Genomic DNA, 63,082 nt, shown 5'->3' with positions numbered 1-63,082 from the left:
CAGACATGGTGTGTGTGTTGGGCAGACAGGGTGTGTGTGTGTTGGGCAGACAGGGTGTGTGTGTGTTGGGCAGACAGGGTGTGTGTGTGTTGGGCAGACAGGGTGTGTGTTGGGCAGACAGGGTGTGTGTGTGTTGGGCAGACAGGGTGTGTGTGTGTTGGGCAGACAGGGTGTGTGTGTGTTGGGCAGACAGGGTGTGTGTGTGTGTTGGGCAGACAGGGTGTGTGTGTGTTGGGCAGACAGGGTGTGTGTGTGTTGGGCAGACAGGGTGTGTGTGTGTGTTGGGCATACAGGGTGGGTGTGTGTTGGGCAGACAGGGTGTGTGTGTGTTGGGCAGACAGGGTGTGTGTGTGTTGGGCAGACAGGGTGTGTGTGTGTTGGGCAGACAGGGTGTGTGTGTGTTGGGCAGACAGGGTGTGTGTGTGTTGGGCAGACAGGGTGTGTGTGTGTTGGGCAGACAGGGTGTGTGTGTGTGTTGGGCAGACAGGGTGTGTGTGTGTTGGGCAGACAGGGTGTGTGTTGGGCAGACAGGGTGTGTGTGTGTTGGGCAGACAGGGTGTGTGTGTGTTGGGCAGACAGGGTGTGTGTGTGTTGGGCAGACAGGGTGTGTGTGTGTTGGGCAGACAGGGTGTGTGTGTGTTGGGCAGACAGGGTGTGTGTGTGTTGGGCAGACATGGTGTGTGTGTTGGGCAGACAGGGTGTGTGTGTGTTGGGCAGACAGGGTGTGTGTGTTGGGCAGACAGGGTGTGTGTGTGTTGGGCAGACAGGGTGTGTGTTGGGCAGACAGGGTGTGTGTGTGTTGGGCAGACAGGGTGTGTGTGTGTTGGGCAGACAGGGTGTGTGTGTGTTGGGCAGACAGGGTGTGTGTGTGTGTTGGGCAGACAGGGTGTGTGTGTGTTGGGCAGACAGGGTGTGTGTGTGTTGGGCAGACAGGGTGTGTGTGTGTGTTGGGCAGACAGGGGTGGGAAGCCCCCCCCCCCCCCCTAATGAACAACGACTCTATCAGTTAGAGGAGGAACGTACAAATCTCAAATGAAAGAAAGTTGGAGAAAAAGGGAAGTGGAACTGGAGGATAATTCTCTGTGACCCTACTGGGCCGTCTGGCTTATGATACAGCTTTGGACTAAATATTACACATGTCTGAACAGCTATAGACTTATACAATAACGCTGCCTCCCCATCTCTCCATTGTATCCAGATGCCAGTGAATTGAGTGGCAACTGGAAAGTCCTGAGGCTAGACGGGACAATGCATGTTTCAAACGGGCAATTAGGGTTTGGTGAAAAGGCAACTAATGGCAAGACAATGTGTAACCAATGGAGGGTCTGTGACGCCCTTCAGAGCTCTTTTCATAAAGCCAGCGGAAAGTAAATAGACTGTCTGGCCCTCAATACTAAACCACAATATCCCAGAGAATAAGACACTGACCTAAGGTCTGTCTTCATGACACCTCTAATAGTAAAGGTTAAGACTTTGTGAGAGTAAGCTGTTTCTAGACCAGTGCCTAGGGGCAACTTCTACCCAGAGCCATATTTACCAGCTGCAAAGAATCATTTGCCTAATTATGCCTGAGGATACAAAACATGTACGACTTGGTATGACAAAAATAATTAACAAAGATATTGCTGACATTGTTTTGAAAGGCTTTCTGAACACAAACAGACATGAATAATAGGTGATTTATCATGAACTGATTCCCTCCAATTTGCCTCTAAAAGGCAAGAACATCACAAAGAAGTAACAGCACTTTAACCTTGAAACAGTCAGCCCATTTTAACTTGTCCTTTAGTGTCAACCAATTGGATTAAACACTCCTTAAAGTGTCACGTCAAGAGCTAAATGGATAGGTTGTTGGTTTGATGGATGGGCATATCCGGCCAATCAGCTCTCAGTTTGACAGTAAGCCATACATCATGTATAATTATGTCCCGGTTAGACTGTGACCTGGAATAATGACAACGCATTATAAGACCTCAAACCAATTGCTACTAAGAAACAAGGCTCACAGGTCTGTAGCGTTTAAAGTCTCATTACTGAGTCACTCTGTAATCAAATTCCAAGGCTTCAATTGTATTACTTAGTCCACTAAAACCCTGTTGTCAAGACGACTACTTCCAATGTTAAAATCCACTTAAAAATATATAATTTCCTTAAAAAGTGTGTAATCTCATTTGGTAAAAGACCAGGTTTTATCAGGAACCTCGTTTCTTTAGTGGTCATGTATTTTTCACATGCGGTGCAGTTAGTCAAGGGTTGAGTAGGAGGTGTGATAGACATTACCACACACTGTACATTATTGCTGTAAGTAAAGCTGTGGATAAAGGTTCTATTCACACAGTCACACACACACACACTCCCTGAGCGCCGAGTTGGAAAAAAATCATGAAAACATGCAGATTTTCACAACCTCCTCACTGCCTTGGCTAAATCCTAATATGCACACTGAGTACATTTTGTGTGCTATTTAAATGCTTATTTAAAAAGAAATGGACATTCTGTTGAAAATGGAAAATAAATATCCAAACAATGAAGAAATGGATACAGTCAGATAGTAAAAATAGACACCATGAACATTCTGTAACAGCACCGTACACTTCATCTCTCTCCTGCTTCCACTGCTCTATTCTCTCTACTGTACGGTGCTCTTACCATGTTACTGTGTACTTCCCAGTAGCAACAGCACCGTACACTTCATCTCTCTCCTGCTTCCACTGCTCTATTCTCTCTACTGTACGGTGCTCTTACCATGTTACTGTGTACTTCCCAGTAGCAACAGCACCGTACACTTCATCTCTCTCCTGCTTCCACTGCTCTATTCTCTCTACTGTACGGTGCTCTTACCATGTTACTGTGTACTTCCCAGTAGCAACAGCACCGTACACTTCATCTCTCTCCTGCTTCCACTGCTCTATTCTCTCTACTGTACGGTGCTCTTACCATGTTACTGTGTACTTCCCAGTAGCAACAGCACCGTACACTTCATCTCTCTCCTGCTTCCACTGCTCTATTCTCTCTACTGTACGGTGCTCTTACCATGTTACTGTGTACTTCCCAGTAGCAACAGCACCGTACACTTCATCTCTCTCCTGCTTCCACTGCTCTATTCTCTCTACTGTACGGTGCTCTTACCATGTTACTGTGTACTTCCCAGTAGCAACAGCACCGTACACTTCATCTCTCTCCTGCTTCCACTGCTCTATTCTCTCTACTGTACGGTGCTCTTACCATGTTACTGTGTACTTCCCAGTAGCAACAGCACCGTACACTTCATCTCTCTCCTGCTTCCACTGCTCTATTCTCTCTACTGTACGGTGCTCTTACCATGTTACTGTGTACTTCCCAGTAGCAGCAGCACAGTTTGACCCCCACACCCTCTAGGCCTTTGTTTGTGTTAGATTATCTAAGCTCTGCCTCTGACCGCACAGAGCCCCAGCACCCCCCAGCACCCATCACTCACACCCTTTTGACTAAAAATGTAGTGTCCCGGTATGTCACAGCATACCCACCCTCTGCTCGTCCTGAGGGGTGACAGTTAGTGAACTGTATGTCACAGCATACCCACCCTCTGCTCGTCCTGAGGGGTGACAGTTAGTGAACTGTATGTCACAGCATACCCACCCTCTGCTCGTCCTGAGGGGTGACAGTTAGTGAACTGTATGTCACAGCATACCCACCCTCTGCTCGTCCTGAGGGGTGACAGTTAGTGAACTGTATGTCACAGCATACCCACCCTCTGCTCGTCCTGAGGGGTGACAGTTAGTGAACTGTTTGTCACAGCATACCCACCCTCTGCTCGTCCTGAGGGGTGACAGTTAGTGAACTGAATGTCACAGCATACCCACCCTCTGCTCGTCCTGAGGGGTGACAGTTAGTGAACTGTATGTCACAGCATACCCACCCTCTGCTCGTCCTGAGGGGTGACAGTTAGTGAACTGTATGTCACAGCATGATAATCCTCTCCTTGCCCTTTTTTGTGTGTGTGTGTGGGGGGGGGGGGGGGGGGGTGCAACACAACAGTAATTAGAGAGGACTACAGACTACACAAACAACACTGTGATTTGGGGCTGTGAGGCTCGATTAACCTCGTTTGCTTGATTGACCATGATGAGCATAGCTGCAGAGCTAATGGATTTACTGTTGTCCGCACCATAGAAATATAATGACTGGAATGGACATTCAAATCAGTGGGTAACTGTCTCAAAATTCCCTGTTTTTTTTTTCAGAAATCCCGTTTGGAGAATTCCCGAATGTATGGCTTTTCGCCTTCTGATTGCAGGAATGTTACAAATAGGATTGCTGAAAACTTGAGAATTTGGGGGAAAGTTGTAAATATTCTAGGGATTCTATTTCTATGCTGAGAACGCTGCTGGGGCTAGGTCATTAAAGATATATAGAGGCTAGCTTGGCCCCCGTAGAGAACCGACAGGGATGTAATGTAAACAGCAGACCATGCAGGGACTTAACATACAGTATGTCTTACTCTTTATTTACACTAAGACTGCATCTCAAATTGCACCCTATTCCATATGTAGTGCACTGCTTTTGACCAGGGCCCACAGTGAACTATATAGAGAATAGGGTGCCATTTGGGATGTAATTTATAGAACCTACATACTGTTTTCTATTCTATAGCGCACAGGGATTAAGCTAGCTGACATCATTATAAAGCTAGCTGACATCATTATTAAGCTAGCTGACATCATTATTAAGCTAGCTGACATCATTATTAAGCTAGCTGACATCATTATAAAGCTAGCTGACATAATTATTAAGCTAGCTGACATCATTATTAAGCTAGCTGACATCATTATTAAGCTAGCTGTCATCTCTGTTATTCTGCATACAGCGGTATCAAGTGGGATGCTGTTTAATTACAGTTTTATGGTCATAATATTATCCCAGTTCTTGTCATTCTTAGGCTCCAATAGATGTTCCATATTGAATTCCAGTGTTACTGTTTAAAACAATAGGCTTAAGCATCAATCATTGAAGAGTACTGTCACAAAGACGGCTCTGGGTTTTCCCATGTCAGATGAGTCCAATATGCTGTGTCCTCATATCCCACTGGGCACACACGGGTTGAATCAACGTTGTTTCCACGTCATTTCAATGTAATTACGTGAAACCGACGTGGAATAGATGTTGAATTGACGTCTGTGCCCAGGGGGAAAGCATCACTTTGTTTACAGACTAATAGACAATGGAACAATCAATCAACTCATTACTGGTAAGAAGAGAGTAACAACAACATGGTAATACTTACACAACCCCCCCACACACACACTCAGAAACACACACACACACACTCAGACACACACACACACACACACTCAGAAACACACACACACACACACACACAGAAACACACACACCAAACAAGCATACATTAAAAACAGACTCTCTGACATGAAGTTCAGTCCTCTTATGACATCTGTTTGACAGGTGTTGTTCCTTCTAGACAGGTGTAGTTCCTTCTAGACAGGTGTAGTTCCTTCTAGACAGGTGGTGTTCCTTCTAGACAGGTGTAGTTCCTTCTAGACAGGTGTAGTTCCTTCTAGACAGGTGGTGTTCCTTCTAGACAGGTGTAGTTCCTTCTAGACAGGTGGTGTTCCTTCTAGACAGGTGTTGTTCCTTCTAGACAGGTGTAGTTCCTTCTAGACAGGTGGTATTCCTTCTAGACAGGTGTAGTTCCTTCTAGACAGGTGTTGTTCCATCTAGACAGGTGTTGTTCCTTCTAGACAGGTGTTGTTCCTTCTAGACAGGTGTTGTTCCTTCTAGACAGGTGTTGTTCCATCTAGACAGGTGTTGGACCATCTAGACAGGTGTTGTTCCTTCTAGACAGGTGTAGTTCCTTCTAGACAGGTGTAGTTCATTCTAGACAGGTGTAGTTCCTTCTAGACAGGTGTTGTTCCTTCTAGACAGGTGTTGTTCCTTCTAGACAGGTGTAGTTCCTTCTAGACAGGTGTAGTTCCTTCTAGACAGGTGTTGTTCCTTCTAGACAGGTGTTGATCCTTCTAGACAGGTGTTGTTCCTTCTAGACAGGTGTTGTTCCATCTAGACAGGTGTTGTTCCTTCTAGACATGTGTTGTTCCTTCTAGACAGGTGTTGTTCCTTCTAGACAGGTGTTGTTCCTTCTAGACAGGTGTTGTTCCTTCTAGACAGGTGTTGTTCCTTCTAGACAGGTGTTGTTCCTTCTAGACAGGTGTAGTTCCTTCTAGACAGGTGTTGTTCCTTCTAGACAGGTGTAGTTCCTTCTAGACAGGTGGTGTTCCTTCTAGACAGGTGTAGTTCCTTCTAGACAGGTGTTGTTCCATCTAGACAGGTGTTGTTCCTTCTAGACAGGTGTTGTTCCTTCTAGACAGGTGTTGTTCCTTCTAGACAGGTGTTGTTCCATCTAGACAGGTGTTGGACCATCTAGACAGGTGTTGTTCCTTCTAGACAGGTTTAGTTCCTTCTAGACAGGTGTAGTTCATTCTAGACAGGTGTAGTTCCTTCTAGACAGGTGTTGTTCCTTCTAGACAGGTGTTGTTCCTTCTAGACAGGTGTAGTTCCTTCTAGACAGGTGTAGTTCCTTCTAGACAGGTGTAGTTCCTTCTAGACAGGTGTTGTTCCTTCTAGACAGGTGTTGTTCCTTCTAGACAGGTGTAGTTCCTTCTAGACAGGTGTAGTTCCTTCTAGACAGGTGTTGATCCTTCTAGACAGGTGTTGTTCCTTCTAGACAGGTGTTGTTCCATCTAGACAGGTGTTGTTCCTTCTAGACATGTGTTGTTCCTTCTAGACAGGTGTTGTTCCTTCTAGACAGGTGTTGTTCCTTCTAGACAGGTGTTGTTCCTTCTAGACAGGTGTTGTTCCTTCTAGACAGGTGTTGTTCCTTCTAGACAGGTGTAGTTCCTTCTAGACAGGTGTTGTTCCTTCTAGACAGGTGTTGTTCCTTCTAGACAGGTGTAGTTCCTTCTAGACAGGTGTAGTTCCTTCTAGACAGGTGTAGTTCCTTCTAGACAGGTGTTGTTCCTTCTAGACAGGTGTTGTTCCTTCTAGACAGGTGTAGTTCCTTCTAGACAGGTGTTGTTCCATCTAGACAGGTGTTCTTCCTTCTAGACAGGTGTTGTTCCTTCTAGACAGGTGTTGTTCCTTCTAGACAGGTGTTGGACCATCTAGACAGGTGTTGTTCCTTCTAGACAGGTGTTGGACCATCTAGACAGGTGTAGTTCCTTCTAGACAGATGTTGTTCCTTCTAGACAGGTGTTGGACCATCTAGACAGGTGCTGATGCACTTCACAAAATAGATGACATCATGAGGTAGGGAAATTATGTGGAGATATTGAAGCAACATCTCAAGACATCAGTCAGGAAGTTAAAGCTTGGTTGCAAATGGGTCTTCCAAATGGACAATGACCCCAAGCATACTTCCAAAGTTGTGGCAAAATGGCTTAAGAACAACAAAGTCAAGATATTGGAGTGGCCTTCACAAAGCCCTGACCTCAATCCTATAGAAAACGTGTGGGCAGAACTGAAAAAGCGTGTGTGAGCAAGGAGGCCTACAAACCTGACTCCGTTACACCAGCTCTGTCAGGAAGAATGGGCCAAAATTCACCCAACTTATTGTGGGAAGTTTGTGGAAGTCTACCAGAAAAGTTTGACCCAAGTTAAACAATTTAAAGGCAATGCTACCAAATACATTGAGTGTATGTAAACTTCTGACCCACTGGAAATGTGATGAAAGAAATACAATCTGAAATAAATCATTCTCTCTACTATTATTCTGACATTTAAAATAAAGTTGTGATCCTAACTGACCTAAGACAGGGAATTTTTACTAGGATTAAATGTCAGGAATTGTGAAAAACTGAGTTTAAATGTATGTGGCTAAGGTGTATGTAAACATCCGACTTCAAGTACAGTGCTTCAAATACAGTGCTGTAACGATGTGCAAATAGTGAAAGTACAAAAGGGAAAATAAATAAACATAAATATGGGTTGTATTTACAATGGTGTTTGTTCTTCACTGGTTGCCCTTTTCTTGTGGCAACAGGTCACATCTTGCTGCTGTGATGTCACACTGTGGTGCTCGGCGTTCGTCGTCACCGTCCTACTAGCCACTACCGATCCCTTTTCGTGTATCTGTTGGTTTTGTCTGATTGGTTTCACCTGTGTGTTGTTTAGTTAATTAGTGTCTGTATTTAATGTAGGTTGTCCCACCCTTGTTTTGTGTGGGATTGTTTATTTTGTCATTCATTTTTTTTCGTCTGTCGTGGTTTTCTTATTCTCCGGTTTGTTTGTATTCCTATGTTGGAATATTTCACCCTGTGTTTGTTTGGGTTGACCGTGTTTGTTTGTCTACCGGAGAATAAACTTCAAGATCGCATTCTGCTCTCTGCGCCTGATTCCACCCACCTTGATTAGACGTGACAAGTGCAGCTCAGTTTCCACCTCATTGTGTGGGCAGTGAGCACATAGTCTGTCTTCTCTTGAGAGCCAGGTCTGCCTACAGCAGCCTTTCTCAATAGCAAGGCTATGCTCACTGAGTCTGTACATAGTCAAAGCTTTCCTTAAGTTTGGGTCAGTCACAGTGGTCAGGTATTCTGCCACTGTGTACTCTCTGTTTAGGGACAGGTAGCATTCTAGTTTGCTGTTTTTTTGTAAATTCTTTCCAATGTGTCAAGTCATTATCTTTTTGTTTTCTCATGATTTGGTTGGGTCTAATTGTGTTGCTGTCCTGGGGCTCTTAGGGGACTCTTCTCCAGGTTCATCTCTCTGTAGGTGATGGCTTTGTTATGCAAGGTTTGGGAATCGCTTCCTTTTGGGTGGTTGTAGAATTTAACAGCTCTTTTCTGGATTTGGATAATTAGTGGGTATCGGCCTAATTCTGTTCTGCAAGCATTATTTGGTGTTTTACGTTGTACACGGAGGATATTTTTTGCAGAAGTCTGCGTACAGTCTCAATTTGGTGTTTGTCCCATTTTTGAATTCTTGGTTGATGAGCGGACCCCAGACCTCACAAACATGTGGGCAATGGGTTCTATAACTGATTCTAGTATTTTTAGCCAGATCCTAGTTGGTATGTCAAATTTGATGTTCCTTTTGTTGGCTATCTACACTTGTCCTTCACCTTTGGAGCGGTGCAGGTGAAGGCCCCATAACAAACAGACAGACATGCAGGGAGACATATCGCTGTCTGACAGAGACATGGACAGAGATACAGGGAAGCAGGGAGACATATCGCTGTCTGACAGAGACATGGACAGAGATACAGGGAAGCAGGGAGACATATCGCTGTCTGACAGAGACATGGACAGAGATACAGGGAAGCAGGGAGACATATCGCTGTCTGACAGAGACATGGACAGAGATACAGGGAAGCAGGGAGACAGCATCTCACTGTTTGACAGAGACATGGACAGAGATACAGGGAAGCAGGGAGACATATCGCTGTCTGACAGAGACATGGACAGAGATACAGGGAAGCAGGGAGACATATCGCTGTCTGACAGAGACATGGACAGAGATACAGGGAAGCAGGGAGACATATCGCTGTCTGACAGAGACATGGACAGAGATACAGGGAAGCAGGGAGACATATCGCTGTCTGACAGAGACATGGACAGAGATACAGGGAAGCAGGGAGACATATCGCTGTCTGACAGAGACATGGACAGAGATGCAGGGAGACATATCGCTGTCTGACAGAGACATGGACAGAGATACAGGGAAGCAGGGAGACATATCGCTGTCTGACAGAGACATGGACAGAGATACAGGGAAGCAGGGAGACATATCGCTGTCTGACAGAGACATGGACAGAGATACAGGGAAGCAGGGAGACAGCCTCTCACTGTCTGACAGAGACATGGACAGAGATACAGGGAAGCAGGGAGACATATCGCTGTCTGACAGAGACATGGACAGACATACAGGGAAGCAGGGAGACAGCCTCTCACTGTTTGACAGAGACATGGACAGAGATACAGGGAAGCAGGGAGATAGCCTCTCACTGTCTGACAGAGACATGGACAGACATACAGGGAAGCAGGGAGACATATCGTTGTCTGACAGAGACATGGACAGAGATACAGGGAAGCAGGGAGATAGCCTCTCACTGTTTGACAGAGACATGGACAGAGATACAGGGAAGCAGGGAGATAGCCTCTCACTGTTTGACAGAGACATGGACAGAGATACAGGGAAGCAGGGAGATAGCCTCTCACTGTTTGACAGAGACATGGACAGAGATACAGGGAAGCAGGGAGATAGCCTCTCACTGTTTGACAGAGACATGGACAGAGATACAGGGAAGCAGGGAGATAGCCTCTCACTGTTTGACAGAGACATGGACAGAGATAGCCTCTCACTGTTTGACAGAGGCATGGACAGAGATACAGGGAAGCAGGGAGACAGCATCTCACTGTTTGACAGAGACATGGACAGGGCCCTGGGCAGCTGCCAAGCAGAATAACTAATTAGTGTGTATACATAGTCTGGATCTGCAGCTCCATCTCTTCTTGGGTAGATTACTGTCCACTGTAGTGAACAAACACAAGAGACCACCCCCATCCACCACGCCCAGTTATCATTGTCCTGCTGTGAGCAGTAGCTACCCACTCAGCTCATGCATTAGACCAGGGGTTCCCAAACGTTTTCACTCAGGCCCCTCTTCTAGCATTGGGGAACGTCCCGCTCACCCGCCACGTCTATTTCTATGGGAACAAGCACTGTTCATGACACAAACTGTTCACAGACAGAACAGTTTGTGGGTTTCTATACATTTTGCCACGGGGTGCAGAGAAAATGTTGCTGCTTTAAAGCAAATTTTCTTGCAATTCTATACATTTTGCCATGTCTAATGTATATTCGTGTCATATTTGAGTGACTCAACATAAAAACCTAGCTAAAAAACATTAGCTAACATGGGCTAGTTGATCTGGACGTTTCTGACAAGTTATTAATAGCTCTCTATGATATGTAATGACTAACATGACAAGAGGAACTGATGACGTACTACCCAACTTCTAAATGTCATCTTCTGCATCTTCTACTATTACAACTATCAAGAGGAAGTTGAAAGCCCGACTGAGTTCTTAATTTAAAAAAATATATTTTACATGACCAGTTTTCTCCACTGAAGCATAAAGGTGTTGTCTTTTCTAGCCGTGCATGAGTTGACTGACAGACAGATGGACAGGCAGGTAGCACTTGTCTATGAGTTGACTGACAGACAGACGGACAGGCAGGTAGCACTTGTCTATGAGTTGACTGACAGACAGACGGACAGGCAGGTAGCACTTGTCTATGAGTTGACTGACAGACAGACGGACAGGCAGGTAGCACTTGTCTATGAGTTGACTGACGGACAGACGGACAGACAGACAGGTAGCACTTGTCTATGAGTTGACTGACGGACAGACGGACAGGCAGACAGGTAGCACTTGTCTATGAGTTGACTGACGGACAGACGGACAGGCAGACAGGTAGCACTTGTTTATGAGTTGACTGACGGACAGACGGACAGGCAGACAGGTAGCACTTGTCTATGAGTTGACTGACGGACAGACGGACAGACAGACAGGTAGCACTTGTCTATGAGTTGACTGACGGACAGACGGACAGGCAGACAGGTAGCACTTGTCTATGAGTTGACTGATGGACAGACGGACAGGCAGACAGGTAGCACTCGTCTATGAACTCTCTGTGACTCCTCTCTACCTGTTTGCTGCAGGCAACAGTCACTCCTGTCTCCGACGACTGTCAAAGTAATCTACAACAGTCACTCTTACCCCAACAACTGTCAAACCAAACTTAATCAGTGTTCTATTTTATCACTTTACTTCACTTCAGCTCCCTCCAGCCGCCCCTCCGGCCGGCACTCCAGCCGTCTCTCCAGCTCTTACCAGTAAAATATTTACCGTTGGGAGGACTGGTGCAGTATATCTCCATCTCTATGTAAATGTTACATTCCTTTTTCACCATGTATTTCCACATGATGTATGATCCAGTCATGTCTGCTGAGTATGGTGAGTCTGTTCACATAGAGGACATACAGGAAGAGGGTAATGTTCACATAGAGGTCAGACAGGAAGAGGGTAATGTTCACATAGAGGTCAGACAGGAAGAGGGTAATGTTCACATAGAGGTCAGACAGGAAGAGGGTAATGTTCAGATAGAGGACAGACAGGAAGAGGGTAATGTTCACATTGAGGACAGGACAGACAGGAAGAGGGTAATGTTCACATAAAGGACAGGACAGACAGGAAGAGGGTAATGTTCTCATAGAGGACAGGACAGACATGAAGAGGGTAATGTTCACATTGAGGACAGGACAGACAGGAAGTGGGTAATGTTCACATAAAGGACAGACAGGAGGTGGGTAATGTTCACATAGAGGTCAGACAGGAAGAGGGTAATGTTCACATTGAGGACAGGACAGACAGGAAGAGGGTAATGTTCACATTGAGGACAGGACAGACAGGAAGTGGGTAATGTTCACATAAAGGACAGACAGGAGGTGGGTAATGTTCTCATGGAGGACAGGACAGACAGGAAGAGGGTAATGTTCACATAAAGGACAGGACAGACAGGAAGAGGGTAATGTTCACATAGAGGACAGGACAGGAGAGCGCAATGGTTTAACACACCATTAAGTCACCGTTCATTCAACTTCGCTCACACAAACAAATATTTTTTTCCAGCCTCGACTGACTTAAAACATTTTAAATGTTTGTAATCCTATTGTTAAAAAAGTTTATAGTCACAGACCCGTCTAAAGCATCTACCCAGATAACACATTTTCGTTCTGGGAACGTTCCCTGAAGGTTGTCGGATTGTTCCCTGAACGTTGCACCAATTCCCTGAATGTTCAAATGGATGGTTTTCTTTTAACGTTCTCAGAACGTCCTCTTTTTGTTGTATGAAGGTAGCAGGGAACGTTCTCAGAACAATGTGTTTCTACCATACCATAATAACAACATTCCCTAAAGGTTCTCCTTTGGTTCTTACAAAAATACCTTTCCCATAACGTTCCCAGAATGTTCAATGAAAGTAATTTTTCTAAGAACCAAAGGAGAACCTTTAGGGAACATTACAGGAACGATCTGTGCTAGCTGGGTAGAAACCCAGTAGGAATAGTCTTTGATTAGTACACCACTACAGTCTTCCAAGGATGAGACCTATTCCCTCCCTGATCATCTGATAGTAACAATGACATCATCCTCCTCATCACGTGTCTGGCGTAACTAGGTCCACTTGCCAGGCATTCAGTCTTAGGTCATCACTCTTAGGTCATGACCGATCCTTTCACATGTTCCATCTTAGGTCATCGTCACTGTGCCGTCAAGGGATCACGAACAGTCCTGCTATCGTCACTGTGCTGTCAGTGGATCACGAACAGTCCTGCTATCGTCACTGTGCCGTCAGGGTATCACGAACAGTCCTGCTATCGTCACTGTGCCGTCAGGGTATCACGAACAGCCCTGCTATTGTCACTGTGCCTTCAGGGGACCCCAAACAGTCCTGCTATTGTCACTGTACCGTCAGGGGATCACAAACAGTCCTGCTATCGTCACTGTGCCGTCAGTGGATCACGAACAGTCCTGCTATCGTCACTGTGCCGTCAGGGTATCACGAACAGCCCTGCTATTGTCACTGTGCCTTCAGGGGATCCCAAACAGTCCTGCTATTGTCACTGTACCGTCAGGGGATCACAAACAGTCCTGCTATCGTCACTGTCCCGTCAGTGGATCACGAACAGTCCTGCTATCGTCACTGTGCCGTCAGGGGATCACAAACAGCCCTGCTATCGTCACTGTGCCGTCAGTGGATCACGAACAGTCCTGGTATCGTCACTGTGTCGTCAGGGGATCATGAACAGCCCTGCTATCGTCACTGTGCCGTCAGGGATCGCGAACAGCCCTGCTATCGTCCCTGTGCCGTCACGGGATCACGAACAGCCCTGCTATCGTCACTGTGTCGTCAGGGGATCACGGGAAAGAGGACAGAGTGACAGAAATAGGACTAGATGACCGACCACACTGTGCATCCAGTCATGGCTTTAATGTAACCCCATAACCCCTCCCCTTTACAATGGTTAGGGCTGGGTACCTCTCATCTCCCTATCGCGTGAGGTTAAGGCTGGTCCATTTGGAAGCATCAAGTTATCTGATGGTATATCTGTGGTTAAGGAGGACTTAAGGTGACGATATGTGGTGTATATGTGGGGATGAGGGAGGGGGGGGGACATAACATTAGGTTAAAGAGCTGTGGTCATGATAGTGAACCAGACGCTCTGGGTCATTAGTCATCATGTCTGTCTGTCTGTCTGTCTTCATTAGGAGGATTACTAAGACTGACACTGAGTCTGGCTAGCTAACAGACAGGAGCTGGGCCTGAGGGTGAATGGATGGGGACAAGACATCAGCACCCCAGTTATTGTCATAACTGACAAGTCCCGTCATCAGATCAACATCAATGTCAACCTTCTTCCTCACTGTAGAACACAGGAGCTGGATATAGCTCACTGTAGAACACAGGAGCTGGATATAGCTCACTGTAGAACACAGGAGCTGGATATAGCTCACTGTAGAACACAGGAGCTGGATATAGCTCACTGTAGAACACAGGAGCTGGATATAGCTCACTGTAGAACCACAGGCGCTGGATATATCTCACTGTAGAACACAGGAGCTGGATATAGCTCACTGTAGAACACAGGAGCTGGATATAGCTCACTGTAGAACACAGGAGCTGGATATAGCTCACTGTAGAACACAGGAGCTGGATATAGCTCACTGTAGAACACAGGAGCTGGATATAGCTCACTGTAGAACACAGGAGCTGGATATAGCTCACTGTAGAACACAGGAGCTGGATATAGCTCACTGTAGAACACAGGAGCTGGATATAGCTCACTGTAGAACACAGGAGCTGGATATAGCTCACTGTAGAACACAGGAGCTGGATATAGCTCACTGTAGAACACAGGAGCTGGATATAGCTCACTGTAGAACACAGGAGCTGGATATAGCTCACTGTAGAACACAGGAGCTGGATATAGCTCACTGTAGAACACAGGAGCTGGATATAGCTCACTGTAGAACACAGGAGCTGGATATAGCTCACTGTAGAACACAGGAGCTGGATATAGCTCACTGAAGAACACAGGAGCTGGATATAGCTCACTGTAGAACACAGGAGCTGGATATAGCTCACTGAAGAACACAGGAGCTGGATATAGCTCACTGAAGAACACAGGAGCTGGATATAGCTCACTGTAGAACACAGGAGCTGGATATAGCTCACTGTAGAACACAGGAGCTGGATATAGCTCACTGTAGAACACAGGAGCTGGATATATCTCACTGTAGAACACAGGAGCTGGATATAGCTCACTGTAGAACACAGGAGCTGGATATAGCTCACTGTAGAACACAGGAGCTGGATATAGCTCACTGTAGAACACAGGAGCTGGATATAGCTCACTGAAGAACACAGGAGCTGGATATAGCTCACTGTAGAACACAGGAGCTGGATATAGCTCACTGTAGAACACAGGAGCTGGATATAGCTCACTGAAGAACACAGGAGCTGGATATAGCTCACTGTAGAACACAGGAGCTGGATATAGCTCACTGAAGACTGAATGCAAGTGAATCATTGTATGCATATGTAGACTTTTATTTGGCGACCAACTTTTTATTCAATTTCAGCATTTTTTTCAGAGGGGGGGGTTACAGGTACAGAAACAATCAAATAAATACATACCAAGATAACTCTCACCTCCAGAAGGAAGCCCCCCCCCCCCCCCTTTCCCATCCCACCAACTCTGTAGAATGTGAGGAATGTGACCTTGTGCTTTCTACTGGTGTATCTGTGCTTGGGTACAGTATATAGCTCACTAAGGCTCAGTGTTAGTAAGGGCTAATCTCCACAAAGAGATCTCACAGGTCTTATCCATCCATAGATTCCTTCATCCTCATTCTCTCTTCCTCTCATCCCTTCATCCTCTCATCCCTTCATCCCCTCATCCTCTCAACTCCTCAGCCTTTCATCCACTGCTGAGGTCCAATACCCCACCAAGACCAGGGCAGATGACCTTAGAAAAATGGGTTCAAAAGGGTTCTGCTGCTGTCCCCACAGGAGAACCATTTTTGGTTCCAAGTAGAACCTTTTTGGGTTCCATGTAAAAATATCTGTAGAAAGGGCTCTACATGGAATCTAAAAGGATTCTTTAATTGTTATCCTATGGTGACAGCCGAATATCCCTTTTAGGTTCGAGATAGCACCTTATTTTCTAAGAGTGTACTTGCCTTTGGGATGGACTCTCTTTAAAGGGACCAGGGGTTTGATACATGGTAATTCTCCCTGATTCTCCAAGGTATCAGTATTAGCCGTGGCAGCAGACTGTCCAAGGTATCAGGATTAAGTCGTGGCAACAGACTGATTCTCCAAGGTATCAGTATTAGCCGTGGCAGCAGACTGTCCAAGGTATCAGCATTAGCCATGGCAGCAGACTGTCCAAGGTATCAGCATTAGCCGTGGCAGCAGACTGTCCAAGGTATCAGCATTAGCCATGGCAGCAGACTGTCCAAGGTATCAGCATTAGCCGTGGCAGCGGACTGTCCAAGGTATCAGCATTAGCCGTGGCAGCAGACTGTCCAAGGTATCAGCTTTAGCCATGGCAGCAGACTGTCCAAGGTATCAGCATTAGCCATGGCAGCAGACTGTCCAAGGTATCAGCATTAGCCGTGGCAGCCGACTGTCCAAGGTATCAGCATTAGCCGTGGCAGCAGACTGTCCAAGGTATCAGCTTTAGCCATGGCAGCAGACTGTCACACACACACACACTCACATGCACTAACACACACACACACACACACACAAGAATGCACACGCACACTCTGCGCCTCCCGTGAGTAGTAAATATTTAATTGCAGGAGATAATCCCCCTCACAGTTCTGCCAGACCTGCAGACATATATAGCGACAGCTGGACAATGAATCACATCAAGTCAAACAGACAAAAGAAGAAAAGCAAAAAGACAGAAACTAAATAAAAGACCAGCTTGCTTTTCTCTTTGTGTTCTCTTCTGACCATGATAATGATGAGGAGCTTGCTTTTCTCTTTGTGTTCTCTTCTGACCATGATAATGATGAGGAGCTTGCTTTTCTCTTTGTGTTCTCTTCTGACCATGATAATGATGAGGAGCTTGCTTTTCTCTTTGTGTTCTCTTCTGACCATGATAATGATGAGGAGCTTGCTTTTCTCTTTGTGTTCTCTTCTGACCATGATAATGATGAGGAGCTTGCTTTTCTCTTTGTGTTCTCTTCTGACCATGATAATGATGAGGAGCTTGCTTTTCTCTTTGTGTTCTCTTCTGACCATGATAATGATGAGGAGCTTGCTTTTCTCTTTGTGTTCTCTTCTGACCATGATAATGATGAGGAGCTTGCTTTTCTCTTTGTGTTCTCTTCTGACCATGATAATGATGAGGAGCTTGCTTTTCTCTTTGTGTTCTCTTCTGACCATGATAATGATGAGGAGCTTGCTTTTCTCTTTGTGTTCTCTTCTGACCATGATAATGATGAGGAGCTTGCTTTTCTCTTTGTGTTCTCTTCTGACCATGATAATGATGAGGAGCTTGCTTTTCTCTTTGTGTTCTCTTCTGACCATGATAATGATGAGGAGCTTGCTTTTCTCTTTGTGTTCTCTTCTGACCATGATAATGATGAGGAGCTTGCTTTTCTCTTTGTGTTCTCTTCTGACCATGATAATGATGAGGAGCTTGCTTTTCTCTTTGTTTTCTCTTCTGACCATGATAATGATGAGGAGCTAGCTTTTCCCTTTGTTTTCTCTTCTGACCATGATAATGATGAGGAGTGGACTTGCTGCCAAAGCTGCACAACAACATGCATGTGTCCCTTTGGCCTGTTTGGCCTGCTGTTAGTTTGGTCTGCAACAGAGAACAGAAGAAGGAGATACTGTGTCTCAAAGAATAAGGAGAAGCTGGGTTGGACTTAAGGACATACCGTGTGTGTGTGTGTGTGTGTGTGTGTGTGTGTGTGTGTGTGTGTGTGTGTGTGTGTGTGTGTGCGTGCGTGCGTGGTGTGTGTGCTTGCATGCGTGGGAGCATGCTTCCCTGTGTGTGTTAGTGTTAGGGTTCATGCTCTCTAGATGGATATCAGGGACATGTGTCGGCCATTTGTAGTGTAATCCCTGAACGAGCCGCTCTGAAAATGTTGGATGATATAGAATGTCACTCCTCTGAACAAAGCCTTTTATTTCAACAACATCTGTTTTTGGGTGAGGCTATCTCTGTGTGTTAATACAATAGAGATATTAAAGATTGTTCCATGCTGAGTCAATGGACACATTAAAGACTGTTCCATGCTGAGTCAATAGACAGACTAAAGACTGTTCCATGCTGAGTCAATACACACATTAAAGACTGTTCCATGCTGAGTCAATGGACACATTAAAGACTGTTCCATGCTGAGTCAATAGACAGACTAAAGACTGTTCCATGCTGAGTCAATACACACATTAAAGACTGTTCCATGTTGAGTTAATGGACACATTAAAGACTGTTCCGTGCTGAGTCAATAGACAGACTAAAGACTGTTCCATGCTGAGTCAATGGACAGACTAAAGACTGCTCCATGCTGAGTCAATAGACACAATAAAGACTGCTCCATGCTGAGTCAATAGACCGACTAAAGACTGTTCCGTGTTGAGTCAATATACACATTAAAGACTGTTCCATGCTGAGTCAATTGACAGACTAAAGACTGCTCCATGCTGAGTCAATTGACAGACTAAAGACTGTTCCATGCTGAGTCAATTGACAGACTAAAGACTGTTCCATGCTGAGTCAATAGACAGACTAAAGACTGTTCCATGTTGAGTCAATTGTTTAGTGCTGATGATAAAGCTCATGAGATAAAATCATGAAATCTCTACTTTCTAAACCAGGCCCTAAAAACTGTTTCTTTAAACCTCTTCAACATTGAAGCCAGTCACGATTCACTATAAAGAAAAATATTATTGGACTCTGAGGTAGTTTTCAACTTGCTAGTACAGAATTACCAACACAGTCTTTTATAGCATGCCAAAGCTAAACGCGCACAAACCACACACTTGGTCCAAATCAACTTTGGCCTATATATGTTACATTACAGTCTAGACCATTTCTCTCCAACTCTGTTCCTGGAGAGCTTATCAACCAGCTAATTATTAGAATCAGGTGCGCTAGATTAGTGTTGGGGTGAAAACCTACAGGAGGGTAGCTCTCCAGAAACAGGGTTGGAGTGAAAACCTACAGGAGGGTAGCTATCCAGGTACAGGGTTGGTGTTAATAACCAACTCATCATCAATCTTTGATTATTTGAATCAGCAGTGTAGTGCTCGGACAAAAAACAAAACTTGCACCCGGGGGGGAACCCCCGGGACACAGTTTAGGAAAACCTTCCCAAGAGCATGCTCCTAGAGTATTCTAACAACAATATCAGCTTGCAAGATAACTTGTCTTTTTCTATGGTTTTAATGGAGAAGCAACGTTAGGGGTCTTTTGATGTATGTGCTGTTGGGGTAGAGACTAGAGAGACTAGAGAGAGAAGAGACTGTTTTCTCAGGGGCTGTCCCTCGCTCCCTGCCTCCCTCCATACTCCCCATTCATCTTCATGTCCACAGGTGTTTTATTATGAGTTCTGTTGGACTGTAAATTCCAAGGCTGGGCTATCCTAAAGGAAACGCTAGAATATACCATAGGGAACAGAGGGATGGGAGGGAGGAGAGGGATGGATGGAAGGAAGGAAGGAAGGAATGAGAGAGAGAGAGGCAGTGTAATCCCTTATTTTCCATACATCTCCCTCTCTGCCTCACTTCCTCTTGTGTCTGCAGTAATAGATTTAAGGGTAGGAGAAATTCCATTGGTGCTGCATAGAGTCTGTATTCATTGTTAATTCCATTGGTGCTGCATAGAGCCCGTATTCATTGTTAATTCCATTGGTGCTGCATAGAGTCTGTATTCATTGTTAATTCCATTGGTGCTGCATAGAGTCCGTATTCATTGTTAATTCCATTGGTGCTGCATAGAGTCTGTATTCATTGTTAATTCCATTGGTGCTGCATAGAGTCTGTATTCATTGTTAATTCCATTGGTGCTGCATAGAGTCTGTATTCATTGTTATTTCCATTGGTGCTGCATAGAGTCTGTATTCATTGTTAATTCCATTGGGGCTGCATAGAGTCTGTATTCATTGTTAATTCCATTGGTGCTGCATAGAGTCTGTATTCATTGTTAATTCCATTGGTGCTGCATAGAGTCTGTATTCATTGTTATTTCCATTGGTGCTGCATAGAGTCTGTATTCATTGTTAATTCCATTGGGGCTGCATAGAGTCTGTATTCATTGTTAATTCCATTGGTGCTGCATAGAGTCTGTATTCATTGTTAATTCCATTGGTGCTGCATAGAGTCCGTATTCATTGTTAATTCCATTGGTGCTGCATATAGTCTGTATTCATTGTTAATTCCATTGGTGCTGCATAGAGTCTGTATTCATTGTTATTTCCATTGGTGCTGCATAGAGTCTGTATTCATTGTTAATTCCATTGGTGCTGCCTAGAGTCTGTATTCATTGTTAATTTCATTGGTGCTGCATAGAGTCTATATTCATTGTTAATTCCATTGGTGCTGCATAGAGTCTGTATTCATTGTTAATTCCATTGGGGCTGCATAGAGCCTGTATTCATTGTTAATTCCATTGGTGCTGCATAGAGTCTGTATTCATTGTTAATTCCATTGGTACTGCATAGAGCCTGTATTCATTGTTAATTCCATTGGTGCTGCATAGAGTCTGTATTCATTGTTAATTCCATTGGTGCTGCATAGAGTCTGTATTCATTGTTAATTCCATTGGTGCTGCATATAGTCTGTATTCATTGTTAATTCCATTGGTGCTGCATAGAGCCTGTATTCATTGTTAATTCCATTGGTGCTGCATTGGTGCTGCATAGAGCCTGTATTCATTGTTAATTCCATTGGTGCTGCATAGAGTCTGTATTCATTGTTAATTCCATTGGTGCTGCATAGAGTCTGTATTCATTGTTAATTCCATTGGTGCTGCATAGAGCCTGTATTCATTGTTAATTCCATTGGTGCTGCATTGGTGCTGCATAGAGCCTGTATTCATTGTTAATTCCATTGGTGCTGCATAGAGTCTGTATTCATTGTTAATTCCATTGGTGCTGCATAGAGCCTGTATTCATTGTTAATTCCATTGGTGCTGCATTGGTGCTGCATAGAGCCTGTATTCATTGTTAATTCCATTGGTGCTGCATAGAGTCTGTATTCATTGTTAATTCCATTGGTGCTGCATAGAGTCTGTATTCATTGTTAATTCCATTGGTGCTGCATTGGTGCTGCATAGAGTCTGTATTCATTGTTAATTCCATTGGTGCTGCATAGAGTCTGTATTCATTGTTAATTCCATTGGTGCTGCATAGAGTCTGTATTCATTGTTTGTCGTACAATGTGACTTAGTTGGGAACATTTTCACTTGAATAAACAGACGGTTTGTTAACATCGATATTGTTGTTTCATTATTTCAGCTTGACTTGGCAGCTGGTCAAATTGACAGTTCACAATCTACAACATATTAAAACAGCAGCTTCAACCTTCATATAGCTTATTGCCTACTATACCATTGGACTAGCCAGAACTTTAAACAATAGTTCCCGTCTGCCTCACTACCAGACACATAACAACTCAGAGGTTATTCTCATTGACAAACTTATAAAGAGAGGTAGAACAATGAGATTTCAATTTACATCATTTGTACATAAACTTTTCAATTTTACATGACAGTCTTGCCTTACCTTTCATTGTGTCAGGCAACATGACAGTCTTGCCTTACCGTCTGTTGTGGCTGACAACATGACAGTCTTGCCTTACCTTTCATTGTGTCAGGCAACATGACAGTCTTGCCTTACCTTTTGTTGTGGCTGACAACATGACAGTCTGCCTTACCGTCTGTTGTGGCTGACAACATGACAGTCTTGCCTTACCTTCTGTTGTGGCTGACAACATGACAGTCTTGCCTTAGCGTCTGTTGTGGCTGACAACATGACAGTCTTGCCTTACCGTCTGTTGTGGCTGACAACATGACAGTCTTGCCTTACCGTCTGTTGTGGCTGACAACATGACAGTCCTTGCCTTACCGTCTGTTTGTGGCTGACAACATGACAGTCTTGCCTTACATGACAATCAGAATTAGAGCGTGACACAAGAGGTCATGACCCTGCAACTCCCCTGCTAAGATGCACCCTTAACCCTGGAGCCACACTGGGTTAGGGTTACTGTACTAGCCAGACCTGGGTTCAACTAGTGTTTATTTTCTTTCAAATATATAGCTTGTTTAGATGAGCCTTCTTTTCAGTGAGACGTGGCAGGACTTTTGGGACTATTCCATTGGTTCTATTACACCAGGCAAGCTCATCAAGCACAGCTAAAGTATTTAGAAAGAAAGCAATACTGTTTGAACCCAGATTTGCTACTAGCCCCACTTCAACGAAGTAGAATGAGGAGAAGGAGTGTAGGTACGTGTCTGAGGGTGTGTTTAGGGTTTACATTAGGGGAAAAGGTGTCTAGGTTGTGTTTTAGGGTTACGTTAGGGGAAAAGGTGTCTGAGGTTGTGTTTAGGGCTTAGGTCAATGAAAAACTCTCTGTATCAGTTCAGCAGTTTGTGCCTCAGCACAATTTCAACTAGTCCTACATTTCCCCTCCTAAACAGTGGACATGTGTTTCTACCATTTTCAGACACTGAAGAGTTAAACTAAACAATGAAACTATTACAAGATGTTCTGTGTTGGTGACTTCATCCATCTCATTCTTTTATAATGTTGAGCAGAGCTGTTTATCTGTCCTCTCTTACAGTCTGTTTTCCATTTGGTCTGCTAACACTAAGCGTTCCAATTGGCACCCTGTTCCCCATTTAGTGCACTATACTACTGACCAGAAGCCCCTCGGGTCTAAAGTAGTTCCATATTTGGAATAGGGTGCCATTTGGGATACAGACACTCTCTTCCCTCAGCAGGGCTGTGCCATCATGTCCTCATCTGGCATTTCTCTACCAGGGAAAAGCCTTTGTTTCTAGACAGAAATAGGTTCTTATAAAGGTATGTGTTTATTCCCAGTGTTAAAAGATAGAGGAGCCTGGACCATGTGATCTGACCTGGAAAAACTAAGGGCTCAAGTGACACATGTAAACCTATCCCGATCCCTAACCCTAGCCCAAACCTAACCCTATCCCTAACCCTATCCCGATCCCTAACCCTAACCCTAGCCCAAACCTAACCCTATCCCTAACCCTAACCCTAACCCTAACCCTAGTCCTAACCCTAGCCCTAGCCCTAGCCCTAACCCTAGCCCTAGTCTTAGCCCTAGCCCTAACCCTAGCCCTAACCCTATCCCTAGCCTTAGCCCTAGCCCTAACCCTAGCCCTAACCCTAGCCCTAACCCTATCCCTAACCCTAGCCCTAACCCTAGCCCTTACCCTAGCCCTAACCCTAGCCCTTACCCTAGCCCTAACCCTAGCCCTAACCCTAGCCCTAGCCTTAGCCCTAGCCCTAACCCTTGCCCTAACCCTAGCCCTAACCCTATCCCTATCCCTAGCCCCAACCCTATCCCTAACCCTAGCCCCAACCCTATCCCTAACTCTAGCCCCAACCCTATCCCTAACTCTAGCCCCAACCCTATCCCTAACCCTAGCCCCAACCCTATCCCTAACCCTAGCCCTAGCCCTAACCCTTGCCCTAACCCTAGCCCTAACCCTATCCCTATCCCTAACCCTAACCCTAACCCTAGCCCCAACCCTATCCCTAACTCTAGCCCCAACCCTAGCGACCGTGTCAACATGCATGCGCCCGGCCCGCCACAGGAGTCGCTAGAGCACGATTAGACAGGGACATCCTGGCCGGCCAAACCCTCCCCTAACCCCGATGACGCTGGGCCAATTGTGTGCCGCCTCATGGGTCTCCCGGTCACAGCGTATCCCCAACTTGTCTTTTGAGAGTATTCACTTGTTAAATTAGCTTTTTGCACAACTCCCACCTCCACAATTTTGACATTCTAAGAATGAAATAGATGTAAAAAGTCATCTGTTTTTGTTAACTGAAAACATGAGTTCAATCCCTGTTAGTACATTTATAGAACAGAAGTGGCATGGTGGCCAACTTTTATGGCATCATTTTCAAAAACTGAAGTTCATGTTTTCGATCCCTCTCCGTACCTGTTTTAAGAATTGCTGCTATCATCTCATTGTAGTTTCAATGGAGTGGTGTATATATAAAGTACATTGTATTGACATTGCGTTTTATCTGCAAATTAAATGGGATGGAAGCTCAGAGGGGGAGTGCATGCTATATATGTATGAGGTCCTTTCTCCACTGAGTTTGTGTCCAAATTCACATTTGCACAACTACTACTTTCCAGAATTTTGATTTTACAGTATAGAGTGGCATGGTGGCCAAGTGGTAAGGCGTCGGTCTCGTAAACCGAAGACCATGGGTTCAAATCCCATCCGTGCCTTTATAGAAAGACTTCCAATTCCATGGAATGTCCATTCATTGGAGGACTTTGTAGAAAAATCATGTTGTATCAATATTTGAACACAACTATTATATTAAGGGGAAGTATCTCTACGATAGAGCCACTTTACATGTTTGCTGTCCTACAGTATTCCCCAACTTGTCTTTTGAGAGTATTCACTTGTTAAATTAGCTTTTGCACAACTCCCACTTTCCACAATGTTGACATTCTAAGAATGAAATAGATGTAAAAAGTCATCTGTTTTTGTTAACTGAAAACATGAGTTCAATCCCTGTTAGTACATTTATAGAACAGAAGTGGCATGGTGGCCAACTTTATGGCATCATTTTCAAAACTGAAGTTCATGTTTTCGATCCCTCTCCGTACCTGTTTTAAGAATTGCTGCTATCATCTCATTGTAGTTTCAATGGAGTGGTGTATATATAAAGTACATTGTATTGACATTGCGTTTTATCTGCAAATTAAATGGGATGGAAGCTCAGAGGGGGAGTGCATGCTATATATGTATGAGGTCCTTTCTCCACTGAGTTTGTGTGCCAAATTCACATTTGCACAACTACTACTTTCCAGAATTTGATTTACAGTATAGAGTGGCATGGTGGCCAAGTGGTAAGGCGTCGGTCTCGTAAACCGAAGACCATGGGTTCAAATCCCATCCGTGCCTTTATAGAAAAGACTTCCAATTCCATGGAAATGTCCATTCATTGGAGGACTTTGTAGAAAAATCATGTTGTATCAATATTTGAACACAACTATTATATTAAGGGGAAGTATCTCTACGATAGAGCCACTTTACATGTTTGCTGTCCTACAGTATTCCCCAACTTGTCTTTTGAGAGTATTCACTTGTTAATTAGCTTTTGCACAACTCCCACTTTCCACAATGTTGACATTCTAAGAATGAAATGATGTAAAAAGTCATCTGTTTTGTTAACTGAAAACATGAGTTCAATCCCTGTTAGTACATTTATAGAACAGAAGTGGCATGGTGGCCAACTTTTATGGCATCATTTTCAAAAACTGAAGTTCATGTTTTCGATCCCTCTCCGTACCTGTTTTAAGAATTGCTGCTATCATCTCATTGTAGTTTCAATGGAGTGGTGTATATATAAAGTACATTGTATTGACATTGCGTTTTATCTGCAAATTAAATGGGATGGAAGCTCAGAGGGGGAGTGCATGCTATATATGTATGAGGTCCTTTCTCCACTGAGTTTGTGTGCCAAATTCACATTTGCACAACTACTACTTTCCAGAATTTGATTTACAGTATAGAGTGGCATGGTGGCCAAGTGGTAAGGCGTCGGTCTCGTAAACCGAAGACCATGGGTTCAAATCCCATCCGTGCCTTTATAGAAAAGACTTCCAATTCCATGGAAATGTCCATTCATTGGAGGACTTTGTAGAAAAATCATGTTGTATCAATATTTGAACACAACTATTATATTAAGGGGAAGTATCTCTACGATAGAGCCACTTTACATGTTTGCTGTCCTACAGTATTCCCCAACTTGTCTTTTGAGAGTATTCACTTGTTAAATTAGCTTTTGCACAACTCCCACTTTCCACAATGTTGACATTCTAAGAATGAAATAGATGTAAAAAGTCATCTGTTTTTGTTAACTGAAAACATGAGTTCAATCCCTGTTAGTACATTTATAGAACAGAAGTGGCATGGTGGCCAACTTTTATGGCATCATTTTCAAAAACTGAAGTTCATGTTTTCGATCCCTCTCCGTACCTGTTTTAAGAATTGCTGCTATCATCTCATTGTAGTTTCAATGGAGTGGTGTATATATAAAGTACATTGTATTGACATTGCGTTTTATCTGCAAATTAAATGGGATGGAAGCTCAGAGGGGGAGTGCATGCTATATATGTATGAGGTCCTTTCTCCACTGAGTTTGTGTGCCAAATTCACATTTGCACAACTACTACTTTCCAGAATTTTGATTTTACAGTATAGAGTGGCATGGTGGCCAGTGGTAAGGCGTCGGTCTCGTAAACCGAAGACCATGGGTTCAAATCCCATCCGTGCCTTTATAGAAAAGACTTCCAATTCCATGGAAATGTCCATTCATTGGAGGACTTTGTAGAAAAATCATGTTGTATCAATATTTGAACACAACTATTATTAAGGTGAAGTATCTCTACGATAGAGCCACTTTACATGTTTGCTGTCCTACAGTATTCCCCAACTTGTCTTTTGAGAGTATTCACTTGTTAAATTAGCTTTTGCACAACTCCCTTCCACAATGTTGACATTCTAAGAATGAAATAGATGTAAAAAGTCATCTGTTTTTGTTAACTGAAAACATGAGTTCAATCCCTGTTAGTACATTTATAGAACAGAAGTGGCATGGTGGCCAACTTTTATGGCATCATTTTCAAAAACTGAAGTTCATGTTTTCGATCCCTCTCCGTACCTGTTTTAAGAATTGCTGCTATCATCTCATTGTAGTTTCAATGGAGTGGTGTATATATAAAGTACATTGTATTGACATTGCGTTTTATCTGCAAATTAATGGGATGGAAGCTCAGAGGGGGAGTGCATGCTATATATGTATGAGGTCCTTTCTCCACTGAGTTTGTGTGCCAAATTCACATTTGCACAACTACTACTTTCCAGAATTTTGATTTTACAGTATAGAGTGGCATGGTGGCCAAGTGGTAAGGCGTCGGTCTCGTAAACCGAAGACCATGGGTTCAAATCCCATCCGTGCCTTTATAGAAAAGACTTCCAATTCCATGGAAATGTCCATTCATTGGAGGACTTTGTAGAAAATCATGTTGTATAATATTTGAACACAACTATTATATTAAGGGGAAGTATCTCTACGATAGAGCCACTTTACATGTTTGCTGTCCTACAGTATTCCCCAACTTGTCTTTTGAGAGTATTCACTTGTTAAATTAGCTTTTGCACAACTCCCACTTTCCACAATGTTGACATTCTAAGAATGAAATAGATGTAAAAAGTCATCTGTTTTTGTTAACTGAAAACATGAGTTCAATCCCTGTTAGTACATTTATAGACAAGAAGTGGCATGGTGGCCAACTTTTATGGCATCATTTTCAAAAACTGAAGTTCATGTTTTCGATCCCTCTCCGTACCTGTTTTAAGAATTGCTTGCTATCATCTCATTGTAGTTTCAATGGAGTGGTGTATAATAAAGTACATTGTATTGACATTGCGTTTTATCTGCAAATTAAATGGGATGGAAGCTCAGAGGGGGAGTGCATGCTATATATGTATGAGGTCCTTTCTCCACTGAGTTTGTGTGCCAAATTCACATTTGCACAACTACTACTTTCCAGAATTTTGATTTTACAGTATAGAGTGGCATGGTGGCCAAGTGGTAAGGCGTCGGTCTCGTAAACCGAAGACCATGGGTTCAATCCCATCCGTGCCTTTATAGAAAGACTTCCAATTCCATGGAAATGTCCATTCATTGGAGGACTTTGTAGAAAAATCATGTTGTATCAATATTTGAACACAACTATTATATTAAGGGGAAGTATCTCTACGATAGAGCCACTTTACATGTTTGCTGTCCTACAGTATTCCCCAACTTGTCTTTTGAGAGTATTCACTTGTTAAATTAGCTTTTGCACAACTCCCACTTTCCACAATGTTGACATTCTAAGAATGAAATAGATGTAAAAAGTCATCTGTTTTTGTTAACTGAAAACATGAGTTCAATCCCTGTTAGTACATTTATAGAACAGAAGTGGCATGGTGGCCAACTTTATGGCATCATTTTCAAAAACTGAAGTTCATGTTTTCGATCCCTCTCCGTACCTGTTTTAAGAATTGCTGCTATCATCTCATTGTAGTTTCAATGGAGTGGTGTATATATAAAGTACATTGTATTGACATTGCGTTTTATCTGCAAATTAAATGGGATGGAAGCTCAGAGGGGGAGTGCATGCTATATATGTATGAGGTCCTTTCTCCACTGAGTTTGTGTGCCAAATTCACATTTGCACAACTACTACTTTCCAGAATTTTGATTTTACAGTATAGAGTGGCATGGTGGCCAAGTGGTAAGGCGTCGGTCTCGTAAACCGAAGACCATGGGTTCAAATCCCATCGTGCCTTTATAGAAAAGACTTCCAATTCCATGGAAATGTCCATTCATTGGAGGACTTTGTAGAAAAATCATGTTGTATCAATATTTGAACACAACTATATATTAAGGGGAAGTATCTCTACGATAGAGCCACTTTACATGTTTGCTGTCCTACAGTATTCCCCAACTTGTCTTTTGAGAGTATTCACTTGTTAAATTAGCTTTGCACAACTCCCACTTCCACAATGTTGACATTCTAAGAATGAAATAGATGTAAAAAGTCATCTGTTTTTGTTAACTGAAAACATGAGTTCAATCCCTGTTAGTACATTTATAGAACAGAAGTGGCATGGTGGCCAACTTTTATGGCATCATTTTCAAAAACTGAAGTTCATGTTTTCGATCCTCTCCGTACCTGTTTTAAGAATTGCTGCTATCATCTCATTGTAGTTTCAATGGAGTGGTGTATATATAAAGTACATTGTATTGACATTTGCGTTTTATCTGCAAATTAAATGGGATGGAAGCTCAGAGGGGGAGTGCATGCTATATATGTATGAGGTCCTTTCTCCACTGAGTTTGTGTGCCAAATTCACATTTGCACAACTACTACTTTCCAGAATTTTGATTTTACAGTATAGAGTGGCATGGTGGCCAAGTGGTAAGGCGTCGTCTCGTAAACCGAAGACCCATGGGTTCAAATCCCATCCGTGCCTTTATAGAAAAGACTTCCAATTCCATGGAAATGTCCATTCATTGGAGGACTTTGTAGAAAATCATGTTGTATCAATATTGAACACAACTATTATATTAAGGGGAAGTATCTCTACGATAGAGCCACTTTACATGTTTGCTGTCCTACAGTATTCCCCAACTTGTCTTTTGAGAGTATTCACTTGTTAAATTAGCTTTTTGCACACCTCCCACTTTCCACAATGTTGACATTCTAAGAATGAAATAGATGTAAAAGTCATCTGTTTTTGTTAACTGAAAACATGAGTTCAAATCCCTGTTAGTACATTTATAGAACAGAAGTGGCATGGTGGCCAACTTTATGGCATCATTTTTCAAAAACTGAAGTTCATGTTTTCGATCCCTCTCCGTACATGTTTTTTAAGAATTGCTGCTATCATCTCATTGTAGTTTCAATGGAGTGGTGTATATATAAAGTACATTGTATTGACATTGCGTTTTATCTGCAAATTAAATGGGATGGAAGCTCAGAGGGGGAGTGCATGCTATATATGTATGAGGTCCTTTCTCCACTGAGTTTGTGTGCCAAATTCACATTTGCCACAACTACTACTTTCCAGAATTTGATTTTAAGTATAGAGTGGCATGGTGGCCAAAGTGGTAAGGCGTCGGTCTCGTAACCGAAGACCATGGGTTCAAATCCCATCCGTGCCTTTATAGAAAAGACTTCCAATTCCATGGAAATGTCCATTCATTGGAGGACTTTGTAGAAAAATCATGTTGTATCAATATTTGAACACAACTATTATATTAAGGGAAGTATCTCTACGATAGGAGCCACTTTACATGTTTGCTGTCCTACAGTATTCCCCAACTTGTCTTTTGAGAGTATTCACTTGTTAAATTAGCTTTTTGCACAACTCCCACTTTCCACAATGTTGACATTCTAAGAATGAAATAGATGTAAAAAGTCATCTGTTTTTTGTTAACTGAAAACATGAGTTCAATCCCTGTTAGTACATTTATAGAACAGAAGTGGCATGGTGGCCAACTTTTTATGGCATCATTTTCAAAAACTGAAGTTCATGTTTTCGATCCTCTCCGTACCTGTTTTAAGAATTGCTGCTATCATCTCATTGTAGTTTCAATGGAGTGGTGTATATATAAAGTACATTGTATTGACATTGCGTTTTATCTGCAAATTAAATGGGATGGAAGCTCAGAGGGGGAGTGCATGCTATATATGTATGAGGTCCTTTCTCCACTGAGTTTGTGTGCCAAATTCACATTTGCACAACTACTACTTTCCAGAATTTTGATTTACAGTATAGAGTGGCATGGTGGCCAAGTGGTAAGGCGTCGGTCTCGTAAACCGAAGACCATGGGTTCAAATCCCATCCGTGCCTTTATAGAAAAGACTTCCAATTCCATGGAAATGTCCATTCATTGGAGGACTTTGTAGAAAAATCATGTTGTATCAATATTTGAACACAACTATTATATTAAGGGGAAGTATCTCTACGATAGAGCCACTTTACATGTTTGCTGTCCTACAGTATTCCCCAACTTGTCTTTTGAGAGTATTCACTTGTTAAATTAGCTTTTTGCACAACTCCCAACCTTTCCACCAATGTTGACATTCTAAGGAATGAAATAGATGTAAAAAGTCATCTGTTTTGTTAACTGAAAACATGAGTTCAATCCCTGTTAGTACATTTATAGAACAGAAGTGGCATGGTGGCCACTTTTATGGCATCATTTTCAAAACTGAAGTTCATGTTTCGATCCCTCTCCGTACTGTTTTAGAATTGCTGCTATCATCTCATTGTAGTTTCAATGGAGTGGTGTATATATAAAGTACATTGTATTGACATTGCGTTTTATCTGCAAATTAAATGGGATGGAAGCTCAGAGGGGGAGTGCATGCTATATATGTATGAGGTCCTTTCTCCACTGAGTTTGTGTGCCAAATTCAACATTTGCACAACTACTACTTTCCAGAATTTTGATTTACAGTATAGAGTGGCATGGTGCCAAGTGGTAAGGCGTCGGTCTCGTAAACGAAGACCATGGGTTCAAATCCCATCCGTGCCTTATAGAAAAGACTTCCAATTCCATGGAAATGTCCATTCATTGGAGGACTTTGTAGAAAATCATGTTGTATCAATATTTGAACACAACTATTATATTAAGGGAAGTATCTCTACGATAGAGCCACTTTACATGTTTGCTGTCCTACAGTATTCCCCAACTTGTCTTTTGAGAGTATTCACTTGTTAAATTAGCTTTTGCACAACTCCCACTTTCCACAATGTTGACATTCTAAGAATGAAATAGATGTAAAAAGTCATCTGTTTTTGTTAACTGAAAACATGAGTTCAATCCCTGTTAGTACATTTATAGAACAGAAGTGGCATGGTGGCCAACTTTTATGGCATCATTTTCAAAAACTGAAGTTCATGTTTTCGATCCCTCTCCGTACCTGTTTTAAGAATTGCTGCTATCATCTCATTGTAGTTTCAATGGAGTGGTGTATATATAAAGTACATTGTATTGACATTGCGTTTTATCTGCAAATTAAATGGGATGGAAGCTCAGAGGGGAGTGCATGCTATATATGTATGAGGTCCTTTCTCCACTGAGTTGGTGTGCCAAATTCACATTTGCACAACTACTACTTTCCAGAATTTTGATTTTACAGTATAGAGTGGCATGGTGGCCAAGTGGTAAGGCGTCGGTCTCGTAAACCGAAGACCATGGGTTCAAATCCCATCCGTGCCTTTATAGAAAAGACTTCCAATTCCATGGAAATGTCCATTCATTGGAGGACTTTGTAGAAAAATCATGTTGTATCAATATTTGAACACAACTATTATATTAGGTGAAGTATCTCTACGATAGAGCCACTTTACATGTTTGCTGTCCTACAGTATTCCCCAACTTGTCTTTTGAGAGTATTCACTTGTTAAATTAGCTTTTGCACAACTCCCACTTTCCACAATGTTGACATTCTAAGAATGAAATAGATGTAAAAAGTCATCTGTTTTTGTTAACTGAAAACATGAGTTCAATCCCTGTTAGTACATTTATAGAACAGAAGTGGCATGGTGGCCAACTTTTATGGCATCATTTTCAAAAACTGAAGTTCATGTTTTTCGATCCCTCTCCGTACCTGTTTTAAGAATTGCTGCTATCATCTCATTGTAGTTTCAATGAGTGGTGTATATATAAAGTACATTGTATTGACATTGCGTTTTATCTGCAAATTAAATGGATGGAAGCTCAGAGGGGGAGTGCATGCTATATATGTATGAGGTCCTTTCTCCACTGAGTTTGTGTGCCAAATTCACATTTGCACAACTACTACTTTCCAGAATTTTGATTTTACAGTATAGAGTGGCATGGTGGCCAAGTGGTAAGGCGTCGGTCTCGTAAACCGAAGACCATGGGTTCAAATCCCATCCGTGCCTTTATAGAAAAGACTTCCAATTCCATGGAAATGTCCATTCATTGGAGGACTTTGTAGAAAAATCATGTTGTATCAATATTTGAACACAACTATTATATTAAGGGAAGTATCTCTACGATAGAGCCACTTTACATGTTTGCTGTCCTACAGTATTCCCCAACTTGTCTTTTGAGAGTATTCACTTGTTAAATTAGCTTTTGCACAACTCCCACTTTCCACAATGTTGACATTCTAAGAATGAAATAGATGTAAAAGTCATCTGTTTTTGTTAACTGAAAACATGAGTTCAATCCCTGTTAGTACATTTATAGAACAGAAGTGGCATGGTGGCCAACTTTTATGGCATCATTTTCAAAAACTGAAGTTCATGTTTTTCGATGCCCTCTCCGTACCTGTTTTAAGAATTGCTGCTATCATCTCATAGTAGTTTCAATGGAGTGGTGTATATATAAAGTACATTGTATTGACATTGCGTTTTATCTGCAAATTAAATGGGATGGAAGCTCAGAGGGGGAGTGCATGCTATATATGTATGAGGTCCTTTCTCCACTGAGTTTGTGTGCCAAATTCACATTTGCACAACTACTACTTTCCAGAATTTGATTTTACAGTATAGAGTGGCATGGTGCCAAGTGGTAAGGCGTCGGTCTCGTAAACCGAAGACTCATGGGTTCACATCCATCCGTGCCTTTATAGAAAAGACTTCCAATTCCATGGAAATGTCATTCAATTGGAGGACTTTGTAGAAAAATCATGTTGTATCAATATTTGAACACAACTATTATATTAAGGTGAAGTATCTCTACGATAGAGCCACTTTACATGTTTGCTGTCCTACAGTATTCCCCAACTTGTCTTTTGAGAGTATTCACTTGTTAAATTAGCTTTTTGCAACAACTCCCACTTTCCACAATGTGACATTCTAAGAATGAAATAGATGTAAAAAGTCATCTGTTTTGGTTAACTGAAAACATGAGTTCAATCCCTGTTAGTACATTTATAGAACAGAAGTGGCATGGTGGCCAACTTTTATGGCATCATTTTCAAAAACTGAAGTTCATGTTTTCGATCCCTCTCCGTACCTGTTTTAAGAATTGCTGCTATCATCTCATTGTAGTTTCAATGAGTGGTGTATATATAAGTACATTGTATTGACATTGCGTTTTATCTGCAAATTAAATGGGATGGAAGCTCAGAGGGGGAGTGCATGCTATATATGTATGAGGTCCTTTCTCCACTGATTTTGTGTGCCAAATTCACATTTGCCACAACTACTACTTTCCAGAATTTTGATACTTATAGAGTGGCATGGTGGCCAAGTGGTAGGCGTCGGTCTCGTAAACCGAAGACCATGGGTTCAAATCCCATCCGTGCTTTATAGAAAAGACTTCCAATTCCATGGAAATGTCCATTCATTGGAGGACTTTGTAGAAAAATCATGTTGTATCAATATTTGAACACAACTATTATATTAAGGTGAAGTATCTCTACGATAGAGCCACTTTACATGTTTGCTGTCCTACAGTATTCCCCAACTTGTCTTTTGAGAGTATTCACTTGTTAAATTAGCTTTTGCACAACTCCCCACTTTCCACAATGTTGACATTCTAAGAATGAAATAGATGTAAAAGTCATCTGTTTTTGTTAACTGAAACATGAGTTCAATCCCTGTTAGTACATTTATAGAACAGAAGTGGCATGGGTGGCCAACTTCTATGGCATCATTTTCAAAACTGAAGTTCATGTTTTCGATCCCTCTCCGTACCTGTTTTAAGAATTGCTGCTATCATCTCATTGTAGTTTCAATGGAGTGGTGTATATATAAGTACATTGTATTGACATTGCGTTTTATCTGCAAATTAAATGGGATGGAAGCTCAGAGGGGAGTGCATGCTATATATGTATGAGGTCCTTTCTCCACTGAGTTTGTGTGCCAAATTCACATTTGCACAACTACTACTTTCCAGAATTTTGATTTTACAGTATAGAGTGGCATGGTGGCCAAGTGGTAAGGCGTCGGTCTCGTAAACCGAAGACCATGGGTTCAAATCCCATCCGTGCCTTTATAGAAAAGACTTCCAATTCCATGGAAATGTCCATTCATTGGAGGACTTTGTAGAAAAATCATGTTGTATCAATATTTGAACACAACTATTATATTAAGGGAAGTATCTCTACGATAGGCCACTTTACATGTTTGCTGTCCTACAGTATTCCCCAACTTGTCTTTTGAGAGTATTCACTTGTTAAATTAGCTTTTGCACAACTCCCACTTTCCACAATGTTGACCTTCTAAGAATGAATAGATGTAAAAAGTCATCTGGTTTTTGTTAACTGAAAACATGAGTTCAATCCCTGTTAGTACATTTATAGAACAGAAGTGGCATGTGGCCAACTTTTATGGCATCATTTTCAAAAACTGAAGTTCATGTTTTCGATCCCTCTCCGTACCTGTTTTAAGAATTGCTGCTATCATCTCATTGTAGTTTCAATGGAGTGGTGTATATATAAAGTACATTGTATTGACATTGCTTTTATCTGCAAATTAAATGGGATGGAAGCTCAGAGGGGAGTGCATGCTATATATGTATGAGGTCCTTTCTCCACTGAGTTTTGTGTGGGGTCCAAATGCACATTTGCACAACTACTATCTTCCAGAATTTTGATATTACAGGTATATGATGGCATGGTGGCAAGTGGTAAGGCGTCGGTCCTCGTAAACCGAAGACCATGGGGTTCAAATCCCATCCGTGCCTTTATAGAAAGACTTCCAATTCCATGGAAATGTCCATTCATTGGTGGACTTTGTAGAAAAATCATGTGTATCAATATTTGAACAACAACTATTATATTAAGGGGAAGTATCTCTACGATAGAGCCACTTTACATGTTTGCTGTCCTACAGTATTCCCCAACTTGTCTTTTGAGAGTATTCACTTGTTAAATTAGCTTTTGCACAACTCCCACTTTCCACAATGTTGACATTCTAAGAATGAAATAGATGTAAAAAGTCATCTGTTTTTGTTAACTGAAAACATGAGTTCAATCCCTGTTAGTACATTTATAGAACAGAGTGGCATGGTGGCCAACTTTTATGGCATCATTTTCAAAAACTGAAGTTCATGTTTTCGATCCCTCTCCGTACCTGTTTTAAGAATTGCTGCTATCATCTCATTGTAGTTTCAATGGAGTGGTGTATATATTAAGTACATTGTATTGACATTGCGTTTTATCTGCAAATTAAATGGGATGGAAGCTCAGAGGGGGAGTGCATGCTATATATGTATGAGGTCCTTTCTCCACTGAGTTTGTGTGCCAAATTCACATTTGCACAACTACTACTTTCCAGAATTTTGATTTTACAGTATAGAGTGGCATGGTGTCCAAGTGGTAAGGCGTCGGTCTCGTAAACCGAAGACCATGGGTTCAAATCCCATCCGTGCCTTTATAGAAAAGACTTCCAATTCCATGGAAATGTCTATTCATTGGTGGACTTTGTAGAAAAATCATGTTGTATCAATATTTGAACACAACTATTATATTAAGGTGAAGTATCTCTACGATAGTGAACCTTTACATGTTTGCTGTCCTACAGTATTCCCCAACTTGTCTTTTGAGAGTATTCACTTGTTAAATTAGCTTTTTTGCACAACTCCCACTTTCCACAATGTTGACATTCTAAGAATGAAATAGATGTAAAAAGTCATCTGTTTTTGTTAACTGAAAACATGAGTTCAATCCCTGTTAGTACATTTATAGAACAGAAGTGGCATGGTGGCCAACTTCTATGGCATCATTTTCAAAAACTGAAGTTCATGTTTCGATCCCTCTCCGTACCTGTTTTTAAGAATTGCTGCTATCATCCATTGTAGTTCAATGGAGTGGTGTATATATAAAGTACATTGTATTGACATTGCGTTTTATCTGCAAATTAAATGGGATGGAAGCTCAGAGGGGAGTGCATGCTATATATGTATGAGGTCCTTTCTCCACTGAGTTTGTGTGCCAAATTCACATTTGCACAACTACTACTTTCCAGAATTTTGATTTTACAGTATAGAGTGGCATGGTGGCCAAGTGGTAAGGCGTCCGGTCTCGTAAACCGAAGACCATGGGTTCAAATCCCATCCGTGCGTTTATAGAAAAGACTTCCAATTCCATGGAAATGTCCATTCATTGGAGGACTTTGTAGAAAAATCATGTTGTATCAATATTTGAACACAACTATTATATTAAGGGGAAGTATCTCTACGATTAGAGCCACTTTACATGTTTGCTGTCCTACAGTATTCCCCAACTTGTCTTTTGAGAGTATTCACTTGTTAAATTAGCTTTTGCACAACTCCCACTTTCCACAATGTTGACATTCTAAGAATGAAATAGATGTAAAAAGTCATCTGTTTTTGTTAACTGAAAACATGAGTTCAATCCCTGTTAGTACATTTATAGAACAGAAGTGGCATGGTGGCCAACTTTATGGCATCATTTTCAAAAACTGAAGCTCATGTTTTCGATCCCTCTCCGTACCTGTTTTAAGAATTGCTGCTATCATCTCATTGTAGTTTCAATGGAGTGGTGTATATATAAAGTACATTGTATTGACATTGCGTTTTATCTGCAAATTAAATGGGATGGAAGCTCAGAGGGGGAGTGCATGCTATATATGTATGAGGTCCTTTCTCCACTGAGTTTGTGTGCCAAATTCACATTTGCACAACTACTACTTTCCAGAATTTTGATTTTAACAGTATAGAGTGGCATGGTGGCCAAGTGGTAAGGCGTCGGTCTCGTAAACCGAAGACCATGGGTTCAAATCCCATCCGTGCCTTTATAGAAAAGACTTCCAATTCCATGGAAATGTCCATTCATTGGTGGACTTTGTAGAAAAATCATGTTGTATCAATATTTGAACACAACTATTATATTAAGGTGAAGTATCTCTACGATAGTGAAACCTTTACATGTTTGCTGTCCTACAGTATTCCCAACTTGTCTTTTGAGAGTATTCACTTGTTAAATTAGCTTTTTGGCACAACTCCCACTTTCCACAAATGTTGACATTCTAAGAATGAAATAGATGTTAAAAAGTCATCTGTTTTTGTTAACTGAAAACATGAGTTCAATCCCTGTTAGTACATTTATAGAACAGAAGTGGCATGGTGGCCAACTTTTATGGCATCATTTTCAAAAACTGAAGTTCATGTTTTCGATCCCTCTCCGTACCTGTTTTAAGAATTGCTGCTATCATCTCATTGTAGTTTCAATGGAGTGGTGTATATATAAAGTACATTGTATTGACATTGCGTTTTATCTGCAAATTAAATGGGATGGAAGCTCAGAGGGGGAGTGCATGCTATATATGTATGAGGTCCTTTCTCCACTGAGTTTGTGTGCCAAATTCACATTTGCACAACTACTACTTTCCAGAATTTTGATTTTACAGTATAGAGTGGCATGGTGGCCAAGTGGTAAGGCGTCGGTCTCGTAAACCGAAGACCATGGGTTCAAATCCCATCCGTGCCTTTATAGAAAAGACTTCCAATTCCATGGAAATGTCCATTCATTGGAGGACTTTGTAGAAAATCATGTTGTATCAATATTTGAACACAACTATTATATTAAGGGAAGTATCTCTACGATAGAGCCACTTTACATGTTTGCTGTCCTACAGTATTCCCCAACTTGTCTTTTGAGAGTATTCACTTGTTAATTAGCTTTTGCACAACTCCCACTTTCCACAATGTTGACATTCTAAGAATGAAATAGATGTAAAAAGTCATCTGTTTTTGTTAACTGAAAACATGAGTTCAATCCCTGTTAGTACATTTATAGAACAGAAGTGGCATGGTGGCCAACTTTTATGGCATCATTTTCAAAAACTGAAGTTCATGTTTTCGATCCCTCTCCGTACCTGTTTTAAGAATTGCTGCTATCATCTCATTGTATTTCAATGGAGTCCACAAGCCTTGACTGTCACAGTGGTATGAGACAAGATTTATGGTCAAGTAAAAGGAACTATTATTATTGAGCTCCTCGCTAGCAGACACAGATGAGGAGAGATGGCCCCGGACATTCCTCAAACAGTGTCATTATCCACATGATTCACAACAGACAGACAGACAGACAGACAGACAGACAGACAGACAGACAGACAGACAGACAGACAGACAGACAGACCATACAAGGGTTAACTACTCCAGTGACAGAGAAACAGATAGATGACAAAAGGTTCCAAAACTTTACCCCAGAACATGTATAATTAGTGAGAAATACCTGTAGTCTCCATACAGTATGCAACATGTCCTGCTCTGCCTTATTGGAATAGTAGACTATCAGTAACATTTACACTAACGATCTACTAACCCCAACTCTAGCTCTAATCCTAACCTTAAACCTTACCCTAACTAACCCTAACCCTAACCCTAACTCTAGCTCTAATCCTAACCTTAAACCTTACCCTAACTAACCCTAACCCTAACCCTAACTCTAGCTCTAATCCTAACCTTAACCCTTACCCTACCTAACCCTAAAATGAATAATCACACAGAACAGGATCTCTTATTTTCCACCATCATTTGCAAATAAATTCATAAAAATGTGATTTTCTGGATAATTTTTTCTCATTTTGTCTGTCATAGTTGAAGTGTACCTATGATGAAAATTACAGGCCTCTCATCTGTTTAAGTGAGGGAACTTGCACATTTGGTGGCTGACTAAATACTTTTTTGCCCCACTGTATCTCTCTCTCTCTCTCTCTCTCTCTCTCTCTCTATATATATATATATATACGGCCAGGTCTTGGTAGATTTGCAGTGGTCTGATACTCCTTCCATTTCAATATTATCACTTGCACAGTGCTCCTTGGGATGTTTAAAGCTTGGGAAATCTTTTTGTATCCAAATCCGGCTTTAAACTTCTTCACAACAGTATCTCGGACCTGCCTGGTGTGTTCCTTGTTCTTCATGATGCTCTCTGCGCTTTTAACGGACCTCTGAGACTATCACAGTGCAGGTGCATTTATACGGAGACTTGATTGCACACAGGTGGATTGTATTTATCATCGTTAGTCATTTAGGTCAACATTGGATCATTCAGAGATCCTCACTGAACTTCTGGAGAGAGTTTGCTGCACTGAAAGTAAAGGGGCTGAATAATTTTGCACGCCCAATTTTTCAGTTTTTGATTTGTTAAAAAAGTTTGAAATATCCAATAAATGTCGTTCCACTTCATGATTGTGTCCCACTTGTTGTTGATTCTTCACAAAAAAATACAGTTTTATATCTTTATGTTTGAAGCCTGAAATGTGGCAAAAGGTCGCAAAGTTCAAGGGGGCCGAATACTTTCGCAAGGCACTGTATATATACATCTCTCTCTCTCTCTCTCTCTCTCTCTCTCTCATATATATATATATATATATCTCCCCCTCACTCTCTGTATCCCCCCCCCCTCTCTCTCCCCCTCACTCTCTGTATCTCTCTCCCTCTCTCTCTCTATATATATATATCTCTCTCTCTATATCTCTCTCTCTCTCTCTCTCTCTCATATATATATATATATATCTCCCACTCTCTCTATATATATATATATCTCTCCCTCTCTCTCTCTCTCTCTTTCTCCCTCTCTCTGTCTCTTTCTCTCTCTGCTGCCACAGATTTCCAGAGAAAGGCAGAGTGTGTCATGACAGCTCTATAATTTGTTAAAAGGGAGAGAAGCAGCCAGGGGCAGTAGTAATGGCAACAGTGTGTTCATCTCTCCCTCTCTCCCTCCATCTGTCTCCCTTACTTAGGGCAAATCACATGTGTTCTCTCTACTCAGGGTGTTCATGCTAATAATCAGATTGCAAATTGCCTTGAAAAACTTTGGGAAGTTATTTCCATATTAGGGTCAGTTTTTAAACGCAGCCGAGGCATCAATGAGTGGTGGAGCGGTCAATTGTAGTTAAGAGGAAGGAGAGGCATATTTCCCTAATTAGCTGTTCCTATCAAGCATTAAGGCCCCCATATAATTGGTATACTGCAGGGTATACATCCTCGACACGCTGCACCACTAGCCTGAGTCCAAGAATCTATTTGTTACTGTCCTGCCAACCTCTCATTTGCTGTTACTTGTCACAGGCCAAACGAATCCTGAGACTCAGGCTAGGACTGACACTGGCCATTAACCTCTGACACTACAGTGACCTACTGCCGCCAGTAAGGAGGGACTGTCTCTTACTATGGTTGGATGTTTCAGACTATGAGCTCAGGAAAGAGGTCTAATTAGAAGCATAAAGAGACGAGAGAGTTGAGAGAGTGTGAGCCATTGGGGTGGGTTAGGAGCCCTGTCTGTCTGTTTGTCTGGCCTATTTATTTGTCCCATATGGCACCCTATTCCTACCTAGTGCAACTACTTTTGACCAGAGCCCCTATGGGCCCTGCCTAAAATGCTGTGCACTATATTGGGAATAGGATGCCATTAGGGACACAGGTCTTGTATGTCTGATGTTTTGTTCATCTCTAGCGCAGATGGAGAGTTTTGCTACGTCCAACACACTTTCTCTGACCCAGCCATAAAGACATAAGTTGTCTCCCAAATGGCACCCTATTCCCTTTATAGGGCACTCACTATGGGACCTTAAGGGCCATAGTCAAAAGTAGTGCACTACCATAGGGAATATGGTGAATTTTGGGACCATAGCCATACCTTAGACAGACACACATGCCCCTGAACTTTCAACAACAATCTCCCATTGAACATCAGTGCCATGATTTAGGTGAAACTACATGCTGCTACAGACACTTCATAAAGGTAGGATCCGGCCGTAATCCCCGGATGTCATAGGGACTGTAGAAGAGCACTTTAGAGTTGGCATCCCTCCCATGCTCACACCTGCTTCTCATTGGCCTCTGACACTTACTTTCTGCTCACGGATGATGATGTCACAGAGCCCGTCCATCAAAGTCTAAACAGCTCTGAGGGGCACTGTATCTATTTTAGCCATCTCTCTCTGTTTCTCTCTCTCAGCCTCCTCTTATATCTCTCTCCCTGGTCTCTCTCTATGTCTCTCTCTCTTCAGCCTCTCTCTATATCTCTCTCCTGTCTCTCTCTCTCTCAGCCTCTCTCTCAGTCTCTCTCTCTGTCTCTCTCTCTGTCTCTCTCTCTGTCTCTCTCTCTCTCAGCCTCTCTGTCTCAGTCTCTCTCTCTGTCTCTCTCTCTCTCAGCCTCTCTCTCTCAGTCCTCTCTCTCAGTCGCTTCTCTCTGTCTCTCTCTCTCTCTGTCTCTCGCTCTGTCTCTCTCTCTCTCTGTTCTCTCTCTCTGTTTCTCTCTGTCTCTCCTCTCTATGTCTCTCAATTCAATTCAATTCAAGGGCTTTATTGGCATGGGAACATGTGTTAACATTGCCAAAGCAAGTGAGGTAGATAATATATAAAGTGAATATATAAAGTGGAATAAACCAATAAATTAACAGTAAACATCACACATACAGAAGTTTCAAAACAATAAAGACATTACAAATGTCATATATATATATATATACAGTGTTTTAAACAATGTACAAATGGTAAAGGACACAAGATAAAATAAATAAGCATAGATATGGGTTGTATTTACAATGGTGTGTGTTCTTCATTGGTTGCCCTTTTCTCGTGGCAACAGGTCACAAATCTTGCTGCTGTGATGGCACACTGTGGAATTTCACCCAGTAGATATGGGAGTTTTTCAAAATTGGATTTGTTTTCGAATTCTATGTGGATCTGTGTAATCTCTCTCTCTCTCAGCCGCTGTCTCCTCAGTCTCTCTCTCGTCTCTCAGTCTTTCTCTCTGTCTCTCTCTTTTCCTCTCTCTATGTCTCTCTCTCTGTCTCTCTCTCTGTCTCTCTCTCTGTCTCTCTCTCTCTCTCTCTCTCTCTCTCTCTCTGTCTCTCTCTCTTGTTTCTCTCTCTGTCTCCCTCTCTGTCTCTCTACTCTCTCTCAGCCTCTCTCTCTCAGTCTCTCTCTCTGTCTCTCTCTCTGTCTCTCTCTATGTCTCTCTTCAGTCTCTCTCTGTCTCTCTCTATGTCTCTCTCTCTGTCTCTCTCTCTGTCTCTCTCTCTCTCTCTCAGCTCTCTCTCTCCAGTCTCTCTCTCTGTTCTCTCTCTCTGTCTCTCTCTCTTGTCTCTCTCTATGTCTCTCTCTCTGTCTCTCTCTATGTCTCTCTCTCTCTGTCTCTCTCTCAGCCTCTCTCTCTGTCTCTCTCTCAGCCCTCTCTCTCTGTCTCTCTCTCTCTGTCTCTCTCGATGTCTCTCTCTTTGTCTCTCTCTCTCTCTCTCTCTCTGTGGCTTAAATAATTTCAGTTCACATCCAGCTGCTCTGATGAATGATAATTGGTATATCTCAGCATTTTTCTGCGTATCTGTACTGTAGCCAAATGCAATGCTGTACTGATGGATGGTAATACAAGCTGCCATTCCTGCAAGATAGGCTTAATCTATTCAGTGTGTGTGTGTGTGTGTGTATGTGTGTGTGTGTGTGTGTGTGTGTGTGTGTGTGTGTGTGTGTGTGTGTGTGTGTGTGTGTGTGTGTGTGGTGTGTGTGTGTGTGTGTGTGTGTGTGTGTGTGTGTGTCTGTGTGTGTGTGTGTGTGTGTGTGTGTGTGTGTGTGTGTGTGTGTGTGTGTGTGTGTATGTCTGTGTGTGTGTGTGTGTGTGTGTGTGTGTGTGTGTGTGTGTATTCAGTCAGGAAGTGCAGCTGTTTGGGCTACATATCAGATGTAGATAATTAGACTTAAGGAAAGAGGCACCTGTCAGTCTTAGAGGAATGGAACAGCATACTGTATCAAGTGTTTCCATCACAGGCCTGCCTGTACTTTGTCGCCATCCACTTTAATGCAGTGTTTTGCATAACAAGCTGTCATCCTTCCAGCGTGGGTGTCTTATCTAAGATTGACATGACTGTAGGCACGCTCAAAGATGGATGACACTGATATTGGTTTGTGGTATTAGTTTAGTGGTATTAGTTTAGTGGTATTAGTTTAGTGGTATTAGTTTAGTGGTTTTAGTTTAGTGGTTTTAGTTTACTGGTATTAGTTTAGTGGTATTAGTTTAGTGGTATTAGTTTAGTGGTATCTGTTTAGTGGTGTTAGTTTACTGGTATTAGTTTAGTGGTTTTAGTTTAGTGGTATCTGTTTAGTGGTGTTAGTTTACTGGTATTAGTTTAGTGGTTTTAGTTTAGTGGTGTTATTTTAGTGGTATTAGTTTAGTGGTAATAGTTTAGTGGTATTAGTTTAGTGGTATCACATAGTGATATTAGTTTAGTGGTATCACATAGTGGTATTAGTTAAGTGGTATTAGTTTAGTGGTATTAGTTTAGTGGTATTAGTTTAGTGGTATTAGTTTAGTGGTATTAGTTTAGTGGTATTAGTTTAGTGGTATCACATAGTGATATTAGTTTAGTGCTCACATAGTGGCATTAGATTAGAGCTACTAGTTTAATGGTATTAGTTTAGTGGTATTAGTTTAGTGGTATCACATAGTGATATTAGTTTAGTGGTATCACATAGTGGCATTAGATTAGAGCTATTAGTTTAATGGTATTAGTTTAGTGGTATTCGTTTAATGGTATTAGTTAAGTGGTATTAGTTTAGTGGTTTTAGTTTAGTGGTATTAGTTTAGTGGTATTAGTTTAGTGGTGTTAGTTTAGTGGTGTTAGTTTAGTGGTGTTAGTTTAGTAGTATTAGTTTAGTGGTATCACATAGTGGTATTAGTTTAGTGGTATTAGTTTAGTGGTATGAGTTTAGTGGTATTAGTTTAGTGGTGTTAGTTTAGTGGTATTAGTTTAGTGGTATCACATAGTGGCATTAGTTTAGTGGTGTTAGTTTAGTGGTATTAGTTTAGTGGTAATAGTTTAGTGGTATCTGTTTAGTGGTATTAGTTTAGTGGTAATAGTTTAGTGGTATCACATAGTGGTATTAGTTTAGTGGTATTAGTTTAGTGGTATTAGTTTAGTGGTAATAGTTTAGTGGTATTAGTTTAGTGGTATTAGTTTAGTGGTATTCGTTTAGTGGTATCACATAGTGGTATTAGTTTAGTGGTGTTATTTTAGTGGTATTAGTTTAGTGGTATTAGTTTAGTGGTGTTATTTTAGTGGTATTAGTTTAGTGGTAATAGTTTAGTGGTATTAGTTTAGTGGTATCACATAGTGATATTAGTTTAGTGGTATCACATAGTGGTATTAGTTAAGTGGTATTAGTTTAGTGGTATTAGTTTAGTGGTATTAGTTTAGTGGTATTAGTTTAGTGGTATTAGTTTAGTGGTATTAGTTTAGTGGTATCACATAGTGATATTAGTTTAGTGCTCACATAGTGGCATTAGATTAGAGCTACTAGTTTAATGGTATTAGTTTAGTGGTATTAGTTTAGTGGTATTAGTTTAGTGGTATCACATAGTGATATTAGTTTAGTGGTATCACATAGTGGCATTAGATTAGAGCTATTAGTTTAATGGTATTAGTTTAGTGGTATTCGTTTAATGGTATTAGTTAAGTGGTATTCGTTTAATGGTATTAGTTTAGTGGTATTCGTTTAATGGTATTAGTTTAGTGGTATTCGTTTAATGGTATTAGTTTAGTGGTATCACATAGTGATATTAGTTTAGTGGTATCACATAGTGGCATTAGATTAGAGCTATTAGTTTAATGGTATTAGTTTAGTGGTATTCGTTTAATGGTATTAGTTAAGTGGTATTCGTTTAATGGTATTCGTTTAGTGGTATTCGTTTAATGGTATTAGTTTAGTGGTGTCACATAGTTGTATTAGTTTGAAACATATAGTACAATGTACAGTTGTGTAAATAAATTCGCTGTAGATTTGAAACCATAAGAAGGTTGATGACACTGGATTGTAACTACTAGACATACAGTTGAAGTCGGAGGTTTACATACACCTTAGCCAAATACATTTAAACTCAGTTTTTCACAATTCCTGACATTTAATCCAAGAAAAAATTCCCTGTGTTAGGTCAGTTAGGATCACCACTTTATTTTAAGTGTGTGAAATGTCAGAATAATAGTAGAGAGAATGATTTATTTCAGATTTTATTTCTTTCATCACATTCCCAGTCGGTCAGAAGTTTACATACACTCAATTAGTATTTGGTAGCATTGCCTTTAAATTGTTTAACTTGGGTCAAACGATTCAGACAGCTTTCTACAAGCTTCCCACAATAAGTTGGGTAAATGTTGGCCCATTCCTCCTGACAGAGCTGGTGTAACTGAGGTTTGTAGGCCTCCTTGCTCACACACACTTTTTCAGTTCTGCCCACACATTTTCTATAGGATTGAGGTCAGGGCTTTGTGATGGCCACTCCAATACCTTGACTTTGTTGTCCTTAAGCCATTTTGCCACAACTTTGGAAGTATACTTGGGGTCATTGTCCATTTGGAAGACCCATTTGCGACCAAGCTTTAACTGATGTCTTGAGATTCAATATATCCACATAATTGTCTTGCTTCATGATGCCATCTATTTTGTGAAGTGCATCAGTCCCTCCTGCAGCAAAGCACCCCCACAACATGATGCTACCACCCCCGTGATTCACAGTTGGGATGGTGTTCTTCGGCTTGCAAGCTTACCCCTTTTTCCGCCAAACAGTTCTATTTTTGTTTCATTAAACCAGAGGACATTTCTCCAAAAAGTCTGATCTTTGTCCCCATGTGCAGTTGCAAACCGTAGTCTGGCTTTTTTGGACGGTTTTGGAGCAGTGGCTTCTTCCTTGCTGAGCGGCCTTTCAGGTTATGTCGATATAGGACTTGTTTTACTGTGGATATAGATACTTTTGTACCTGTTTCTCCAGCATCTTCACAAGGTCCTTTGCTGTTGTTATGGGATTGATTTGCACTTTTTGCACCAGAGTACGTTCATCTCTAGGAGACAGAACTCATCTCCTTCCTGAGCGGTATGACGGCTGCGTGATCCCATGGTGTTTATACTTGCGTACTATTGTTTATACAGATGAACTGAGTGAATTATAAGTGAAATAATCTGTCTGTAAACAATTGTTGGAAAAATGACTTGTGTCATGCCTTTGTAGTGGTTGAAAAACTAGTTTTAATGACTCCAACCTAAGTGTGTGTAAACTTCTGACTTCAACTGTATATATTATTCTGTCAGGGTTCACTTTGGTCTGCATTGACTTCCAGTGTCCTGTTTCCTGACTTATTTTGCCATGTGAAGATGAGAGAGTTTTGTTTCAAAACAGTCATGTGGAAGGAACCATTATTTCCCAACCCTGCTAAATGCACCCTCATGTCCCCCCCAGAACCCCAGAACCCCAGAACCATGAACCCTGGTCAGTAAAATGCCTAAACCCCATCCAGGGGCTCAGGGAAACCACAACCATACCGCAGGGGGGCAGTGGGTTCAAACAACCACTCTCACAAACCCACCATTATCTGCAATTGACTGTGGACATTTACTTTTCAAATATGTGAGCACTTAATCATCAGAGAGGTAGTGGGAGGGGGAGGAGAGAGAGTGGGGGAGAGAGAGAGAGAAAGAGAGAGAGAGAGAGAGAGAGACAGGGAGAGAGAGAGAGAGAGAGAGAGAGAGAGAGAGAGAGAGAGAGAGCGAGAGAGAGAGAAAGAGAGTGAGAGAGAGAGAGAGAGAGAAAGAGAAAGAGAGAGAAACACAGAGAGTGAGAGAGAGAGAGAGAAACACAGAGAGTGAGAGAGAGAGAGCATGATAAATTAGAGAGAAAAAGAGACTGCCAAGAACCTGGCTTCTCCAGCCTGTTTCCTTCTCTTCACCAGTCGCCCTTGACCTTTACCCAGAGAACAGTCTGGTCTGGGAGGCTGTGCTCATGCCCGCTGTAGACTCCGTAATGGTTGGCTGGGGGGACAAGATTGATTGCTCTCCCAGGGTAATCTGTCCCAGGCACTTTGAAGCAATCCGCTCTTCCTCTCCCTCCTTCCTTCTTCCTCCTCCTTCCCTCCATCATGACAGCTGATGCCACTGAAAGCCCACTCTGCCCAGATTAAAAACACCACATTAATGTAATTGGTTGGCCGCTGACCTTTTGAGTCTCACTGGCAGTAAGATCGTCCGTCATGGATATTGATATGATAGGAGAGGGATGATGAATTAAACATATTGATATGATAGGAGAGGGATGAGGAATTAAACATATTGATCTGATAGGAGAGGGATGATGAATTCATATGCTCTTCTCTGATTAACGGTTCGTGTTTGTGTGTGTTTATGGGAATAGGGGAGGTATTAGAAGGTTGTGTCACAGCGTTGTTGTATTCATTTCTAGGACACTGTGATTGTAAGACTGATAAAGTGTACATGTCTGTTTATGTATCTCTCTGTTTAACTGGACTTCCTCTCTATAACTTGCTTCCTCTAGTGTCCAAGTGGCATGTGCTGTAGTCTCCAAGAAGCCAAGGTTTGGCTGTAGATCTAATCAAACAAAAGGAAGAAGCCATTCCCAGACCGTACACTCCAGTACATGGCCTATGAAGACAGAATGAAAGGGAAAGTTGTTCCTTTCAAGACGTGTTGCAGCCCCTTCAGATGTAATGAAAGATCCCTGATGTCCTTGGCTTCTCTCAAGACTCTGACTGTGTTCTCATTGTGTCTTTCTATTGGTCACCACCTCTCCCCTGCTGCAGAGTGAAAGCCTGCCCCGTGCAATCAGGGTTTTTGTCTGTTCGGCTGCCAAGACTAAGTGCCCTGGATGTACAGATCTCTATCACATTTAGCAGCAAGGCCCACAGAGAGCAATCTCTCAGTTTAACTCTCTGTGTGTGTGCGTGTGTGTGTGTGTGTGTGTGTGTGTGTGTGTGTGTGTGTGTGTGTGTGTGTGTGTGTGTGTGTGTGTGTGTGTGTGTGTGTGTGTGTGTGTGTGTGTGTGTGTGTGTGTGTGTGTGTGTGTGTGTGTGTGTGTGTCTGTGTGTGTGTGTGTGTGTGTGTGTGTGTGTGCCTGTGTGTGTGTGTCTGTGACTGTGTGTGTGTGTGTGTGTGTGTGTGTGTGTGTGTGTGTGTGTGTGTGTGTGTGTGTCTCTCTCTCTCTCTGTGTGTGTGTGTGTGTGTGTGTGTGTGTGTGTGTGTGTGTGTGTGTGTGTGTGTGTGTGTGTGTGTGTGTGTGTGTGTGTGTGTGTGTGTGTGTGTGTGTGTGTGTGCGTGCGTGAGTGCGTGCATTCTTGCGAGCTTGTGTCTGTGTTTGTGTTCATTCCTCACGGGACCTACTGAGCCACAGCTTGTTTGCATTTCTCTGTACTCGTCCTCTAGACAAATGGCTTTCGACACGGCCTGAACCCAATCCAAACACCCATCTGCCGTCCCGCCCTGATTGATAAGATGTCTGCTGACTGCTGAGAGTTCTCTAGTTGAGATCTGCTCATCTCAAAATCTTTACAGTCTGTCTTCACTCCTCGTTACCAGGTCTGAAGGACTGTTCTCTGAGGAACTTTGGAGAGGCTTTTACCCTGGTAACACTGATACATACAGCAACTCAGCCCAACACATTTAACGATGGACCTTGGCTGGAATATCTACATCAAATAATAATAGCCGGCTAACCATTAATGACTGAACTATGAGCTCGCTGTTACAACTTGTATTGGCCAGCGTGTCACTTCACACAGCTGGGGAAAGGAAGAAAACTCAGCCAGGAGCATTACATACCAATGTAGACATATTTCATCCTGCCGCACCGAGTCGTATCTGACTCATTGTTCAACAGCCTTGAAGGTCTTTACAGGGGTTTAAATATTCTTGAGGGTGATGCTGGTTGACACTAATACAGCCACCCATGCACCCCCCACCCTGGCTAGCACTCTCAGCCACCCATGGAGTCTCCACCCTGGCTAGAACTCTCAGCCTCCCATGGGCAGTGGACAGCCACCCTGGCTAGCACTCTCAGCCTCCCATGGGCAGTGGACACCCACCCTGGCTAGAACTCTCAGCGTCCCATGGGCAGTGGACACCCACCCGGGCTAGAACTCTCAGCCTCCCATGGGCAGTGGACACCCACCCTGGCTAGAACTCTCAGCGTCCCATGGGCAGTGGACACCCACCCGGGCTAGAACTCTCAGCCTCCCATGGGCAGTGGACACCCATCCTGGGTTTTGATGGTGGGCAGTGGGACTGTAGTTGCTGGAGACCTAGCAGGGGGGAGAAGGCAGAGAAGAAACCCACAGAGACAGAGCCAATGCTAAGGCAGAGAACCATGGGAGCTGAAGCTTCGATAGTGGGAGAACAAATAACAGACCCCCACAGATGGGACCCTGAGGTGGGGTTGGAGGGACATGAAGCTGGGGTGGAGAACCATAACACCAGGTTTTGCTCTAGAACTTTATGTCCCTATCTATTGGGCACACATTGGTTGAATCAACATTGTTTCCAGTCTATCTAAAAAACTGGAGTCCCCTTACACTTCAATGTTATGATACAAAAAGACTAGTGAAATGCATAGCACTCAGAATTAAAAGGGTTTTACCAGGTATTGTTCATCCTGATCAGACAGATGTTTTACATGGATGATACATTGGAGATAATATACGACAACTACTAGAAATAATAGAACATCATGAAACATCTAAGTAGCCACACCTGAAAAGGAATTTGATAAAGTAAGACTGGATTTTATTTATAAATGCCTGGATTTTTTCAATTCGGTAATTCTCTTATAAAATGGGTAAAAAATCATGTATAGCAACCCCAGGTGTAAATTAAGTAAATAACGTCTGCTTCTCAGAGAGTTTTGAATTGTCAAGAGGAGTTAATCAAGGGTGTCCCCTGTCACCATATCTATTCGTTATGGCCATCGAAATGCTATTAAAATCAGATCCAATAACAACATTAGAGGATTAGAAATCCAAGGCTTAAAAACAGAGGTGTTGATGTATGTCGATGACTCAAGTTTTATATTAGGTCCACAAGCTAGATCCCCGCAATGTCTCATTGAAGATCTAGATAACTTTTCTGGACACTCTGGACTAAAACCTAATTATGATAAGCGTACATTATTACGTATTGGATCTTTAAAAAATACAACTTTTACATTACCCTGCAGTTTACCTATAATATGGGCTGATGGTGAAGTAGACATACTTGGTATTCATATCACAAAATATATAAATAAGCTCTCCACAATTAATTTCAATAGAAAACTTGTCTAAAACTAGACAAGATCCTGCAACCATGGAGATACCTGTCTATTTATGGAAAAAATGCCCTGATTAACTACTTAGTCATGTCTCGGTTTACTCACGTACTTATGGCACTGCCTACTCCTGATGATTTGTTTATCAAATCATATAAGCTAAAAATATTTTGCTTTATCTGGGACACTAAACCAGACAAAATAGAACGTGCCTATGTATATAATAAATATGAATTGGGTGGGTTGAGATTATTATTGTTATTATTATTATTTTACTTGAACCCTAAATGATTCTCAAGTAGATTGCTAAGAAAAGCTCCTCCTGTCACGACTCCCGCCCGAAGTTGGCTCCCACGCCTGTTTGGGCGGTGCTCGGTACTAGCCGCCACCGATCCCTTTTCCCTTTTCTGTTAGTTTTGTCTTATGAGTTGCACCTGTTTCTGATTTGTGTTTCTTGATTTGTTTCCCTATTTAAGATTGTGGAACCTGCCCTTTGTTGTGCGGGATTATTTTTGTGTTTACGTTTGTGTCATAGGTGTTGTTGTGCTCCAGACCATGTTAACCCTGTGTTTGGGTTGGTCAGTGTTTGCGCCCTGTGTTTGGGTTGGTCAGTGTTTGCGCCCTGTGTTTGGGTTGGTCAGTGTTTGCGCCCTGTGTTTGGGTTGGTCAGTGTTTGCGCCCTGTGTTTGGGTTGGTCAGTGTTTGCACCCTGTGTTTGGGTTGGTCAGTGTTTGCGCCCTGTGTTTGGGTTGGTCAGTGTTTGCGCCCTGTGTTTGGGTTGGTCAGTGTTTGCGCCCTGTGTTTGGGTTGGTCAGTGTTTGCGCCCTGTGTTTGGGTTGGTCAGTGTTTGCGCCCTGTGTTTGGGTTGGTAAGTGTTTGCGCCCTGTGTTTGAGTTGGTCAGTGTTTGCGCCCTGTGTTTGGGTTGGTCAGTGTTTGCGCCCTGTGTTTGGGTTGGTAAGTGTTTGCGCCCTGTGTTTGAGTTGGTCAGTGTTTGCGCCCTGTGTTTGGGTTGGTCAGTGTTTGCGCCCTGTGTTTGGGTTGGTCAGTGTTTGCGCCCTGTGTTTTGGGCATTTACCATTTTCGGTGCCGGAATAAAGTGCATTTCCCCCTGGAACTCTCTGCTCTCTGCACCTGATTCCTACCTGCTCACCTAGTCAGCCAATTAAAAATTTATAGATTAATTGAAAATGATACTTTTTTCAAAGTATCTGTCTTTTTCAAACAAGCATTGCAGAGCTGGCTACAATTTCAAATTCATCCCCCTGAAAAGATAGAACAAATATTACAACAAATATTGTGGCTGAACTCAAATGTGCTGGTTGATAATATACCTGTACTTTTGGGAAAGATGTTTGAAAAGGGTATTTTGTTCTTAAATTATATTTTAAATTGAAATGGTAGAGTTGTGTCCTTCATGGAGTTAACAGAATTATACAGGAAGGTCTGCTCAATCCAAGAGTACAACCAATTGATTACAGCATTACCCCAAAAATGGAGGAGGCAGGTGGCAGCGGGAGGAGGCAGGGAACTGGTCGGTCTGACCAATATAAAGGATCAAAACTGGCGGAGGAATAAAAATAGGTATACCACTTTCATTTGAGGACCAGGATGTTGACAAGATTGCAAAATAGTTGGGAAGAGATTTGTGAACTGATTCCATGGTACAGGGTGTATGAGTTGATATATAAAGAAACACAAGATTCAAGACTTTGTGCTTTTCAAGCTAAAATTATTTTATAGAATTCTTGCCACCAACAAAATGTTGAATATTTGGGGCATAAAATCATTGAGATTTTGTTGTGAGAAAACAGAATCAGGTAGCCCTCAGGTAGCCTGTTTCTGGTCTCAGGTTCAGGAATGGCTGAAAAGCATTGATTTAAAATTTACCCTAGAAATAGTACTGTTAGGAGATCTGGAGAGACCGGGTCAGTCAATTACTAATATACTAATACTCTTAGTAAAAGTATTTATCCTCAACTCACAATCTGTGGATTCTATTCGATTAGATAGATTGAAATTGTATGTTAAACATCACAGCATAGTTGAAAGATATGTGTTGCGTAGAAACACGAAGTGGGTGGCCAGCAGAGATAGATGGGATGGGCTGAGGGTGACCAGCAGAGATAGATGGGATGGGCTGAGGGTGACCAGTAGAGATAGATGGGATGGGCTGAGGGTGGTCAGCAGAGATAGATGGGATGGGCTGAGGGTGGCCAGCAGAGATAGATGGGATGGGCTGAGGGTGACCAGCAGAGATAGATGGGATGGGCTGAGGGTGGCCAGCAGAGATAGATGGGATGGGCTGAGGGTGACCAGCAGAGATAGATGGGATGGGCTGAGGGTGGCCAGCAGAGATAGATGGGATGGGCTGAGGGTGGCCAGCAGAGATAGATGGGATGGGCTGAGGGTGGCCAGCAGAGACAGATGGGATGGGCTGAGGGTGACCAGCAGAGATAGATGGGATGGGCTGAGGGTGACCAGCAGAGATAGATGGGATGGGCTGAGGGTGACCAGCAGAGATAGATGGGATGGGCTGAGGGTGACCGGCAGAGACAGATGGGATGGGCTGAGGGTGACCAGCAGAGATAGATGGGATGGGCTAAGGGTGACCAGCAGAGATAGATGGGATGGGCTGAGGGTGACCGGCAGAGACAGATGGGATGGGCTGAGGGTGACCAGCAGAGATAGATGGGATGGGCTGAGGGTGACCAGCAGAGATAGATGGGATGGCCTGAGGGTGACCAGCAGAGATAGATGGGATGGGCTGAGGGAAGCTGAGGGTTGGGATGTGGAATTGAAGACAAGTGGGAGTGGAGTTGCTGTGTGAGAGATAGAATGATGGTCAAAGATTTTTTTTAAGTCCAAATGAAACATAATAAAAAGTTAGTTTGAATGACACTGAAGGCCAGTATTTTTTACAACTAATGCTGGTTTGCCTGAGGCCGATGCCGTGCAGGTGTTTGTACATGCATATACACACACTCTCATTCAAAGAAACGCATACAAGAACACACACATACATGTAATAGTGCCAGACATGCACACAAACATATGCAGTTGGCATTGCTGTTATGATTTCAGTTGTCCTTGATGTCCTTTGTTTTAAATGTATTTTGAAAAAAAAAAATGTTGTTGTTGTTTGCTGTTTTCTTCTGTCTTTCTTTTTCTCTTAAGTTCATTCTGTTGGTTGTTGGTGTATTGGGGGGTTCTTGGGGGTGGGGGTTCATTCTGTTGGTTGTTGGTGTATTGGGGGGTTCTTGGGGGTGGGGGTTCATTCTGTTGGTTGTTGGTGTATTGGGGGGTTCTTGGGGGTGGGGGTTCATTCTGTTGGTTGTTGGTGTATTGGGGGGTTCTTGGGGGTGGGGGTTCATTCAGTTGGTTGTTGGTGTATTGGGGGGTTCTTGGGGGTGGGGTTTCATTCTCTTGGTTGTTGGTGCTTGGGGGGTTCTTGGGGGTGGGGGTTCATTCTGTTGGTTGTTGGTGTATTGGGGGCTTCTTGGGGGTGGGGGTTCATTCTCTTGGTTGTTGGTGCATTGGGGGGTTCTTGGGGGTGGGGGTTCATTCTCTTGGTTGTTGGTACATTGGGGGACTGTGGGAGGGGTCTCGAATGGTTGAGGGACAGCTATTGGGGAACTGTGGGGGGATCTTGGAGGGTTCGGGTTCACGTTTTTTGGCCTGGTGGGAGATTTGTCAACGTGCCCTTGAGCAGGGCATTGACCCTGGATGCTTCTGTGTGTCTGTTAGATGATGTAGTTGTTGAGCGGCTTCACTGCAAGTATATTGTATGTTTCGGATATTCAATAAAAAAAGTTTTTAAATTAAAATAATAATAATAATAATTAAATAAAATGTAAAAACATTGTTTCCATGTCATTGAACCAACGTGGAATATACGTTGAATTGATGTCTGTGCCCAGTGTAGTTGATCTATATTTCTTCTACTCTGTCATACACTGATGTACATACTAAAGCCAATGATGTATTGATCTCCACTGAAGCAGATGGCTGCGGACCAGCAGTTCTCTTCTACTCCGTCATCAGTTGTTTAACAAACAGGATCATCTGTTAATCATGATCATTCATCAGCACTGTGTGGGGAGAGAGGGTGTTTGCTTTCAAATTCATGGATTCAATTGTGCTCCTCATGTCCAAGATGTAATTGTGCTCCTCATGTCCAAGATGTAATTGTGCTCCTCATGTCCAAGATGTAATTGTGCTCCTCATGTCCAAGATGTAATTGTGCTCCTCATGTCCAAGATGTAATTGTGCTCCTCATGTCCAAGATGTAATTGTGCTCCTCATGTCCAAGATGTAATTGTGCTCCTCATGTCCAAGATGTAATTGTGCTCCTCATGTCCAAGATGTAATTGTGCTCCTCATGTCCAAGATGTAATTGTGCTCCTCATGTCCAAGATGTAATTGCGCTCCTCATGTCCAAGATGTAATTGTGCTCCTCATGTCCAAGATGTAATTGTGCTCCTCATGTCCAAGATGTAATTGTGCTCCTCATGTCCAAGATGTAATTGTGCTCCTCATGTCCAAGATGTAATTGTGCTCCTCATGTCCAAGATGTAATTGTGCTCCTCATGTCCAAGATGTAATTGCGCTCCTCATGTCCAAGATGTAATTGTGCTCCTCATGTCCAAGATGTAATTGTGCTCCTCATGTCCAAGATGTAATTGTGCTCCTCATGTCCAAGATGTAATTGCGTTACACAACAGTGATAAACGAAGCCAGAACAATAAACATGAAAAACATGATGTGTTGTAAAGTCATTGATATCAACAGCTTGTACATTGTGCATCTATCTGATCTGGTAATACTTCCAGTTCTCATAGGCTACATACAATAGTCTCTTTTCACGGAAACAACTGAACTGGTCCAAATCACACCCACCCCAACCAACCCACTCAGTAAGTCTTCTAAATCAAATCACACCCACCCACCCACCCCAACCAACCCACTCAGTAAGTCTTCTAAATCAAATCACACCCACCCCAACCAATCCACTCAGTAAGTCTTCTAAATCATATCACACCCACCCCAACCAACCCACTCAGTAAGTCTTCCAAATCATATCACACCCTCCCCAACCAACCCACTCAGTAAGTATTCTAAATCAAATCACACCCACCCCAACCAACCCACTCAGTAAGTATTCTAAATCAAATCACACCCTCCCCAACCAACCCAGTCTTTAAGTCTTCTCCAAATAACTGTATGGAGACATTCTGTCCAACGGCTAAATGGACGTTTTCACTCCATTCATGTGACTGTATTGACCTCTAACCTCTGGACCCCAGACTCTAACCCTTCACTTATATAGACTGCCTGTGTAATGTCTCCCCCAGGGGCATTTTACAATGGAGACCGCAACAGGGAAATACACATCACAGACAAAGAGAGAGACACTCTGGAACACAGGGACTTGATGACTGAACATTACTCCACTCCAAGCCTTGACTAAAGACATTTAGGGACATTTACAATTCATTCAAAGAGAACACTGAAAGACAATTGACTCAAATATAATGTAACTAAAATGTCCTGCGCGCAGTTTGAACTGCCTGTTACATGAATGAACATCATCATGTTATCTCTCTTTCTCTCTTTGTCCTTGTCCCTCTTTGGCCATCTCCCTCTTTCTCCCTCGCTCTCGCTCTCTCTCTCTCACTCCCTCTTTATGCCTCTCTCTCGCTCTTTCTCCATCCATCCATCCATCCATCCATCCATCCATCCATCCATCCATCCATCCATCCCTCTCTCTATCTCTTTCTTCCCCCCTCTCTCGCTCCCTATCTTTCTCTCTCTCTCTCTCTCTCTCTCTCTCTCTCTCTCTCTCTCTCTCTCTCTCTCCCCTCCATCTGTCCCTCCCACCCTCCTTTCTTGTCCTTTTTTCTCTCACAAAGATCTGATAAATGTCTCAACCTGGTTGGCGGTCTGAGGTCTCAGCTTGTCTTCTTGCCTGTCGGCCGTCACCAGATGCCAGACAGATAATGTAGATTGGCCAGGCCAGACTAGCCGAGCGTGGAGCAGAGAGACACGTGTGACTGAAACTGTGGGAATGTGTGATACGATATGATCAGCAACCCACAACAACCACAAGGACAATGTTTGTTTATGTGTGTGTGTGTGTGTGTGTGTGTGTGTGTGTGTGTGTGTGTGTGTGTGTGTGTGTGTGTGTGTGTGTGTGTGTGTGTGTGTGTGTGTGTGCGTGCGTGTGCGTGCGAGCGAGCGAGTGAGTGAGAGACCAGGACCCAAGGAGAGAGTTGTCCTGATCTGATCTGATCATCGTGGAAACATGAATTGTAAGGAACATTGAGTCATGGGCTCAGTCAGGGGTTGGTGTTTTAAACACACTGTCTCTGTATCGGTGTATAAACCCAGGCTTCATAAACTCAACTGTTGTCACTTATTCCTGAGCTCTGTTCACGTGATGTCATCCAAACCAGCTCTAACCAGCTTGAGATGAGACAACAGTCAGGTAGGTGGCCACTCTCAGTGTTATGGGCATGGTGCGTCCAGATGCCTACATATAGAATACATATAGACTACATATAGACGACATATAGACTACATATAGACTACATATAGACTACATATAGACTACATATAGACTACATATAGACTACATATAGAATACATATAGACTACATATAGACTACATATAGAATACATATAGACTACATATAGACTACATATAGACTACATATAGAATACATATAGAATACATATAGACTACATATAGAATACATATAGACTACATATAGACTACATATAGAATACATATAGAATACATATAGAATACATATAGACTACATATAGAATACGTATAGACGACATATAGACTACATATAGAATACATATAGAATACATATAGACTACATATAGAATACATATAGACTACATATGACGGTGGTTTTTAATCCCTTCTAGCCCAGGACCCAGCCAGCCAATCAGACAGGGCAGACAGGCGCAGGCCCTTGGGAGGGGGGCCCCAAACTCAGTCTCCGTCCGCCACGCCACCCCCCGCCTGACAGTCACATGGAGCCTGATCCAACACAGAGCAGACAGGCCCTCTTAACAAGTTATTCAAAGTCAATCAAGAGAGAGAGAGAGAGAGAGAGAGACAGACAGACAGACAGACATTATCCCCTAGAGTTAAATATATCCTAGTAGGGTACTTTACAATACCTCTTCTATTCCTGCTCTAAAGCCACAGAAAGGCATATCTGTTAGAAAAACATCCAGGTGAGTTAGCATAGTTTATTACCGTGGGGATGTGCTGCGATAACAATGTCTGTTTTTATATTCAACCTTTATTTAACTTGGCAAGTCAGTTAAGAAAATAATCGTATTTACAATGACGGCCTACCCCGGCCAAACCCGGACGACACTGGGCCAATTGTGTGCCGCCCTATGGGACTCCCAATCACAGCCGGTTGTGATACAGCCTGGAATCGAACCAGGGTCTGTAGTGACGCCTCTAGCACTGAAATGCAGTGCCTTAGACCGCTGTTAGTTGTACTTTCTGAGAATATTGCATCACTTGATCAGATCATCAACATTTGGTTTTGAATAGAAACAGACACACATATCTTATTCAGATTCAGAGACAGAATGACAACATAGTTGTTGAAGTTCTTTGAAAGAGTTGTGGATGAGTGTCCTCAAAACCCACTCTGACAGTTCTTTGCAGAGCGCTGAGTTGCTGGAGCAGATGTCCCGTGTCTAGGAAATAAACCTTAGGCTAAGAACACTTCAGAACTCACACACACAAATATGATGCTTGATTAAGCACAGAAAGAACATAAGCCCCTAGACCTCCCTAAAATCACATACCCTGCCAGGCCCCAACACAAGGCTTTTACTCAGCGATGACATCAGGACAAGCGGTGTCTGTCAGTGTCACACCAAGCTGTGTTTTATAGAACCGTATAGTGTAATGTGCTGGAGTCCATTCAAATCAAATCAAATCAACGTTTATTTGTCATGTGCGCCGAATACAACAGGTGTAAACCTTACAGTGAAATGCTTACTTACAAGCTCTAACCAATGGTGCCAATGCAAATAGTCTGGGTAACCATTGGTTACCTGTCTTATGGAGTCTTATGGCTTGGGGTAAAAACTGTTGAGAAGCCTTTTTGTCCTAGACTTGGCACTCCGGTACCCGCTTGCCATGCGGTAGTAGAGAGAACAGTCTATGACTGGTGTGGCTGGGGTCTTTGACCATTTTTAGGGCCTTCCTCTGACACCGCCTGGTGTAGAAGTCCTGGATGGCAGGCAGCTTAGCCCCAGTGATGTACTGGGCCGTACGCACTACCCTCTGAAGTGCCCTGCGGTCAGAGGCCGAGCAATTGCCGTACCAGTGATGCAACCGGTCAGGATGCTTCGACCTGTTAATGACAATTTGATATGTAGTATCATATAGTATATAGCAACTCATGAAGATGGCAGTATTCTAAAGGATATGGCCTACTGCTGAAAGCATATCTTGAGGCATAGAGGTTCATATCTAGAGGCATAGAGGTTCATATCTAGAGGCATAGAGGTTCATATCTAGAGGCATAGAGGTTCATATCTAGAGGCATAGAGGTTCATATCTAGAGGCATAGAGGTTCATATCTAGAGGCATAGAGGTTCATATCTAGAGGCATAGAGTTTGGGTCTTGGATCCATTTAGTGTCTGAACTACCTACATTGACCAAATCCTCCCTCCCTCCCTCCCTCCCTCCCTCCCTCTCTATCTCACACAGACAAAACGAAGGCCACATTCGAGTCAACAAATAACACTACGTATTTTGGCAACAATATTAGTGCTCTTCAATGAACACCCTCTGAAGCATTAAAACAACCAGCACCATCACCCATTACACCTGATATAAATCACATCAGTAAATCTCAATAGATAATAAGTATCCTTCTCCCTGCTTCTTTATGTCCTACAGTGTACAATACAAACATCAAACACATCATCTCCCCTTTCTGTCTTGTTATGTAGGCTACATGCCTGACAACACAGTGTACAATACAAACATTAAACACATCCTCTCCCCTTTCTGTCTTGTTATGTAGGCTACATGCCTGACAACACAGTGTACAATACAAACATCAAACACATCCTCTCCCCTTTCTGTCTTGTCATCTGGGCTTGATTGAGCTCACCTGTGACAATGGAACCAATGGAAAAGTCCCAAAGGTGCAAACACCACCCACCTGGCACTCCAGGCAGACTAGAAGAAATGGTCAAAGTATTTTACATATATTAAATATGGTGTGAACCCAGGTCTGCACCCATCAGAGATGGTTGAGATGTGGGAGGCTTTGTGAAAGAAAAAGAGGTCTGGGTTCAGTGAGGCCATGTATTCAGAGGAATCGTAGCATAGAGCTGATAAGCGGGTTTAACAATGTTGTTAAATGAGCAAGGTGTTTGGGAAGGAACTGGTAAAGGGTTATGCTTCTTACACGACTACAGTTTTGACACTCTTATCTGATGTGACATCTTTTGATAGTGGGTCATAGTCCCCTCTCTCTCTCTCTCTCTCTCTCTCTCTCTCTCTCTCTCCCTCTCTTCTCCCGCTTTCTCTCTCTTTCTCTCCTCCTCCATGTCTCTCTGTCTCTCTCTCCCACTCTCTCGCTCTCTTTCTTTCTTCTTTCTCTCTCTCGTCTCTGCCTCTCTCTCTCTCTCTGTCTATGTCTCTCTCTCCCCCGCTATCTCCCCCCCCCCCCCTCTCTCTCTCTCTCTCTCTCCCTCTCCCTTTCTCTCTCTCTCGCCCTTTCTCTCTCTCTCTCCCCTTTCTCTCTGTCTGTCTCTCTCTCTCTCTCTGTCTATGTCTCTCTATCTCCCGCTATCTCTCTCCCTTTCTCTCTGTCTGTCTCTCTCTCTCTCCCCCTCTCTCTCCCCCCTCTCTCTCTCTCCCTCTCCCCCCCCCCCTCTCTCCCTCTCTCCCCCCCTCTTCCCTCTCCCCCCCCCCCCCCCCTCTCTCTCTCTCTCTCCTCCCTCTCCCCCCCCCTCTCTCTCTCTCTCCCTTTCTTTCTCTCTCTCTCCCTCTCTCCCCCCTCTCTCTCTCTCTCTCTCTCCATTTCTCTCTCTCTCCCTCTCTCTCCCCCCCCTCTCTCTCTCCCTTTCTCTCTCTCCCTCTCTCCCTCTCCCCCCCCCCCCTCTCTCTCTCTCTCTCCCCCTCTCTCTCTCTCTCTCTCTCTCTCTCCCTCTCTCTCTCTCTCTCTCTCTCTCTCTCTCTCTCTCTCCTTTCACTTTCCAATTGGCTCTACTTGTCAACACAATGGGCCAGCCTCTATAGTACTGTAACTCTTAACAGACTACTTTTTCCTTTGCTAACTATACAGTACATTCTGTACATCTCCGTTGCATTCTGTTAGAACATAACATATCCAGACGTCTAGAGGGATTTCCCCAGGCTGTTGAACGCAATTAAATGAAATATAGGATATACCAAAACCAAAACAATGGAACCCTGTTCTTAGCAAATGTTTCCCACAATAAATCTAATTACAGTAGAATTTGATGAACATCCTGTCAGAGACGCATCACTTCCTAGTTTCCTCCACCATTGCATCCATCAGGCGGTGTGTGTGTGTGTTTGTTTGTGTGTGTGTCTGTCTGGCCGACGAGCGCTGGGGCTTGCAGTAATTTAGTTGTCAGGCTGCAGCTGAACGAAGGTCTATTTTGAATCACAGGACCATATGGGCACAGGCAGGACGTTATGTTACGCTTCAGTTTAATTTAAGGAATCCTGTATGTGTGTGAAGCATAGTGGAGAGAAAACATTAAACGTGACTTGTATCATACGCCTGACGTGCTGTTGAATTCATATGCCAGTACAGTCTGGTAGTGTAAGTGACAGTTTAAACCAGGGGTGTCAAACATATCGCCCACGGAGGGTTTGAGAGAAATACAAATACATAAAAAACAAGGCTTTTTCTTGGGAGAAAATGTAGCACAATTGGATAAGGAAATATATAAAACTTTGAGTGTGGCGCTCCGTGCCCATGGACTATAGAATGGGGATGCTTTACAGTAACCATGGTCTATAGAATGGGGATGCTTTACAGTAACCATGGTCTATAGAATGGGGATGTTTTACAGTAACCATGGTCTATAGCCTGGGGATGCTTTACAGTAACCATGGTCTATAGAATGGGGATGCTTTACAGTAACCATGGTCTATAGAATGGGGATGCTTTACAGTAACCATGGTCTATAGAATGGGGATGCTTTACAGTAACCATGGTCTATAGAATGGGGATGCTTTACAGTAACCATGGTCTATAGAATGGGGATGTTTTACAGTAACCATGGTCTATAGCCTGGGGATGCTTTACAGTAACCATGGTCTATAGAATGGGGATGCTTTACAGTAACCATGGTCTATAGAATGGTGATGCTTTACAGTAACCATGGTGTATAGAATGGGGATGCTTTACAGTAACCATGGTCTATAGAATGGGGATGCTTTACAGTAACCATGGTCTATAGAATGGGGATGCTTTACAGTAACCATGGTGTATAGAATGGGGATGCTTTACAGTAACCATGGTGTATAGAATGGGGATGCTTTACAGTAACCATGGTCTATAGAATGGGGATGCTTTACAGTAACCATGGTCTATAGAATGGGGATGCTTTACAGTAACCATGGTCTATAGAATGGGGATGCTTTACAGTAACCATGGTCTATAGAATGGTGATGCTTTACAGTAACCATGGTCTATAGAATGGGGATGCTTTACAGTAACCATGGTCTATAGAATGGGGATGCTTTACAGTAACCATGGTCTATAGAATGGGGATGCTTTACAGTAACCATGGTCTATAGAATGGGGATGCTTTACAGTAACCATGGTCTATAGAATGGGGATGCTTTACAGTAACCATGGTCTATAGAATGGGGATGCTTTACAGTAACCATGGTCTATAGAATGGGGATGCTTTACAGTAACCATGGTCTATAGAATGGGGATGCTTTACAGTAACCATGGTCTATAGAATGGGGATGCTTTACAGTAACCATGGTCTATAGAATGGGGATGCTTTACAGTAACCATGGTCTATAGAATGGGGATGCTTTACAGTAACCATGGTCTATAGAATGGGGATGCTTTACAGTAACC

General features: G+C 42.6%; 16 non-coding genes across 16 annotated transcripts; all 16 read left to right on the top strand.

The window, feature by feature from the left end:
* Nucleotides 1-24,501: 24,501 nt before the first annotated feature.
* On the top strand, nucleotides 24,502-24,573 carry trnat-cgu (transfer RNA threonine (anticodon CGU)). The gene has a single exon. It is a non-coding gene; the product is annotated as a tRNA-Thr (tRNA).
* A 613-nt stretch (nucleotides 24,574-25,186) lies between these two features.
* Nucleotides 25,187-25,258, top strand: trnat-cgu (transfer RNA threonine (anticodon CGU)). Its single transcript has one exon. It is a non-coding gene; the product is annotated as a tRNA-Thr (tRNA).
* Nucleotides 25,259-25,872: 614 nt separating this feature from the next.
* Nucleotides 25,873-25,944, top strand: trnat-cgu (transfer RNA threonine (anticodon CGU)). The gene has a single exon. It is a non-coding gene; the product is annotated as a tRNA-Thr (tRNA).
* Nucleotides 25,945-26,563: 619 nt separating this feature from the next.
* On the top strand, nucleotides 26,564-26,634 carry trnat-cgu (transfer RNA threonine (anticodon CGU)). The gene has a single exon. It is a non-coding gene; the product is annotated as a tRNA-Thr (tRNA).
* A 613-nt stretch (nucleotides 26,635-27,247) lies between these two features.
* trnat-cgu (transfer RNA threonine (anticodon CGU)) lies at nucleotides 27,248-27,319 on the top strand. Its single transcript has one exon. It is a non-coding gene; the product is annotated as a tRNA-Thr (tRNA).
* Nucleotides 27,320-27,936: 617 nt separating this feature from the next.
* Nucleotides 27,937-28,007, top strand: trnat-cgu (transfer RNA threonine (anticodon CGU)). Its single transcript has one exon. It is a non-coding gene; the product is annotated as a tRNA-Thr (tRNA).
* Nucleotides 28,008-28,624: 617 nt separating this feature from the next.
* trnat-cgu (transfer RNA threonine (anticodon CGU)) lies at nucleotides 28,625-28,695 on the top strand. The gene has a single exon. It is a non-coding gene; the product is annotated as a tRNA-Thr (tRNA).
* Nucleotides 28,696-30,694: 1,999 nt separating this feature from the next.
* trnat-cgu (transfer RNA threonine (anticodon CGU)) lies at nucleotides 30,695-30,766 on the top strand. Its single transcript has one exon. It is a non-coding gene; the product is annotated as a tRNA-Thr (tRNA).
* A 1,303-nt stretch (nucleotides 30,767-32,069) lies between these two features.
* trnat-cgu (transfer RNA threonine (anticodon CGU)) lies at nucleotides 32,070-32,141 on the top strand. The gene has a single exon. It is a non-coding gene; the product is annotated as a tRNA-Thr (tRNA).
* Nucleotides 32,142-32,758: 617 nt separating this feature from the next.
* On the top strand, nucleotides 32,759-32,830 carry trnat-cgu (transfer RNA threonine (anticodon CGU)). Its single transcript has one exon. It is a non-coding gene; the product is annotated as a tRNA-Thr (tRNA).
* Nucleotides 32,831-34,134: 1,304 nt separating this feature from the next.
* On the top strand, nucleotides 34,135-34,205 carry trnat-cgu (transfer RNA threonine (anticodon CGU)). The gene has a single exon. It is a non-coding gene; the product is annotated as a tRNA-Thr (tRNA).
* Nucleotides 34,206-34,820: 615 nt separating this feature from the next.
* On the top strand, nucleotides 34,821-34,892 carry trnat-cgu (transfer RNA threonine (anticodon CGU)). The gene has a single exon. It is a non-coding gene; the product is annotated as a tRNA-Thr (tRNA).
* A 1,310-nt stretch (nucleotides 34,893-36,202) lies between these two features.
* Nucleotides 36,203-36,274, top strand: trnat-cgu (transfer RNA threonine (anticodon CGU)). Its single transcript has one exon. It is a non-coding gene; the product is annotated as a tRNA-Thr (tRNA).
* Nucleotides 36,275-36,892: 618 nt separating this feature from the next.
* trnat-cgu (transfer RNA threonine (anticodon CGU)) lies at nucleotides 36,893-36,965 on the top strand. The gene has a single exon. It is a non-coding gene; the product is annotated as a tRNA-Thr (tRNA).
* A 620-nt stretch (nucleotides 36,966-37,585) lies between these two features.
* Nucleotides 37,586-37,657, top strand: trnat-cgu (transfer RNA threonine (anticodon CGU)). Its single transcript has one exon. It is a non-coding gene; the product is annotated as a tRNA-Thr (tRNA).
* A 623-nt stretch (nucleotides 37,658-38,280) lies between these two features.
* On the top strand, nucleotides 38,281-38,352 carry trnat-cgu (transfer RNA threonine (anticodon CGU)). The gene has a single exon. It is a non-coding gene; the product is annotated as a tRNA-Thr (tRNA).
* The last annotated feature ends 24,730 nt before the right edge of the window (nucleotides 38,353-63,082 follow it).

This window comes from Oncorhynchus kisutch, unplaced genomic scaffold (assembly GCF_002021735.2).
Source record: "Oncorhynchus kisutch isolate 150728-3 unplaced genomic scaffold, Okis_V2 scaffold4013, whole genome shotgun sequence".
Lineage (NCBI taxonomy): Eukaryota > Metazoa > Chordata > Actinopteri > Salmoniformes > Salmonidae > Oncorhynchus > Oncorhynchus kisutch.
Note: the sequence above shows the minus strand (reverse complement) of the source record. Positions and strands in the feature narration are given on the sequence as shown.